The sequence below is a fragment of the Abrus precatorius genome, unplaced genomic scaffold (assembly GCF_003935025.1).
Source record: "Abrus precatorius isolate BTA unplaced genomic scaffold, Abrus_2018 Scaffold2, whole genome shotgun sequence".
NCBI classification, from domain to species: domain Eukaryota; kingdom Viridiplantae; phylum Streptophyta; class Magnoliopsida; order Fabales; family Fabaceae; genus Abrus; species Abrus precatorius.
Window position 1 is genome coordinate 9,902,490 of NW_020874362.1, and position 72,089 is coordinate 9,974,578.

At 29.7% G+C, this 72,089-nt stretch overlaps 5 protein-coding genes and 1 non-coding gene across 10 annotated transcripts; 5 read left to right on the forward strand and 1 right to left on the reverse strand.

Moving 5' to 3' along the window:
- Window positions 1-5,177: 5,177 nt before the first annotated feature.
- On the forward strand, window positions 5,178-7,195 carry LOC113859427 (RING-H2 finger protein ATL64-like). The gene is made up of 2 exons (XM_027492206.1): window positions 5,178-5,676; window positions 7,089-7,195. The coding sequence occupies exons 1-2, from the start codon at window positions 5,178-5,180 to the stop codon at window positions 7,193-7,195; spliced, it is 606 nt and encodes a 201-aa protein (XP_027348007.1).
- A 3,777-nt stretch (window positions 7,196-10,972) lies between these two features.
- LOC113858028 (60S ribosomal protein L13-1-like) lies at window positions 10,973-13,717 on the reverse strand. Of its 3 annotated transcripts, none has more exons than XM_027490433.1 (5): window positions 13,643-13,707; window positions 12,610-12,725; window positions 12,304-12,437; window positions 11,714-11,872; window positions 10,973-11,585 (listed from the first exon to the last, which is right to left on the reverse strand). In XM_027490433.1, the coding sequence occupies exons 2-5, from the start codon at window positions 12,716-12,718 to the stop codon at window positions 11,364-11,366; spliced, it is 624 nt and encodes a 207-aa protein (XP_027346234.1). In that variant the 5' UTR covers window positions 12,719-12,725; window positions 13,643-13,707; the 3' UTR covers window positions 10,973-11,363. The 3 variants fall into 3 exon arrangements, with proteins under 3 accessions (XP_027346234.1, XP_027346233.1, XP_027346232.1); XM_027490432.1 differs by having other exon boundaries at window positions 11,205-11,585; window positions 13,657-13,717; XM_027490431.1 differs by having other exon boundaries at window positions 11,205-11,585; window positions 12,610-12,731; window positions 13,645-13,704.
- Window positions 13,718-19,386: 5,669 nt separating this feature from the next.
- Window positions 19,387-20,808, forward strand: LOC113859429 (probable polyamine transporter At1g31830). The gene has a single exon (XM_027492207.1). It carries the CDS (start codon window positions 19,387-19,389, stop codon window positions 20,806-20,808), a length of 1,422 nt encoding a protein of 473 aa, XP_027348008.1.
- Window positions 20,809-31,665: 10,857 nt separating this feature from the next.
- LOC113859640 (protein NPG1-like) lies at window positions 31,666-37,838 on the forward strand. The gene is made up of 5 exons (XM_027492360.1): window positions 31,666-31,818; window positions 32,701-32,953; window positions 33,106-34,316; window positions 36,824-36,971; window positions 37,519-37,838. The coding sequence occupies exons 1-5, from the start codon at window positions 31,666-31,668 to the stop codon at window positions 37,836-37,838; spliced, it is 2,085 nt and encodes a 694-aa protein (XP_027348161.1).
- A 12,199-nt stretch (window positions 37,839-50,037) lies between these two features.
- Window positions 50,038-60,161, forward strand: LOC113858235 (4'-phosphopantetheinyl transferase-like). Of its 3 annotated transcripts, XM_027490764.1 has the most exons (11): window positions 50,038-50,289; window positions 53,030-53,153; window positions 53,867-53,953; window positions 56,457-56,637; window positions 56,861-57,036; window positions 57,808-57,875; window positions 58,011-58,112; window positions 58,269-58,424; window positions 59,063-59,182; window positions 59,433-59,565; window positions 59,768-60,161. In XM_027490764.1, exons 4-11 carry the CDS (start codon window positions 56,528-56,530, stop codon window positions 59,887-59,889), a joined length of 987 nt encoding a protein of 328 aa, XP_027346565.1. In that variant the 5' UTR covers window positions 50,038-50,289; window positions 53,030-53,153; window positions 53,867-53,953; window positions 56,457-56,527; the 3' UTR covers window positions 59,890-60,161. The 3 variants fall into 3 exon arrangements, with proteins under 3 accessions (XP_027346565.1, XP_027346566.1, XP_027346567.1); XM_027490765.1 differs by lacking the exons at window positions 53,030-53,153; window positions 53,867-53,953 and adding an exon at window positions 51,208-51,263 and having other exon boundaries at window positions 50,047-50,289; window positions 59,439-59,565; window positions 59,768-60,043; XM_027490766.1 differs by lacking the exons at window positions 53,030-53,153; window positions 53,867-53,953; window positions 59,433-59,565; window positions 59,768-60,161 and adding exons at window positions 51,208-51,263; window positions 59,277-59,365 and having other exon boundaries at window positions 50,047-50,289; window positions 59,063-59,202.
- On the forward strand, window positions 53,849-54,015 carry LOC113860467. Its single transcript, XR_003503919.1, has one exon. It is a non-coding gene; the product is annotated as a small nucleolar RNA snoR143 (small nucleolar RNA).
- Window positions 60,162-72,089: the final 11,928 nt, after the last annotated feature.

Sequence of the window (72,089 nt, forward strand, 5' to 3'; positions counted from 1 at the left end):
TCCTAGGGGTTGGCTAATCATTAATGGCTTTAACTTTTTCCTCATCCACATGCACACCTTTAGAATTAACAACAAAGCCAAGAAAAATTACATGATCTTTATAAAATGTGCATTTTTCAATATTTGCATACAATTGTTTTTGCCTTAAGACCTCTAACACACACCTAAAATGCAACATATTTTCATCAAAAGATTTACGGTAAATTAAGATATCATCAAAGTAAAAAACAACAAATTTTCCTAAGAAAGTTATAAGCACACGATTCATTAAGCGCATAAAGGTACTAGGTACATTAGTCAACCCAAATAGCATAACCAACCATTCATACAACCCATATTTAGTCTTAAAAGTTGTTTTCCATTTATCCCCCTCCCTTATTCTTATTTGGTGATATCTACTCTTAAGATCAATCTTAGAAAAATAACAAGAACCAAACAATTCATCAAGTAAATCATCCAAACGAGATATGGGATGTCTATACTTTATAGTGATATTATTGATGGCACAACAATTAGTTTACATCCTCCAGCTTTCATCATTCTTGGGTACTAAGATGACTGGTACAGCACAAGGGCTTAGGATTTCCTTCACCCATCCTTTCTCTAATAATCTTTCTACTTGTTTTTGAATATCTTGAGTTTCTTGAGGATGGCTCCTATATGTAGGCCGATTGGGCAATGTTGCTCCTAAAATCAAGTCAATTTGATGTTCTATCCCTTTAATTGGAGGTTAGCCGTGAGGCACTTTTTTAGGGAAGAAATCTTTAAATTCCTGCAAAAAAGAAGAAACATCACTAGACAAAATATTATTAACAAAAGAATTAATAAAATCATTATGAGGACTTTCTTTATATAAAAGTAGATACATAGGCTGAGAGGCCAACAAAGCTTTTCTCACTTTTTTTCTCTCAAATAAATTTTATCTCCTTTCATATTGATTTTTCTCATCACTTTTCTTTTTACCCTCATATTTTTATTTGGAAGTATCCTCACTTTTTCTCCTTTCTTTTTAAGTTCTCTCTCAAACTCACTCTTTTTCTTTTCATATCTTCTCTCTTACTCTCTTCTCAATCTCATGACTATTTGATCCTCACACACTTGAATAAGAATCATGGGCACTAAAGTGATTGTGCACATTTTATGTACAAATGTGAACTTGTTGGAATGACCATTATGAATAGCTTTCTTGTCAAACTGCCAAAGTCTTCCTAAGAGAATATGATTTGCTTCTATAGGCACTATATCACACAAGACTTCATTTTTATACTTACCAATAGAAAAAGTAATTAAAACTTATCTATTAACAACCAACTCTCCTTCATTACTCAACAATTGTAGCTTATAGGGCTTGGGGTACGAAGGAGTAGTAAGATTCAATTTCTCAACAAGTCTAATATTAGTCATATTGGTACAACTACCACCATCAACAATAAGAGAACAAACATTTCCAAGTATTCTCAAGAGTTCTTAAGGAAGTCAACTTTCAATCCACACAATCAACCAAAACCAAGAAATGATCAATCAAGAAAATTTTAAGACAAAATTAAGGAAGCCAACAAGACAATAGAAAAAAAGACTAAACAAGAAGTCAAGACTTATAAGGAAGCAAGTGTATTCTTATGAGGAGTTGTTTTAATTAACTTAACTCAAACAATGGACATATTATTTGAAAATCTTATGATTTATTTTAATTAACTTAACTATGACAATTGTCTATTAATTAGTATTCATATGGAGTTGTAGTTTATAAACAATTGAAATGTATCCGTGTAATTAGGTATTTATGAGGAGTTGTAAATTTATAAACTTATGAAATGCATATGTATGATAAGGTATTTGTATGATGTTTTTAATTGGGTTGACTAAGAATATATGTTAAAATTTTCAATCAAGGTTCAATATATACTTAAGCAACAAACCATTTTCAATCAAGGACCCACGACATGCAAAATTTTAAGCATTTATTTACAAAATTTGCTTTAAAAAAATGAAAATTGGCTTAAATAATACTTAGATTAAAAAAAGCAAATAGATACAAATAATTGGCCACAAACTGCAATAATTCACCCTACCAAAACACTTTTAAAACTCAAATTAGTTAATATACAGTGTAATTCAATTTAAAAGCAGTCAAAATAAGTCTAAATCTAGAATCTAAGTATTATCGGTAGACATTGAAATAAATAATTACAATTCAAATGTAAAGATAAAGGTTATTATATTAATTTTTATCTTCTATTATATCATTAAATAAATCCTAAATTAATTATAAAAATAAATTTATTTTCATTTATATAAATAATTTTTTATATAACTTTGAAATACTTGTAAAAGCTTATTTTGATTATCTTATTTTATTTTTTATTTCACAATTATATCAATTCTCAAGAGTTATTTAAAGATAAGTATATCTTTTTTAATTAAAAATAAATGTTTTTTATTTTTTATTTTTTTAACTGTGTCAATATAATTATTTATGATTAAATAACTATAAATTATATTAAAATGTTTTTTATTTATTGAGTATGGATAGAATTTTATTTCTTTTAAGTAGTATTATAGATTGAATTTTATTTATATTTGATTAAAATATATTGAAACTGTCATTATTTTAATTAATTAATCCAACCTATAATACCATGAATTTATATTAGATTAGATCAGTTGATATATGATCCTATTTTTAAATTTATAAAAAAAATTATTTATAAAAAGTAAAAATAGTATTATAAAAATAATAAAATTTCATGTTATAAATATATTTATATATTATATAATTTTTGTTAAGATATTTTAAATATATTAATGATAAATAAAATATAAATAATAAAAACTATAATATTATTAAGTTTTGATTGGATTTATTGTGTGTAAAACCTTACAATACGATAATAAGTTCAAAAATAATCATGATTTTTTTTTTTTAGTTTTTGAGTTGATTAATATAATACAACAAAGACAATATTATTACAATATCAAAGTTGTTTCAAAATGGTGGATGTACAATGGCTTTTGTATATAATCCATTAATTAAAGATATATTAATATTTGTTTAATTAATTAAAAAAAATCCATTCGAATAGACCTAACATCAATACATCTCACATTTGATTAAAAAAATATTTTGTTATATTTGTACCGATTAGCATATAAGTTTTTAAGTATTTATATAACAATCATATTTATTATTATTTTTTAAAAATTTTACAACAATAATAAAAAAAATATTAGTGTTACTCATGCTTTATTTTTATTTAAATTAATTATTTTTATTTTTATTACTTCTTTTAGAAAAATATTATTTTATCATTTAATTATATAGTTAAAAAAATCATTATTAATTTTTAGTTAAAATCGTAAATGATTAAGGTAACATATTAAGTTTAGTTAAAAAAAAAGAAACAAATACATAAACTAAATTAACAGCATAATGAATTATTTTGTAATCGTAATTATATTTAATATTTTTTAATATGATAAATTTTTATCATAATTTAATCAATAATAAATTAATAAATTTTATTTAAAACATGTTTTTATATTTAAAATATAATTTCTTCATATTAATATAAATAAAATAATTTAATAAATATTATAAATAAACAAGTGCCAAGCATGATTATAATCACTAGTCTATATGTGAAATTGAATGCAATTTGATATTAAATATTATTTTGAATAAATATAGTATATACGTCAATAATATTACAATTACCATTTATATTTATTAAATATTTAATTTAAGAGGCTCAGGTAATGCGTAAACTATGTAAAAAAATTATAATATATAATAAATATTAAATAATTTATTTTGATATATTTTATCATAATTCTTAAGTATAAGTTTTATCAAAAATATATTTACATTTAAAAAAATCATAGAGTCATACATCTGCCAATTATTGAACCCAAATTTATCATTTTTTATGTTTTATTTTTGTAATATATGATATTTTTATTTAATTTATTTATATATTAAAATTAATTTAAAAATAAAAATAATTTCGTTCAAACGCACTAATAATAACTAGTTATACGTAAGATTTCAACCAAATACAAATTAAAATACTTATAATGAAAGTTACATTTTATGCATTACAACTTGTTGAAACTCGATCAACTCCACATTGACAATAACAGAATCAAACTGCTACTGGTATTGAACTAGTTATAGCTTCAATAATCTCAATTTTTTTTACTAAACATGAATTAGGTGTTATCTTTTTATTTATGATTAATTCAGTAAAGTCTTACCATGATTTTTATGCATGTATTATTTTTATCATATCACTTATCTTTTATCATACTTCTTTCTTTTCTTCCAATTTTTCTTTGAGTAATTTATAATAAGAATAATAATGTTCTTTCATTTTTAACTTGCAACTTCTACTTGTACTCTTTAGTCTTCGTGAGAAACTTAATGGCAATTTCTGTTTGCGCAAGGATGAAAATTATAGATGAAATTTAAGATATTTATTAGAATAATAAAATGGTAAATGTTATTTCTGATACTCTACTTGAAAGAAATAATCATCAATTAACCACGGCAGCTACGTTATCTTTTTCCTTGTAAATTCTAATTATTTACCCTTTTTTAATATATTTTTAAGGCCATACAATTTTAATTATGTATATAGTAATTTTTATTAAAATATTAAAAATTATAAAATTTAACACAACAAAAATATTAAATAGTACAATTTTTAATAAAAAATTATTTATTAATTTCTCATTGTATGTCCTTAAATACATATTAGATAGACTAAATCATTTATATAATGTTTCTCACTGCAGCCATTTTCTAAGAACAATTGTTAAGAAATTAAAAATTATTTTTTTCTACTAAAATTCACCATAAAAATACATTAAAATCATTGTTATTATACATTAATAATATTTTTTATTATATATTTTGCACACTAATTAACGTTTTCTGTATTTATATATTGTTATTATCACAAACAAACTGGAGCAGCATAAATAAATTAAAACGTTTACATCAAAACTAGAAGACAAAGACATAAACTAAGAAGACTCTCGTATTATCCGTTTCCAATATATATATAAACAAAATGCTTGAAAGAGTCAAAAAGGAGCTAAGCCGGCTTAAGCTTTATAGTCTTATTCTGAATTCAAATAATCATTGATGAAATTCTTTGGCACTCTCGTTTTCATCAATGGAGGATAATGATCAGACATTGTTCACTGGCAAAGATGATGCCGTAGTGAATGGCTTGGCTGCACTTAGCTGTGTGGTGGCTATGATCACAATGTACCGTCTCATAAAAATGCTTTGCTGCAGCAAGCATTATAATATCAGAGACTACCAAAACATATTGGCACAGGCACAGGCACAGTCCGCAGCTAGGGCACTTGCACAAGCGGTGAGCATGGAAGAGAGAATTGCGGTGTCGCACCTGATTCCAACCCACAAGTATGAGAAGAAGAAGAACGATGATGATGACGTGGCAGATGGTGATGAAAATGACACGTGTGCTGTGTGTTTAGGAGACTTCGAAGAGGGTGAAGAGTTGAGGACGCTGCCGGAGTGCCTGCACTCTTTCCACGTGCAATGCATAGATAAGTGGCTCCATCACCATTCCAATTGCCCTATTTGTCGTGCTCCTGTAACACCTTCATCGGCGATGCTCCACCGTTCGCCGGAGTTTGGCTCCGGTGAGTCGAATGCATATCATAGCATAAACATGGAAATGGTGCAATGAACTCTCGTGGTGCCACCGTCACTTTGTTTTTTGAGTTTTGCATTATCTGTAACTGCCTAATACCACTACCTTTTTTCCATCTTATTTTTCATTTTATCTCATTATTTTTATTGTATCACATTAATTATCACATCTTTCAAAAGAATTTATTTTTTTTTATCTTTTACCAGGCAAGGTCTTCTAGGTGCTTTGTATAAAATAAAATAAAAAACTAAATTAAGATTTATTAATTAATTTTTTATATCATATTTTTATTGTTAAATATATGTTTACAAGATAATGACTATATTATTTAATATTATAAGTATTTTTAAAATAAAATTATATTTATAAAAAATATAACCGATTTAATTTTATTTTTTTAAAATATCAACATTTATTAAGAACAAATTTAGAGTACAAAGAAGTACTCTAACTCATTACAACTCTAAAGGAAATTAATAATGCATGACAAAAGATCATTAATTCAATTCTCAGTTGATCTTCCCAAATGTCATACTGCAAGCAACTTCCAAGATACATATTCCAAGTATTTGGCCTGAGCTTTGATCCCTTCTTCCTCGTTACTTTGTGAAGTGCACTCCTAACATTAATTCTTTCCTACACTACTGCCTCAACAACAACACTGGATTGAGAAAAAATTAGTCATTAACTCAATACGTGATTAGCCTTGTTTGACCCATGAAAATGCCCAATAATAAGGCCATCAGATTCGCCAATAAATTCTTTTTGTGCCACATCCTTTCCTTTAGTTGCTCCTTTATCAATAACACTCAGTTGTTATAATCCTCCATTAATTCTTATGTCTCACCAATTTTCTTCTTTATAAGTTTCGACAACAAAGGTCTACCTCGATTAGCCTCTTTTTCAAACGCATCCTCATGCATTCATACAAACATCATAATTGAAAATCAAGTTATTATTGATATTCATTTTATAATTTGAATTCTTTCTTATTTACGCATCTACTACATTCTCCATGAAATTTGATTTAGTACTTTTAAACTCCTCTTAATGTTGTGTAATGTCTGACACGAAATCACGTAAATTTTATTCTCGATAATTCACCCCCTATTCCCCTTCTTCCATGCTCTCCACACCATCTTTAGTCACTTTTTTTTTTTTTTGCGCTTCCTACCGTTAGATCACAACTCTTCTCACCATCATTTGAACTTTCATCCTCTAAAGCGTTCAAATCCAATAAAGCATCGCCATAACTCTCTGACGATGAAGTATTTAAATCATCATACCACCATCCTCCTTAAAAGAATTATCCCCCATATTCCTCACTTGGATTGAAAGCACAAGATCATTAACATGAATCTTTAAATCTTCATTAATTAACGCATGTATTTGAGTCTGTAGGTAAACTCTTACAAAATCCATCCCCAAGTCCTCCAGAACCTCCAATTCCAACCAAACCATATCATCACCATGGTAATGGCCTTGACATTCAGTATGGATTCCTGTAAAAGGAAGTCAACTACACTATTGAGCTCTTTTGACCAGTGTAACATTCCACCACTACCTTGCAGCACCTTTCAATTGTATCTTGATCAACATGGAACTCAATGTGACATCATTATTTTTCTTAGGTATCCACATTGCATTCTTGTTTAGCCCTCTAACAGCATCTTTCCCTTTCACCGTATCTACATAGCTTTGCCCACCAACACTACATCTTCTTTCTACCTTAGTCTCAATGCCGGTCAATAGTTTCGACACCTACTCATGCACAACATCTTAAGTTTATCTCGTGATTTCCTGTTTATTGTCATCTCTGCTATATCTAGACACGTTCACTGTCAGCTGCATGTTGCCTATTATTATGAAACTCAATCTCTTTTTCATATCGTGGACATCCCTAACCTCCGCAAACCGCACTAACCCAAATATGCGTCCATCCTTGCCCAGTTTCTTCAAAATAAACAAATCTTCAACCTTCCCAAACCTCTAGAATATCTCCCATAGTGCTAACATTCCATGATTCTCCAAAAAATTTGTAAAGAAAAATGTTGATAATATTTGTACATTACCAACGTAACTATTAAATTTTGCTTGACATTTTTTCATTAAGCGTTACAAGTGTAGTGTTTGTGAACCAACCTCCACTCTCCTTTCACACTATCTCACTCTCATTTGGTAGATTCACCCCACTCTAATTCTCCTACACCCAAACATCTCTGAAAAGGTGAAAAAGATCTCCAACCAGTTACCTCTTGATATAACCGATTTAATTACTTATTTAATTTTAGTAAATTACTTATTTAATTTTAGTAATTTAGTTTTTGTTTGTTATAAAAAGGATAAGAGAGAATATATAACAATTTTTTTCACTGACAAAGTGAGCATGACATATTGAAGTAAAATTCATGTCCATGATTTCTTCATTTTTATTTTTTGATTGTATTTTTTTAGGTGTACTAAAAAGAATAAAAAATATTTACATAACGTTACATATAGAACTAAATGTGACAGAATGTTATACTAATTCTATTTACATAATATTTACAACCTGAGCTCTAGACTAAAATAAGTTTGGTAAAATGCTCGCTTCATATTTGGACTATGAATTAGAAGTCTTAACCTAACTTAAATTCACATTTTATGTTTGAATAGATTTGACAAACTTAATCTCGATGAAAGAAAAATTTACACGAAAGGCTTAGCACTATTTTTTTTATTTATATATAATTGATGAAATTAGATTTCTTTTATATAAAATTTACTTTTCTCTCTCACATACATATACAGATATGATAGTAGTTTACTTTAGTTAAGCACAAATTATCGATTAATCAGACAATAATAATAGTCTACTTATGTCAACTTTGCATTATTTAGTATGCTTAGTGCTATGACACTTCCAAAGAGTTAACTCAAGTCATAAATTTCTTGACTTTGCATAACTTCCATTTCTTCATTTCATATTCAATAAAAATAATTTTTTCTAATATTTTATGAATGCATAAAAATAACAAATTAATACATGCATTTTAAATTCTTTTAACAGATATAACCACAACTTAGCACATACATGTTCGGTAATTGTCTTTTATAATAACACATACTTTATGCATAAACATTAATCAACAGACTATTTTTAATCTGTATATTGTAATTATATGTTTAAATCCGAAAGGTTTTTTCTTTGTCATATCATAAATTTTCATAACTGAAATGGACATTTAAAAAGTTAATCATCCCTGTTGTTTTTAATTGCTATTTGACCTCTAATTTTTTAATTAATTTCTAATATTAGTGTTTAATTAATAATTTTTAATTATATTTATTTTGTTGATTCTAATAAATTATTTTTTTACTATTTATTTAATTTAATTAATATAATACTTAATTTTATTATTAAGTCTGTAAAATATTTCTTTCTTCTAAAAGTTTTTCTATAAATTTTTATGATATTTTTAAAATTTATTATAATCATTTTAGAAAATATTTTATTATAATTTATTTAATCATTTTAGAATTATTTTAATATTATAAATTACTTAATTAATGAGTTAATTATATAATTAATCCCTTCCTGTGCCTAGGTCGGCTAAGAGGCCGAGATTTTAAAAATTCAAAAGTCCAAATTCAAAGTTCTGATTACTTCAACAAAATATCTATTATAAGTTCTCATTTGTCCAAACTTAAATCTATTAATTATAATTTACTTTAAATTCCAAAAACAATTATGAAGCTTCATTTTCTTCCTCCCTTGGACATACTTCATAGATAACCTTAGAATCTTTTATTTCTAATTTTTTTATCTTAACAGTTTATCATAAAAAAAAAAAAATTAAAATACTAGATATATTTTTAAGAAATAGCTCGACATTTTAATAATTCTTACTTAAAGTTTGAAAGTGTACAACAAAACCTCCATGGACCACCCTATTTCATGCCCATGTACCATTTATCATAGTGCTTCAAACATATTTTCAACCAATGAAAAGGTTTTATGCACAGAGAAACTCATACATGCACCGGTCAACCATAAACAACAAACAATTCTCAAAATAAGAGCATACACTTTCATAACATAATCCTTTTAGGTTTGAGACTTCTCAAGTTTATTGAATCAATATCATTGTTATAATTAGGATCTAAGAACTTATAGATTGAAGACAAATCTAATTGTAATAAATTTTCACCGAAAGAATCTTCTCCACCTTAGAACTTTTTGTTGATGTTCTTGCTTTGCCTTCCTTCTTTTTTTCTTCACCACTTCTTCTATATTCAATTCTTTCTCTTTGGTTTGATCCTCACAATTGATTTAGTCTAAATTTGAGTTTGGTTGTAAACAAGTATGAGACCGGATGCTAATTGATGGTAGTTTGAGCGATAAGTATCTGTGGAGTTTTTAGATGACCTCTTAGTTTTTCCTCTAATTTTTGTTGTTTTTTAAGCATTTAAAGGTCCTGTGGACGTGGCCTATGCATGTTCTTAAAATAAAATATTTTTACACTCACAATTATAACCAATAAAAATCATGATTAAAGTGTTTGAATTTCCACTAACCAATTGTGTTGGGTCAAATCAATATCTTCTTGGGTTGGTTAAAATTGACTCTCCAATAAAATGTTAGTCTAGGATTCTTATAGTTATCAGCTAATAAAAATTAGTCTAACAATTTTCCTAACCATTTAGATTGAGTTATAAAATCCAATTTGTCAAATTAACCTAAATTTGAGTTGTAATTCTATTTTTAGTTTTCTAACTAATAAAATTTATACAAAACTTCAATAAAAATTTGGAATATTCTTTAAATAAGATTCCAACTCCTCAAATTAGGTGTTTCTTTCCCATAATAGTTAAAAATTCTCCTAATTTAATTCTACAAAAAAATTTAATGGTTTTAGATAAACAAAGTCTACAATTCTTATTCGCACGCTATATTCGTACATAAAAATAATTTACAGAATAATATATTAAAAACCAATCTTACACTAGACCATTTGGTTTAAAACAATTTCGGCAGCCCAGTTCGGGGTTGCGCATTTGCGTAACAAATTCTAACTACAACAGATATTGCATCAAATCAAAACTAGGACAAACTGTATAATTAAAAAATATACTAGCCACTACTGCACATTTACCGCAACAAATTAGGATTGGACTATGCTCTCCGGCATCCCACTAGAATATTTACTATTTCTACAGTTTTTCAAAAAGAAATAGTTTCCATATGAAAAGCGTATATTACAAAAATTGACTAGAATATTGATCAAACTAAGACAGTATAAAGTCAATGGCCAAAACAGCATAACGACACTATAAGATATCCAGGAAAAACAAAATCAAATGCAGCTACAGAAAACGTTATGAAAATCGGAGTGGGCTCAAATCTTTGAAAACTCAGCATCCGCCACACCCTGACTCATGCCGTTAACTAGAGTCTCACAATTTAGTTGGTGATGCAAGTTAACAGCAATATAGATAAAAAATGGCAAGTTGAATGAGGGCGAAATCAAACAATTAATTTAAACAAACCAGAGTACTAATTCGATTAACAGACTTGAGTTCAACAAAAACTTTGTGAGTGAAAGTTTTAAAACTCATGATCTTCATAAAGCTAAAAGGTATCTCGAACAAAATTTGCCGAAACTATATGGATTACAAACTGGCTTCTCAAGGATATCATTTCTTGTCTTCCTTTTCCGCTTCAGCAGCCTTCTTTAGTCTGGCACCATAATGGCGTTGGTTTGTACGTTCAAGACGAAGCTTATAATAAGCTTTAAATGCCTTCATTTCATCTGTAACCTTAACAAGATCAACAGCTGGTTTCTCCCTCACAATGGGCAAGAATGGACCCTGAACTTGGGTGGCATTTACTAGTTCTTCAGGGCTAGAATCACCAGCCTGAAAAAAAATTGAGGCACAAAAATCTCAAACCTGGTATTGTCTCCTCCTTCCAGCAAAATGATGTTCATAAAACATAAAAAGCTGTCATAATCATCAAATTAATAATTGAAGAAATTTAGCATTACCTTGACCTTGTGTGCCCGCCTGGGGAACACAACCAACTTGGCCTTGTATGTTTTCAGCCTCTGCACATTAGCTTGCAGACTCTCCAAAGATCGATTCTTGCGGCGATGATCAACAGCAATGCCAATAGTTGGGGCAAGCTTCTTGGGAATACCAGCAGCCTAGGATGTATAAAAGATATGATCTGTCAGGAATCTTACACAGAATTTTCCGGTAACTACTAGATTTACTTTTCTTCTGGGCAGTTGCCATATGAATCATATAAAATTAAATGAAAACATATGTAAGGAATTCAAAATTTTCCCAGAAACAAAACTATCATGCAAAATAAGCAGAAATTAATGTGTTCAGTGGTGTAGAATTTAGGGCTCTTCCATAGCAAGGAAGTAAAAATTAAAATTGCATGGGACTCCCTCTTTGTTATCTTCAGAATTCATGCAGCAGCCTTGGCATGACAAGGACAACCAGCTATAACTGTCAAACCCATAGGTATTTTGATAACATCAAAACCACCCTACCAATCAAGGATCAATTGTAAATCATAACTCATAACAGGTGTTTTTGAGAGTTCAGGCAGAATAAGTGTTTTTACCTTCAGTTCTTCAAGAGAAAATCCTCTTCCAGCTCTGACTTTCATGTTATATTTCAGAGTTTGACCATGAACAATTGGTCTAAGGGGACCAGCTGTAGGCCTGGGAAAAATCTTAACAGCCTTCTTCTGCCGGGCTGAAAAAAGCGTAACCCGCAAGTCAATATATAAAAATAAACAATGCATCAATCAATTTTAACACTAAGATGATTTATTTTTCCTAGAATAACATGTATTAATTCAAAGTGATTGATTAATCATTGCAACAAAGTTTTAAAAAAAGAGAGCAAGAAATTAGTTTAAAATTACCCAACCGTCTTCTTGTCTTCCGTGCTGGTTGATTGAACCAAGTCTTGACATAGTTTTGCCAATGCTTCCGGAAGTGCCCATTGGGGATCACATTATTATGCTTAACCATGGCTTACCTACAGAAGACAACAACAGCAATAAAAAGACAAGGTAAATAAAATGATCAGCAAAAGACCATATAAACGAGACAATTTACTTACGAATCTCAAATAATGTACAATGCCCCTTTAACTAAATTGATCCACATTTGATATTCAAAAACAAACCATGCTAGAGTGATACCAAAATATAGGATCCATTTGTTTAGTGCTTGTTAAAACCAAAATGAATATATCAACCACAGACCATTATCATGTTTCTCTATAGAATCACAATCATCACTGTATACAATATTTACCAAGGTATAAATTATAAAACGAACAAGTCAGGTAATACATTGGATCAATCGAATACTACAAAGAAGTTTCACATTTCTCATCTTACTAACGAGGGAATAATTCTGCAAAGACATAAATCAATTAGTTTCTTAATTATGTTATGTAGCGCTTCAATTCAAGCGCTTAACCCAAAGAAACAAAGTCTGTATCTTCACGTGGTGTTACTTAAAATATGCTCCATAGCTACAGCACCATTCACTACTCAACTTTGTTAGAATGATTGAATTAATGTAGTTTATACAAATACAACTACATTATAATTGTTTGACACAAAAAACAAATTAAATAAAAAGAAGGAAATGATATTTTAAATTACACATCGTCTTGAAAAGCAAAAGCAGAAAAATTTACAAACAAAGGGCGCAGCTAATAAATTTTTATATGTACACACAATTACGAGCATTTTCCAAAACCAAAACCAAAAGAAACACAATAGTCACAAAACGGTGATTACTGAACCTCAAAATGAAAAGATACTTGTGCAACGAAAAAAAATTGCTACAAATTGAAAGTCCACGAATTGATAAAAAAAAAAAAATGAAACTGAAAGAGGAGAAAGTGATAAAAATTGAGAAAAAAGAGGGTGAGAGAGTTACCGGTCCTTCTTTACTTCGCACGCCGAAGGAGCTTGTAGTTGCAGCCGACGAGAGACGCTGGGCGTAGTGAGGTAGGGTTAATGTTAGGATTTTATAAGAGCTTTTAATATGGGCTTTTCAAATGGGCCAACCCAGCCCGTTTATTGCTTAACAGGCTGGACCAAAGTTCGTGTTTAAAAAGAATTGCGTTGAAAAACAAAAAAAACACAGAATTATAAAGAGGGTAGCGCTACGTGGCTTTTTTAAAATAATGTAAATTTAAAAATAATTTATTTATTATAATACTTTTTTAAAATGGTAAATTTGGCCACGTGTTACATATTTTGTTATGTTAATAGAACTGGCAAAAGTCTTTAATTTTAATTTTTTTAAAATTAAATTTTATCACCAAAAGCACAACATAAGCAAGATGTTGTCAACAATTTTACTACAGGTTTAATAAAATTAAAAAGAAGTTTTATCGTGAACAAAAGAAAATTTTCTAAAGATGACACGTGGCACTTTCTAGTAAGTTTCGTTATGACACAATTTATGGAGTTTATATGTGACACGAGTATAGCATAATATACTAATAATATAACGAAAGTTGTATACCTTATATCATTTTGACATTTTCACGTTGATACATGTTTAGGTCCAAAATATTATGCTCTATAATCATATGGACCTTTCATTTCATTTTATTTGAAGAAGAAAATTTGAGAGGCATATCATATTAGTTTTATTTAATTTGTTTTATGATTTGTTGTTAATTTACTTCAAAAATATAAAATTGGTTATTATTGATTTATTTTGAAATAAATAATATAATTAATTAGTGAATGATCGTTACTTTTTTAGATTTTAATTTTAGAAAAATAAATAAAATATTAATTAATTTTATTTATAAAAATAAAAGATGAATGAAATTATTATTATTATATATTGGAATGGTAGAATTTCTGAAAAAAAATGAATGAGTGAGTTTTGAAAAAAATAAAAAAAATGATTCGGATAAAATAAGGAATAAGTTTGAAGCTTTTTAAAAAAATTATTTGCAACTTAATATTGGTCATAATCAAGTTATTTATAAATTTTTACAATTTTTTTTTATAAAAATATTAGTTGATATACAATTTTGAATATATGTGATAATGAAGATATTGATTACATGATAAGTGGATGTCAACAACAAAATGATAACAATGTTATTGAGTTAAATGTGAATGTCATTGTTGATGGAAGTTATCAGTTCTATAATAATGAATTTAAATTTATCATTTTTACATCAAAATGATTTATCACTTGTAAATTTTATTACTATCAAGTAAAATTGATCTTTAGAAATTATTTTATTAATATATTTATTTATTAAAATTAAAAGTTATGAATTTATTGTAATAAAAAAATTAGTAATGATATTGACGAAAAAATATCAACTTAATTATAATAGTTTATATTTTTACTTACAAAAGATTTTGTTTTCGTTCTCTAACTTCTTTTTTTATTCATTTTAGTCTTCAAAACTTTATTTTTTTTCTCATGTTAGTCTTTTTGGTTAATTCTATTACATAGTCTAATTGAAAAAACATATGTTACGCTGAGGTGAAATCTTAAACTTTACCATCATTAACTAGTCCTGCTTAGATTTTTGAATTGAAAAGTCATTATTACACGTATATAGGTTGTCTCACTCCCACCCTAGCATCACTTTCTCGGTCTTCAATAATAATTCTCGGTTGGATCTTGTGACCTCAATTTGGTTAAATGGCACAACAAAGTGCTTTTTAACGAGAAGATAGTGGAGTAAGCAATAAGTTCACAGTGGTTATACACAACACAAAACTAGTAGAAGAGATCGGAGTAGCTAACAATGATAATGGAAATACTTCACAACACTTTACTATTTGCAATCACATATCCAATAATTAAAGATTTAATACTTAAAAAATTATTTCTTCTAGGGAGTGAAGATGTCCAAAGTCTGGACTTTTGAGATTATATTCTTAAGATTTTTACATATTTATGAAATAATTTTTTTTTAATTTTCAAAAGTCTCATGTTTACTGCTTGACTTTTCTCCAACAATAATTAAAAACAATTGTCCAAACTCTGAACAAGAAATAATAAGGAATAACCTAGGCCTTAAATCTCAATAAATGGATGCTAATTAGCCTTCTAAACTTAAATATAATAAAATAATTTTTTTTTAAAAAATTCTAAGAATCTTGATAGCTTCCTTTTCTTCTGATTTTCTCTTCTTCTATATCTAAGCAGTCAATTTTTTCACTTATCACTCATCATAGCCTCAATTGTGAAAATATTATTTTAATAAGTTCCTTATCTTTTATTTACAAAAGAAAAAGTATTGCAGTTATTTTGAAATCTTTTTACTTTAAATCTCATTACTTGTATATATACTTTTCAAAATTCATTTTGTTAAATACTTCAAACCTGTCTTAAAATGAATTGCATGTACATTTATTTATTTAAATAAATTACACAATTCTTCATAATTTAGAATATTTTAAATATATTTTTATTTTATTCTACTTCTATTTATTAAATTTGAGTAACCATTCTTGAATAAAATTGTTTTTAAGAACCCTTAACATTCTTATTATGTTACGTGGTTTCTTTTAAATGAACATTTAATTTTTTTACTAATTTTAGTTTATTTTATTTTTTTTCTTATTATTTATTTTAAATTTTGATACACTACATCTAAATTAAAGATACAACTTTTTAAGATAAAGTACATTGAAATAGTATTACAGTCTTAATAAATATTAATTTAAATTTATTATTTTTAGTTTGAATTTTGATTGTCATATTAATAAAGATAAAAAATAAATTTAATATCAATTTATATTTAAATTTTAAAAATTATATATTTGATTTGTAAATTTTAGTATAATAAATTTTTATTATTAATAATAAAAATATTTATTATTTTAATTCATGAAAATTATTATATTTAAAACTAATCGTGCAATATACCATTATTTATTTATTTTAAAAATATTTTAATTAAATAATATCACTCCACTGCTCCGTTACCATCGTAATATATTTTAATCATTTTGTTTTTTCACAGTAAATATACATGAAAAGTTGTAAAGTTATCATTTGACTATCATTATTTAATTTTAAAATGTTTAATATTATTTTCCATTTTTCATTTTCAATGTAATGAATTAATTATATATGAAGTTATACATAAGAAATATCTCATACATATATAAACAATATATAACATAAATTTCATATATGCCAAGAGCGCCTATTAAAAAAGTATTATTTACTTTTGCCAACATAAATCGCAGTGTGACATTTAATAACATTGTCTGCTTGGATAAACACATTAATCTTCTAATATTTATAAAACATTTTTGCATTATTAATAGTCATTTATCAAGATTAAAAAATATAATCACATATAATTAATATCTATTTAGTATTATTTGGGAAGTAAAGAATTAATGAAGTTATATTCTTTTATCGTTTGTTATGTATATATTCTAGAATTAAAATTGTGTGACGTGTTATTTATAATATTTTTTATACAATATTTTTATTTTTTGTATATTTTTATTAATTTTGTTCTAAATTTTAGATATTAAAGTTTTTTTTAACTTTTTTTTATTTTATATAAATTTATATATTTTTATGAATATTTATTTTTATATTTGTAAAATTTATCTTAATTTTCTAATTTTAAATTTTAAAATTTAATTTTAATCTTAAAAAAAATATTTTAACACTATACAATAAAAATATTATTTTTAAATAAATTAATTTTATTAAATTTTAATATTTTGATTCATCCTAGTCATAGAGTTAAGTTAAATAATTTTTAAAATAATTTTATTATTATATATAATTATTTATGAAAATATAAATTTTATTTTTTAATTATTAAATTATATATATGCGTGTATATATTACAAAAAGGAAATAATGTCACATATCATAATAAAAATATTACATAAATTTTCATTATAATTCTTGTAATCTTGTTTTTTATTTTAAAAAAAGAAAAATTAAAAAAAAAACACAAAGACTATGAACAAAAAAGTACAGTTGCAGTAAAAAAAAATATATAAAAGAAAAAAAGATAGGAAGGAATGTGAATTTGGTGTATAAATTTTTCACTATATTTCATGGGTATTTTCTTTATAAATTAAACTCTTATTTTAGTATCTGAAATAGTATGTGTAAAACAAATTAGTTTTTAAAATTTTAAAATATTACATTAATCTTTAACTTTCATTTATATTAGATATTTTAGTTTTTAGACTCAAATATCATCAATATATAATGATAAAATATTAACATGTTACGTTAAATAAAAGTGTAAAAGTTAAGTTAGCAACATTAGTTAACGTGGTCAAAAAATTATTATTCATAATTTTTTTCTTTTTCTTTGAGTAAGAAAACCTTAATATGATATAGAGATCATTCATTTGTACGTTTAGGCCATGTATCAATATCATTCTAAGTCATTGTTTTCAATGTTCAACCAAGTGTCCAAGTCTAATGTTCATTAGCTACATCTAGTTGTATGGATTTTATACAAGTTTGTGAAATTCGTAACTATCTAATGACCATAATAATAATGATTTATTTATTGGAATGGAGGTGGTGATAATATTGCAACCACAATAATCATGCTTCTTAAAGATATTTGTATAGAGGGATATAGATTTTGTACTATGAAAACTCTAAAAAAAATTTTTTTGGTAAAGTTAACTTATGTATTGTTGATAGTTCGAGTCAAATAACTATTATGTGGTAAGGAGCATTAAGCTATCCATATATTTTAATCTAACTTAATATTTAAAATTAATGATGTTTAATTCTTTAACACAAAATATGATATTTATATGTTCTTACGAGTATTACTAAATAATTTTTTAATAATTATTTCCTATATTTTAATGATGATGAGTTCGAAGATAAATTCATTAGAAAACTTTTATTACTATTAATAGTCATTTAAAATGCATAATACAACTAAAAATAACACAAATAACATAAAAAGAAAAACTAATTAGAAACATAAATAAAAATGACGGTAAAAAGGAAATAGCATCTACATAGTTAAATACAATTGTATAAATAGTGAAACAATATCATTCTTAATTAATTTAGTTTATACACTTGTCTGTGTGTGTTAGACACGGTATTTAAGTCCAAGAACTAAGATGAACTGTAAAAATAAATATTCATAGAAAAAAGTGATTCTTTTTTATATTTCAAGAAATAAAATAAGCTATAAAAACGAGGTTTTAATTTTTCTGTGTGTGTTACCATTATTTTTCAAATGCAATGCATCCTTTGTTTGTTTCTGTGCCCTGGGCTTCTACGTGCACTTCATAGCTTTACCTCAACGTTGGATTCATTCCACTATCAACACTACGTGCTTCTAATCTATTCCACCGTCTAAGGATATATCCACGTCTTTCCTCTTTTCTTCTTTCACTCTCCTTTCTTGTTCTTATCTCTCTCCGTTTGTTCTCTTTCACAATTCAATTCATATCTCATCTCAGCTATGCGTAGAAATTAGAAAACAACCCATCTCCGTGATTCAACTTTTCCCTTCATTTTCTGATTTTATGAATGAAAAGGGGAGATTTTTATGCTAAATTGGTCAAAGCCAGTATTTTTTCTGAATTGTTATTTGATTACATTCAGAGTTTCTGATACGTTGGCATTGTGTTTAGTTTTTTAATTTGACATTTCTTCTGTTAAGGAACCCTTTAATGGGGTGTTTCAATTTCAGTAGTGTTGAGTATGAACCTGTTGATGATGAGTTATCTTCTCCAAGGGAAAACCACAAAAGGAGAGTTTCAGTTCTTCCCTTGATATTTCTCATCTTTTATGAGGTTTCTGGAGGACCCTTTGGTGTTGAGGACACTGTGCATGCAGCAGGTCCTCTGTTAGCCCTTATTGGGTTCCTAGTTTTCCCATTCATTTGGAGTGTTCCTGAGGCTTTGATCACTGCAGAGATGGGTACCATGTTTCCTGAAAACAGTGGTTATGTGGTTTGGGTTTCTTCTGCTTTGGGTCCCTACTGGGGATTTCAGCAAGGTTGGATGAAATGGCTAAGTGGGGTGATTGATAATGCTTTGTACCCAGTTCTTTTTCTTGATTATATGAAATCAGGAATCCCATCATTAGGTTGTGGAGTTCCCAGGGCTGTTTCAATTTGTGGTTTAACTGTGGTTCTCACTTGTTTGAACTATAGGGGTTTAACCATTGTGGGATTTGTTGCAGTTCTTTTAGGTGTTTTCTCTCTCCTTCCTTTTGTGGTCATGGGACTATTGTCAATTCCAAACTTGAAACCTTCCAGATGGTGTGTGACAAATGTAGATGATGTTGATTGGAATCTGTATTTGAACACTCTATTTTGGAACCTTAATTATTGGGACTCTATTAGTACTCTTGCTGGAGAAGTTGAAAATCCAAAGAAAACTCTTCCCAAGGCTTTATTTTATGCTTTGATACTTGTAGTTCTAGGCTATTTCCTCCCTCTTCTAATTGGCACTGGTGCTGTTCCCCTTAATAGAGAGTTGTGGACTGATGGGTACTTCTCAGATATTGCTGAGATTGTTGGAGGAGTGTGGTTGAGATGGTGGCTTCAGGTTGCTGCTGCAATGTCAAACATGGGAATGTTTGTTGCTGAAATGAGTAGTGACTCATTCCAGCTTCTAGGGATGGCTGAGAGAGGAATGCTACCTGAGTTTTTTGGCAAGAGATCTCGTTATGGTACCCCTCTTATAGGAATACTCTTTTCAGCCTCTGGTGTAGTCTTACTTTCATGGCTGAGCTTTCAGGAAATTGTGGCTGCAGAAAATTTCTTGTACTGTTTTGGAATGATTTTGGAGTTTGTTGCATTTATATTGTTGAGGATCAAACTCCCCAATGCTTCAAGGCCTTATAAGATACCAGGGGGAATAGCTGGTGCAATTGCTATTTGCATTCCTCCCGCACTTTTGATTTGTGTGGTGCTGGCATTCTCTTCCTTGAAAGTCATGGTGATAGGCCTTGTTGCTGTGGTGATTGGCCTTGTAATGCAACCTTGTCTTAAATTTTTGGAGGAAAAGAGATTGTTGAAGTTCTCAGTTAGTTCTGAGCTTCAAGAAGTTCACAATGAGGAGAGCGTTCACCCTTTGGTGCATTAGACTTGTGCAAAAAAGTTTACAAGTTGTCCTGTTTGAAGAGACTTAAAGAGAAAATTGAACTGTGTAACATAACTTGAAATTGAAATGCATTTTGTCTTGTTACAACTTAAGCTGCATATCAATGTTTGGAATTTGTCGATAGATAGGATAGGTTGGTAACGAGAAACCTAAAGCAGAAGATTAGAATGTTTTAAGAAACGAATTTATTTGGTGTCTTTGTATCTATTTTTCTTTTAAATAATAAAATTTGGAAATTCAAAATCTAGTTATACAGCTGCCCGTGTGAAAATGCCTCAATTACACTGGTCGTGCTAGAAGGAATAATGTTGGGTGTCACAAAATTACCACAAGATGAAAACGGTTAAAATATAATGTTACTGCTAAGTGTCCTAGCATACTAATTAAAATTTTTAAAAAACATTAAATTTATATTGATATATTTAGAAAGTCCTATAGTCGATCTCGACCTCTAAGTAAAAGGAAGGGTAGGGTTGTGTTAAAAATTTGACAATTAACATTAAACTTATTATACATGTGTACATAGATACAATTTACATTAATTATTAATTAATAAAACTCATTTTAGTTATTAATTATTTATTTGACAAAATTATTTTTACATCTATTAATTTTTTAATATCAATTGATCCCGTTATTTTCACTTAATATGCTATTAGCCTTTTATCTTTATAATTTGATCAGTTTCCATTATTAATATAAAAAATAAATAAGTAAATAAAAATCAAAATATAACATGTAAAAGTTTAAAAAATTAATTTTATATTTATTTTTTTATTTTATTAACCTAAATTTTTAAGGTTAAGTACATTTATAAATAGTATGATTTTATTAAAAATATATATAACAACTATTAAATTTTAATATAGTCAAAATAATAAATACTTTTTTAATGAAAATTTATCGCACTTTTTTTTTTTTGCTAATCAAAGGAGCTAAAAGCCCAACAAAAAAGAACTACACAACAAGTTTAATAATACAGTCTTACAAATCTGATCAACTTCAAAGCATCTCTTATTTTACAAATAACATGAAATAAAGGATGTGAGGCAGATTGAAGCTTTAAAACAAGCGAGATGGCTTCCTTTGAATCAGATTCAATCTAAATAAACGGCAAATTCAGTTTATTCACCAATTGAATACCACAGAGTAAACTCTAAAGCTCTGCAGTTACAGGGGAACAGAGCTCGATTTTACTATAAAAACTAATTATGCACTTACCTTGAGCATTCCTAATCAGACCACCACAAGCCGCAGCTCCCGTAGCATTAGAAACAGTTCCATTAACATTTAACTTGAAGTGATCAGCAGGAGGAAGAATCCATCTAACCATTCCATGCAGAGAAGAAGAGATTTTCCTACAAAAAACAAAACAATATTCAGCATCATACATGGCCTTTCCAGTAATACTATTAGGTTTAGCAGACTGATTATTAAAAATAAACTCATTTCTTTCCAACCAGAGAGACCAAGTGACATAGCCAAAAATCAAATTCCAATTCTGAAATCTGTTGAGGCTAAAGGCAGAGAGATTATTAGATAACCAAGTAGACAACCCAACACTGAAAAACTTTATCCAATGGTCAACAAAAATAAAATGACTCCAAACTATTTTAGCAGACAAGTAATCTCTCGACACATGCATTATAGTTTCTTGATCAAAACCACACCTATGACATAAGGGAGAATCAATCATCTTTCTTTTAAATCTTTCCTTATTTGTTAATAGCTTTCCATGAACAATTTTCCAAAGAAAAAAAAGTAATTTTTGGAGGGCCTACCCACTTCCACACTGTCTGAAATAGAGGTTGATTAGAACTGTCATTAAGCTTATCACAACTCAACAATAAATAAGCAGTCTTTATAAAAAAAAGTTTCATTATTAGTTAAGGTCCAATACACAAAATCATGGGTATTAGTTCTGATAGGAGGCCTAAGTTGATCAATAGAATAGCAGATCTAGTTTGGGAGAAAAGAAGATAATTTATTTAAGTCTCACTTACCATTAATAGTAAACAAGGCTACAAGGAGGTCCAACTCAGATACAAGGATTAGAGAATTGGCAAAGCTAGATAAGATTGTTAAAGTGACCATATTATCAGTCCATAATTTTGTTGACATATCATCCCTAATAGTTTAGCCCAATCCTTTGGAAAAATGAGACCAAACAGATATCATACCCTTCCATAGGTGAGAAGCTCTAGAGTTATTCCTAAGATGACACTCACTTCTCAGGTTAAACCTGTATTTTTTTTGTGAGCACTTGGACTCAGAGATCTGAGGGGGGATTAATCAGTCTCCAACACAATTTCATCATAAAATTAAGGGTATTCAGATCCCTAAAACCCAGCCTTCCAACATTCTTAGGGGAGCAAATTTTATCCCAGCTTAAAAGGTGACATTTTATACCATTTAAAGAGCCTTAAATAAACTTCTTACATATATTATTAATTTCATTACAAACAGACTTAGGGATGCTAAGGGACTGCATAACATAGGAATGAATGCTTAATAAACAAGATTGAGCAAGAGTCACTCGCCCAGTGAAAGATAAAAAAAAATTATTTTTCATAAAGATATTTTTTTCTTAACCTTATCAATCAGAAAGGAGAAGTGGTTCCTAGTGTGTTTCTTAGATACAATAGGTATTTCAAGGTATTTTCCTATTTAGGTACTGGGATTAAAGCCTAAGCAGTCAAATATGAAATTTCTTATGGAAGGATCAATATTATTAGAGAAGAAGATAAAAGATTTATTATTGTTAACCCTCAGACCAGAGGCATCCTCAAAAGTAGATAAAACTTCCTTAATGAGGACAGCTTGATTTAAATCAGCTTTGGAGACCAGAATAATGTCATCTGCAAAGAAAATGTGAGAAATTCTAGGACCTTGATTATTAAATGAAAATGGGAGCCATTTTTTTATCCAAGACCTTATCATTAATAAGTGGAGCAAGTTTTTCCATACAAAGAACAAAAAGATAAGGGGAAAGGGGGTCTCCTTGGCAGATTCCCTTGACAGGAGAAAAATCTTCAGTCAAATTATTATTCCAATTAATAGCAATTCTAGGAGAAGAGATGCAGTATTGAATTAGATTGATTAGATCAATGGGCAAGTCAATTTCTTGTAAAACTTGGGTAATAAAGCTCCAATGAAGTTTATTATAAGCTTTCTCAATATCCAATTTAATAATCATGTAATTGTTCCTATGTTTAAGGGTAAAGAATGAATGAATTACTTCCTATAAGATGAGGGTATTGTCAATGGCCTGCCTACGTGGAATAAAACTAGTTTGATTTGCATAAACAATATGAGGAAGAACAGTTCTTAACCTATTAGCAACAAGTTTGATTATAATTTTATAACTAACATTGCATAAAGAGATGAGCCTAAAGTTATTGATGTATTCAAGGTTATCCAACGTAAGAATAAGGGTAATAGTGATTTCATTAATTTTAGCAATTTTGGAATAATTCTGAAAAATGACTAGCACAAGTTTAAAAATAAAAGGAGCAAGAAACTCCCATTGATTTTTATAGAAAAGAGCATGAAACCCATCAGGCACAGGGGATTTAAAAGTACCTATAGAGAAAAGAGACATCTTAACTTCATTCAAAGAGATGGAGGAAGACAAGTTATTTCTGTCACACTCCCTTAAAGGAGGAAAAGAACTAATAGTGTGGAAAGGGAACAATAAAGAGGAGAAAGATCAAAGTGAATATCTTTAAAATAATTAAGCACTATGGATTTCAGTTTTAAGGGATCATGCTCCCAGTTACTAAAATCATCTCTTAATGATTCAATAATATTTTTATTCCTTTTGAAAATAACTGCTTTATGAAAAAAATTTGTATTTCTATCACCTAAATTAATCTAAGTAGACCTATAATGATGAAATCGACAAGTTTCTTCAAGATCAAGAATATGTTGATATTCAACCCAGAGGGATTTCATAAGTTCACATAAAAAGGGGTTATTCTTAGATCCTAGTTTACAAAAAATTTCATTTATTCTACTCAGAAGACGATTTTTTCTGTGAAAAATATTACCACAAGTGTGATTATTCCAATAAAAAATATTGATCCTGAACCTTTGTATATTTTCTATCTAGGGACTGCAAGGGACCTAGGAATTTTTAACCTGATTGGTAAAATCTAGATAGAATAACCAGGGAGCAAGAAACTTAAAGGTCTTCTTAGAATTAGCTGGTTTATAATTAGATCTTACTTTGAGACAGAGCCCAATATGATTCGATTTAGGAATAGGGATATGGATAAATAAACTATTAAAAAAATAAAGTCTCCAATCATCATTAGTCATAACTCTATCTAGCCTCTCTTTTATATTACCTTTATACCAAGTGAAGGGGTTACCTTTGTACCCCAAGTCATGAAGATCACAATTATTTAGGCAGTCAGCAAAACTATTCTTCTGCTGGAGATTAACAAAGCTATCACCACATTTTTTTCACTCATAAAGGACTGATTTAAAGTCCCCAGTTAGACACCAAGGGCTTTGGACAAATTTACTAAAGTCTATTAGCTCTTTCTAATAATCATATCTGGCTTTAGGATAGAAGCTAGCATATATAAAAGATAAAATCTAGTCAGGCTAATCACTGCTACTAATTTTAAGATTCACTACAAATTTAGTTTTAGAAATCACAAAGGTTGTAATCATTTTGGTATTCTAGCAACACCAAATACATCTAGAAAAATCTATTGCATCAACTTTAACTAAACCACTCCGGTTAATTTTTTTAATAATCTTGTCAACTCGATCTAAACTAACTCTAGGTTCAAATAAAGCAATAAAATCAAGATTATAAATTTTAATTAGGTCATTAATAAAATAGCAAAAGATTTATTACTAGCACCTCCATAATTCCAGGAAAAACAATTCATAAGAATAGAAAAGGCAGATTAAATTGCATCTCTAAGATGCTAGTCCTTTAGAGAAATGTAATCCAAAGGCAAGGGGCTAATATGATTATTCTGAATCCTACTATCAAATCTAGTTTTTAGGCTAACATTCATATCAGAAGAATCATCAGGGGGTTCTCCAAGTTGGGGAACCCAATCCTTACTGATGTACACTCCCACTAAATTCTGTATAGACCTACATCCAGAGGCACTATTTTCCAACGCTTTTTGCATGATCCTCATTAACTGTAAGTTGTTTTCTTGATTATCTTTATGAAGATTATTAGATGAGGGATTAGATAATTCTTAATTCCCATTTTTATAGTCAGCAATAAAATCACCCTCACCATTCTCTATTTTGCTTTTCACTTTTGTCTTGGGTGGCTTTTTGTAATTAGGCTGTGGGTTATGACTTGAAGGACTTTTGCTATACTGCTTAGGTTTAATAGAAAAACCCTCACTCTTCTTCTTAACACTTAGACCAACATTAGAGAATTTCAAATTCTGACTATGAACACATGGTTCCTTGTCCCTATCCTCATAGGAGTTACCTAAGATGTTAAACCTAGAGCCTTTGAGAGACTTCTTACCTTTACCAAAACTAGCTGGATTGCTATTATTCTTAGACTGTCCAACTTTTCTCTGAATAGGTTTTTTCACCAACATCTACAGTCCAAATCTATTATTATCATCTTTAGCAATATCCTGATAACTATCTTGAGAATTATCTCTAAATTGGGTTTCTGGATTACTAGGACCATTGCCCCTCTTTAAGCTCGAGCTAGTAGGTAAAGAATCTTGCGCTGTATTCTCTTGATTAAGATTAACCTTTTCTTGACAGGAGTCTACCCTATGTCCATATTTTCCACATTGAAAATAAATCAAGTGCAAACCCTCATACTCCACCTTAAACTCTTAACCCAAAACCATAATGGAGGGAATTAACTTCCTACCGAGGTCAAGCTCAATACAGAGTCTAGAAAATTTTCTCCTAGGTACTATTTTTTACTTAGTCCTTGAGCAAATACCAACCTACCAGAGAAATTTTTTATTATATAATTCTAAAGGCAGATCAGGAACATGCACCCACACAGCAATTTTCCTAAGGCAGTAATCTTGTGGCTTGAATAAGGGCCTCCACCTCTAAACCATGAGGTAATGATCTAACATTAATCAGGAATCCTCAAAGAGAGCATATTTATAATCTTCAATATTTTTAAATTTTACTAAAAAGAATTCATTATTAAGTTCTAAAATTTTAAGAGTACCAAATAAAAAATAATTATATGTACAAATTAAATTAAAACATTTCATAAGAATAAAAAGAAATATTATTTATAAAGTACAAAAAGATATTTTTAACCTATCAACGAAGGCAACACAGAAAAATACAATAATATGATACTTTTTATATATGTACCAATTTTATTTAATTAATTATTTTAAAAATAACTTTAAAATATGTATATTATTTAAATTTATATATTTTATTTTATTTTTTTCTCCACATGCCTTGGATTGCATATAATTAAACATGTAAGTGATATAAGGAAAGAAATAAGAAAGAGAGTGTATAATAAAAAAAAATAGAGAAGAGAGAAAAAAAAAGTTATACTTTTTTTCTGGTGAATAATAATAATAATAATAATAATAATAATAATAAATTATATTACTGACCACGTGAAAAAGCCTGAATTACACTGGTCGTGTAAGGATTTATGTTGCGTGTTACAACATGAAAATGGTTAAAATATAATGTTATCACAAAAGAAAATGACACTTTTTTTTAAATGTATCAAATTTAATTTAACTAATTATTTTAAAAAAATTAACTATGTATACTATTTATATATATTAATTTGAATAATATCAATCTAATTTTAATTTAATTATATATAAATTTGAATATGAAGTTTTAAATTAATAAAAAAATCTAAAATAAATACATTAAAATTATTTTTTTGTAAAAAATTGTTTACAAATTAATTAATACAAACCAAAAAATCATTTCAACAAATATCATTTACTTAAAATTTAAAATATTATAACAAGAATATCATCTTTCGTGTTTCTTTTGAAAATTCCCAGTTTATGAAAAATTAAAAAAATCTTTTTTTGAGAAAAAAGAATATCAATCAAACATTCCTTTCAAAAATTAAATATATTTTTTTAAATTGATATGTTGACACTTTTTATTTTTATTTTTATTTTTATTTTAATACTTTATATTTAAATATTAAAGTTAATTATTGTGTAACATACAGAAAAATGGCCAATCAATAAAAACATAACAAGAAGAAAATAGTGATGATCAAACAAGAAGGTTGACATATGTAAATAGAAGTGCAACAATAATACGTCTAATTGAAATATAATTTATGAGTACATAATATTGAAAATATCACAAAGATAAAAAAAAAATTATAAAAATTCATTTTTAATTTCATTTCATTCCTTCTAAACTGGAGGGAAGAAAAATAAACGCAAATAATGGATAAGAATGAAAAAAATTCTATTATATATCATCCTCGTTTCACTACCCCAAGTAATGAATTTAGATATCATGTTTGAACCAAGACAATTAATCCTTCAGAGAACATTCTTATAGAATTATGATATACAAAAATCATTAAATCTTAAATGAATTATATATTATTATTTTATTAGTTTATTAAATATTTTAGACTAAATAAATAAAACATTTTTTTTATAAATAAAATATATATTATTAGAGAGAGTTCAAGAAAAACTCAAAATTTAAATATATAAAAAAAATAAATATTTACACAAAAACATGAAAAAAAAAATATAATCATATTAAATTAAAGCAGATATAATTTCGTGAATAATAAAGAGTAGTAACCAATAACATCGTAGCAAATTAAATGTGGTTGTTGACCAAAGAAACAAAATTATATGTTAAAGATTACAAAATACTTCTTTAATAAAGATAAAAGCAGACTTGTTTAGAAAATACTTTTGTCAAAGAAAAATGTTGAGTAAATTAGAAGACTTAAAAAAAAGAGAGTATAGTTTGTGTCCAATAGACCCATGAATGTCTTAAATATATACAACTATATTAGAGCTTATATAAAGAGAACTATCTGTGCTGAAGACAACAACGAGATGGTAATGAATGTTCTATTTTTTTTTGCTTTCATGTAAATATTAAGAATTAAAATTCTCTTTCTAAATTCATTTTGTGTTAATCATGTTGAAGTTGTAGCAAAAGTACTTAAGTATGTGAAAAGCCTGGAGAGGTAACAAATAGAATACTTGAGCTATTAGGTATGGAAAGACGTGTGCAAAAATATTTGGAGAGTGAAATACTTTGTAAAGCTTATCTCATAGTAAAAATCTTAAAGATGAGTCAAAGACTGAATGTATCTCTACTGCTTTGTAGCGAACCAATATATATCTTGATTCATTTTTTTCTTTTATTTTTTTTACTTTAATTATAATTTAAAGGAGTATTAGAATTGAAGTTTTTCTTTTATTTGAACCATTTGATGGCAAAACGACAATTTATATTTACTTATTAAAATAATATTTTTAAAAATATTTAATTTTAAAATGGTAAAAACTCAATTCAACTCTTTTTTTAAATATATTTATTTCACATTTCATGTTATTTTTCTCCATTCCATTACCTTCCACCAATCTAAGGACTTAGAATAAACATTTTCCTTAATAAGAGAATTAATATTCTCTTTTTAGTTTAGTTGCTATAGTTTTAAGTTACTACACTTGTCTTTTATTTGTTTTTAATTAGTTTTTCTCTGTCTATTTTGGTCTTTTTCTGTTAAACTTAGACTATATATAGTTACATGTTTCTATTCTTTTGCAAAAACATACAAGTCATATTAAATCAAATTAATATACACATGTTTTTTATTTTTACAATATAGTTTATCATTTGAAATTTAATATAATGATTATATGCGTAATAGAAACCCTTCAAAAGCTCAAAAACCTTACTTCATGTTTAATTGAGAATACGTGCATGTAATGCATAATTCCTTTTCTTGTATATTTTAGTTTGATTTGTTATAGATTTGAAAAATTCATCTTAGGTGCTGAAGAATATGATGCAAAATGGCTTCAGCTTGTGAATGTCCTACATATTTTGAATAAGGGAGTAATTTTTCATACGTACAGAATAATTTTGCTGTGCCCATTCATCTATATTTGATACACAAAAGATATATTGTAATAATAATAATAACAATAATACAAGGAAAATTTAATTTATTCTGATAAAAATTAAACGTAATATTTCTATATTATTCCATAACTTTATTAAATTATGACTATTTATTTTATTAACAATTTGTGTCAAGTTTTGTAAATTTTAAATAGAAAAAATAATTAAATATTTAAATATATTTTAATTATAAACATATATCTCATATTAAATCCATTTTCTTCAAATTAAATGTTAAAACAACTGAAAATGAATGAGCATAAATAATAAAGAAAAAAATTTATTTTGTTCGTAGGAAATGAGATTATTACTTTGTAAATATAGATATGATTAAGTTTTATTACTATGTCTCAAGAATATGTTTCAGTTTTTAAGAATTTCAGTAATATAAAATGAGTTAACAAAAGTGAAAATGAAAAAGAAGAATAGTTAATTTGTGAATGAACTGATTGGAAATAAGATTTGATTAAAGAAGAATTTGATATATTTATTTTTTAATAGACTATGTTTATAGATTTATCGGTTTGGAGATGACTATTTGGAATTGAATTTAAGGGATTGATTTTTTTTTCTTGAATATATTGTAATGTTTTAATAATATTTTTCAAGTATCGTTTTTTATTTAAATATTTTGCTAAGATAAAATGTGTGGTTATTTTTCTCAAAATCTTATCCAAAAAAACATAAATTATAGATGAAATAAAGACTGGAGACAAATAAGAGCATTCTTTATTTTAATCGATTTAAAATTATTAAATATAATTAAAATGTATATTAAAATTAATTTTATATTTAAACTTGTGTACAGTATGAGAAATTAACTCTTTTCATATAAAATATTAGAAAAAAATAGGGTTAAAATAAAACATTGACTGGAATTTAGATATATTTTTAATATTTTAAAATGTGATATTTCTTTAGTTTTTTAATTTTATTTTTTACAGATCTTAAAATCATAAAATTTATATTCTTTTAGTTTTTAGCGAAAAACTAAAAACACACAATTTCTATTAATTATATAAAGACAGAAATAAATAAAATTAAAATAGAGTTATATTTGTAAGAACTAAAATTATATTCAGTTTTGTTCAGTTCAGGTTTAAAAAATAGTTTTAAGCATTAAAAAAAATTTATTATTATATATTAAAAAAAAGTATAATAAATGCTTCATTTTGGGATAAAACTTTATTATTTTCCAATTATATGTAAGCATTTTAAGTTCTGAACTCACGACTCTCTTTTGGTCAATTCACGAATCTAAATCAGATTTTGTAGGGTAGCGGTTTGGTCGCCCCCACCCATCCCTCCTCCTCACTATTTTGTTTTTGTGTCTATTTAAAAGAAAAAACAAAGAAAGACAAAACAAACTGCATTGAGACATTTCTTGCAACAAAAAACCAAATCGAAGACCAAACAAACAGACCCCAGAGATCGCTGTTCCAAAGCCACATTGTTTTGACAAGGCCTAAGGTCCTGTTTCTGACCCTTCTCCATCCACTGTTGTTTTGTTTCTCGTTAATCTCTGTTCACAACGACGGCTTTTCTTTTTCTTTTTCTTTCCGGTGTTGTCTCGCCACTGATATGAAACACATCAATCTCGAACGACATTGTTTGGATCCGTTTCGATCAACGTCGAGAATGAAATTAATAAAATGAAGCTTACGAGGAAAGGTTAACGTGTGCGCGTGTGTGCAGGTGGCGAGGAAATGATTGATGGAGTCCGGGGAGAACGAGCGCGTGACGGTTCGTGAGTTCTGCGCGAATGGGAGTTGCGTAAAAGCAACAGAAGTTGAGGCCAAGCTCGATGAAGGAAACATTCAAGAAGCTGAAGCAGCGTTACGTGAAGGGTTGTCAATCAATTCTGAGGTTCGTTTTTGTTTGTTAATTTTATATTTAATCTTTGTAACAACAGCAAAACCAATATCCCTCTGAATTGCATTGGGGTGATTACCATTTTGAATTGGTAGAGCATTGAAGGAAATAAGTGTTAGAGTGGTTTTATTGAATTGAATATGATTGGATATGCAATTGGTTTTTTCGTTTATTTTCAGTTTCTTATTAACTTTTGTCTGAGGCGTAAAAACTGTGGTTCCAATTCCCAACCTTCTGTTGCAATATGTTGGAACTTGTTAATCGTCAAAATTGTTGGCAATTTCTCCCTTGGGGGGCAGGTGGATTCTCAGATCTTTGATTACGTTTGTGACAAGAAGGAAATTGTTGGGTGATTCTAGGATTCAGTTGTTTGATGTTTCAAGGTTTATGGACTAAGGATAAGCTATCAGCAAAATAGTGACAAATTTTTTACGAAGAAAAATTTGCAATGCCTTATCTTGTTAACTGTAACTTTTTCCTTTTTCATTTTAATAAACGTTAAGCTACTAGTGAGTTCATTTTAAAATGATTCAAACCTTATAATACCTTCTCACAAAATAAAATTTCTTATTGTGAGGCAGCATAGTTTTTTGTTTTTCTATATATTGAGATTATCACATACAATATATTACAATTTATATACATGTACTGCAGTACTCATAATTAGATTTGAAACCATATAAAAATGCCAAAACAAAAATAATGGGCAAATTTGATGCAATATGTAAATTTGAAATGAAAAACCCATTGAATGTCCTGTAAATATGAATATCTGGTATACCTCGTTTCTTCTTGGGATTGAATGGCAGAACCATTTTATGTGATAAATCAATAATATGTTTGAGATCTGCTCCTTGGTCACTTTAACTTTAAAAGGAAGCAAGGGCTCTTCTTGGAAAGTTAGAGTATCAGAGAGGCAATGTCGAAGGCGCTCTTCGTGTTTTTGATGGAATTGATCTTCAAGCAGCCATACAGCGACTGCAATCTTCCCTTTCTGAAAAGCCACCTGTTAAGAAAGGTCCAACTCGCTCTGAATCACCTTCCTCAGTCTCGCAGCATGCTGCTAGTTTGGTGCTTGAAGCCATCTACTTAAAAGCCAAGTCTCTCCAAAAACTCAGAAAATTTACGGGTATTGAATGTTGCTACGACTATCCTGCTGTTTACTTTTTCTTTCTTCTCTTTCTGAATGGGAATGAATCCTCTGTTCCTCCTACATCTTTAATATTCTATTTCCAAACAAATTAATACACATTGAAATGATTTTTTCATGGAGTCATGCAGAAGCTGCTACTGAATGCAAGCGTGTTCTTGATGCTGTTGAGAAGATATTTTGTGAGGGTATACCTGATACACAAGTAGACAATAAATTGCAGGAGATAGTCAGCCATGCAGTAGAGCTCCTTCCAGAACTTTGGAAACAGGCTGGTTGCTATAATGAGGCGCTGTCTGCCTATAGGAATGCCCTCCTTAGTCAATGGAACCTTGATAATGAATGTTGTGCGAGAATTCAAAAGGCATTTGCTGTGTTTTTGCTGTACAGTGGGGTGGAGGCAAGTCCCCCCACTTTAGCTGTTCAGATTGAAGGGTCTTATGTACCCAAAAATAATCTGGAAGAGGCAATTCTTCTTCTAATGATTGTTTTGAGAAAGTTTAGCCTTGGTAAGACTAAGTGGGATCCTTCAATTATGGAACACCTGACATTTGCACTTTCAGCATGTGGTCAGACTTCTATTTTAGGAAAGCAATTTGAAGAGTTGATGCCTGGGGTATATCACCGTATTGACCGTTGGAATTCTTTAGCTCTATGTCATAGTGGAGCTGGAGAAAATAAAACTGCTTTGAATCTACTAAGGATGGCTTTGCATAAACATGAACGACCAAATGACCTTGTATCATTGTTATTTGCTGCCAGGATTTGCAGTGAGGATCCTCATCTTGCTGCTGAGGGAGCAGGCTATGCACAGAGGGCAATTGATAATGCTCTGGGCATAGATGATCATTTGAAAGGCGTGGGTCTTCGCATGCTGGGACTTTGCCTAGGAAAGCAAGCTAATGTTGCTTCCTCCGACTTTGAGAGATCAATGCTTCAATCCAAAGCCCTGCAATCATTGGACGAGGCAGTTAGACTGGAGCAGAACAATTCTGATCTTATTTTTGAATTGGCTATTCAATATGCTAAGCACCGAAATTTGACTACTGCTTTACGGTATGCCAAACAGTTTTTTGACAGAACTGGTGGCTCTAAAGTGAAAGGTTGGAGATTGCTTGCTCTAGTTTTGTCTGCACAGAAAAGGTATTCGGAAGCTGAAGTGGTGACTGATGCTGCTTTGGATGAGACTGCAAAATGGGAGCAGGGGATATTGTTGAAGCTGAAAGCCCAGCTAAAGTTCATCCAATTACGACCCATGGATGCTATTGAAATTTATCGGTACCTTCTTGCATTGGTTCAAGCTGAGAAGAAATCATTTGGGTCTCTCAAACATAGTTCACAGGTATGATTCTGGCATTCTGCATTCTTCTCTTCTAGTAAATTTTATGCTTAAATTTAATGAGATGTATTATCAAACAATGATGATGATGATGATGATGATGATGATGATGTAATTTTGATGTGAGTGGTTAATTATGATAGCAATTTGATTAAATCATTTCAATCACATCCTATAATGGTGATGAGTTTGGCTTCACATTATGCTAGTAGTTAAATTTATGTAATGACGGAAGTGGGTTTCCTATAATATTGGTGTCAATCCAATGCCCTTGTTGGAATAACCTGCAGTTCATGCATCACATGTTAAATGCATTTAGTTTTCATGGGTATTAGTATTTAGGAAGTAACCCATTTACTGGTTGCCTGGGAAATAGACCCCAATTAGTCTATAAATAGTCTGTATATAAAAATGTTTTACATAATGATAGCAAACCATTAATAAAGCAAGTGTATGTTAAAAGGATTAAGAGAGGGGTAAGGGGTCAGAACCCAAATTACTGAATTAGTTAGAGGTGGTTAGTAAGAAATTGTATATAAAAAGGGAATATGATAGGAAAGAAGATAAGAAGGAACAGCATCATTGTAAGGTTGGAGAGAGTCTAGGATCTCTCAAATACCTTGTGAACTATGTAACATTTTTCTTTTGTCTCTTGATCGCCTTGATCAGGGGGACATTGTGAATAATACGATCAGATTGTTTTGTTTTCCATCTATATCGAACCAATTCTATCAACTAGTAGCACAGCCAGCCCATGTGAGCACCGATCAGATTGTTTTGTTTTCCATCTATATCGAACCAATTCTGTCAACTAGTAGCACAGCCAGCCAATGTGAGCACCACAGCTGTAGAGCGTGGTGGGATGTTAGAATCCAATTGCAAGATATGGGACTTGAGTCCCATTTTGGAAGTATGGGATTCTAATATGGGGTTTATAAGGCCTTGGGCTCTTCTACTATAATAGCTAGTTTTTTTAGTGTGGTTCTCCCAAAGTTCTTTTCAATTGGTAGTAAAGTCTTCTACCATGTCTCCCAGCTGCAAATGAGCGGGCACAGGTGGTGATGCCGGCATTGCAGTGTTTTCTTGGGAATAGTCAAATAGCGTGAACAGCCAACCCACGTGAGTGCCAGGACTGTGGAGCGTGGTGGGATGTTAGGATCCAATTGCAAGGTATGAGACTTGAGTCCCACATTGGAAGTGTGAGATTCTAATGTGGGCTTTATAAGGCCTTGGGTTCTCCCACTGCAATAGCTAGCTTTTGTGGTGTGGTTTTCTCAAGGTTCTTATCACATAACTTATGTAAGATACTATCAATTTCACTTGAACAATTCCAGACTATCTCGCTCTCTTTATGTTTTTTTAATGTCTCCATTTATGCTTTTGTTTCTTCTGATGGCTGCTTTTATTGCCATTACTTACATTAATTTAAGAATGCTTGCTTCATCTTTCTTTTGGTTTTACAATGTTGAACTTGAAATTATAGGGTTTAGGTATAAATGTAGAATGAAAGAATAGATATTAAATAATTTGAAATTGATATTAACTTAATATTTATTACTTGATGTATTGCAGTTAGGGGTGTAAATGAGTGAAGTCAACCTGAATATTTAAATCAAGCTTGGCTCATTTGTTTAAATGAGCTAGATTTAAAGCTTGAGTTTGACTTAATTAAAAGTTTTGTAGATTGAGCTTTACTCATTGACTTGCTCATATTTTGGTTTTTTTTTACTAGTTTTGAATAATTCTGTATTAATCTAATATTTAATGAATATTTATATGCTAAAAGTAAAAAGTAAAGTAACATAGCAATAAAATATAATTTTATCTACATGAAGATGAATTAAGGTTAAAAATTAAAAAAATATTTTGAAAATGGTATTTTTTTTTTAAAATTATGATTATTTGTTTAAAATATGACTATTGAAAATTTACTTGGTAATAATAATAAAAATATAAATTTTAAGTAAATATAATAAATAAAGTTATAATTATTTAAGTATGCATATTTATAATATATGCGAGTTATTTATGAGCTATCAATCTTACAAAGCTTGGGTTTAATCAATTTAAATAATTGAGTCTAACTTTAAGCTTGAGCTTGTTTGATAAACTAAATAAATAAGCTTAGCCAAACATTTAAAGAGTCAAGCACGAATATTTCACAAATAACTCAGCTCATTTATATCCCTATTCCCTAATTGCAATGTAATGATAAACCATAAAGTATCCATTATTTACACTAATAATCTTAACTAAACAAGGAAAAAAATCATCAGGTAATAAGAAAATATGAAAACCAGGGAAATAAGGAAAATAATCTAAGATACTCTACAATATTCTGAGAATATTTTTAATACACTACTGTACAGAAAGGAAGATTTTGTCCAATGGGGATGAAGGAAAAACAAGTATGAGTTTCCCCAGAGACGTTCATTGCCTTGTGGGACTCTTCATTTATAAATTGCCGATTCCAAAACTAATCTTACTTTTATTTTATTAACTCTTTGTAGGTTGATGATGATAAAATAAATGAATATGATGTTTGGCATGGTCTGGCAAATTTATATGTCAGCCTTTCTCATTGGAAGGATGCCGAAATCTGTTTACAGAAGGCCACAGAGTTGCAGGAATACTCAGCACCAACAATACACACAGAAGGCAAGAACCTAACTTTTATGCTGTAAAATTTTTCTGCTTTTGTGTGTACGACTTATGTTTTCCCTCCTGTTTTAATCAAATTGAGATATCATGGGGGTAAGCAGGACCTGTTATTCAATCATATTGGGAGAGTACTTATGGATGTGATCATCAGTGATGGACACACATTTAGCAATGTGAGGGAAAATGGCTCCACTCAACGATTAAAGTTGTTAGTACTATAGTTGTAATTTGTTATTTAAGCCTCCATTGTCTTTGAAATGTTTTCTCCGTTACACGAATGAAAGAGTAAATTTCACCACACTATTAATTCTCATGTGATAATGTCCTTTCACTTATTCCCTCTACCCAGGATTTTTGGATCTGTCACCGGTGGTCATTGGCCTAAGGCAGAATCTCCACATATTAACTTATATATTGTAAAGCATCAGCTCATCATAAGCTAGAATGAAGCAAAAACTAAGAATTATCTGCTTTCATGGTGTTAATATTTGAGGGGATTTACCTCATCGTAGACATTTTATATTTTCCAAAATGATTGTAACAGCTGTCATACTGGAAGGTCGGGGACAAAATCAAGAAGCGCTTGCTGCTACTGCCAATGCTGTTCTATTTGGACCAAACTATGTGCAAAGCAAGAACTTGATGGCTAATTTGATGCTGAAAATGAGTTCTAAAGCTTTGCCTGTTGCTAGAAGCTTACTTTCAGATGCACTTAGAATCGAACCCACTAACCACCTGTCTTGGTTTTACCTGGGATTAACTCACAAGGATGACGGCCGAGTAGGTGATGCTGCTGATTGCTTCCAGGCAGCCTTCATGCTTCAAGAATCCGATCCCATTGAAAATTTCAGCAGTTTGCTTTGATTGGATTCCATTCTCAAACAGTTAACTCTGCAATCAGGTTCATATCATTCCATTGTCTGTTTTGAACATGTATCCCAGTTTTTTTTTTTTTTTTCATTTTAAATTCTTATCATAAGAAAATAGGCTCAAAGAAAAATTGGGTTAAATCATAAAGTAGGAAATAAGATAACAAAGGGATTGATGTTAATCCTGTGGTAGGATGTGTTCAACACGGATTAGTTCCTCCATTGTCTTGTAAATGTGTTCTGCTTACTCAGGAAGTATCATTCAAAGAAAGTAGACTGTAAAGTTTCAGTCTTTAATTTTATTTGCCTCTGTTTACAAGGCTCTATCCATAAAGGATAAATGGATATTCACTTATATGCTACTATTACCAACATCTTACACCTCAGAGACAGGCACAGGTTCAAGCTTTATGAACTTGTGGATTAGATATTACTTTCATGACCCGTTCTCTTATGTAAAGTACTGATAATTTTTTAATATTTTATTATGAAAAAATGATCTGTATTATACATTATTTTGGTTTCACCCACAAAGTGTGATATTTTGAATCGAGGGTCTACTTGTGTGAGCTTGAAGACTGAGGTTATGAAAGCTGTCTCTTCAACTCCATTTGGTTCAAATTTTTTGGTTTGGAGCAGAGGAAAAAACATAGAGAAGAAATCAAGAAAGAAAATATTGATAAGGATGTAATTTTTTTTGTTTGATTTATTTTCACCATCAATAGAAGTGAGTTTGAGGTAGAAATAATTATTTTGAAAGAGTAAAAGCTTTTAACTTTTTCACTATGTAAAATTAATTTTAATTGCAAAATTCAGAAATTTTTTCAAAACCATAATTGTGTTTATCATTCTAAAGTGATTTTATTTTACCTTCTAAACAATTTTTTTTTTTGTAAATTTACTTTTAAAATATTATTCTTAAACAATCATCTACCAACTATCTATATATTGTACGTTTTAAATGATAGTGTTTTTAGGAGCTATTTTAAGGGTGTATTTGGCAAAATGACCATATTAGCTTAAGCATAAAAGCTAACTAATTGAACTAAAAGTGTTTTACAATTAGGTTGACTAGTAAATGTAAAATGATAAATAAGGGCATTATAACTAATTAGACCAAAATTTAAAAATTAAAGATTATACATTTTCAAAATTTATAATTTTTATATTTTAATTTACTTAAAATTTTTATCATCAAATTAGAACCATAAATTTCTAATCCTACTCTTATTTATAAAAAAATTATTATGAAAAAATAGGATTTAGTGACTTGTTAAATCTATTTCAATATATAAAAAATTTATTAGTTTCTAAAATATAAATATTTATTTATTTACTTGTTATTATTAGTGACATATTTTCTTTCTTTTACCGTAACAAAAGTAAAGAAAGTAGGGTTTAAGAAACTCATTGAGTAAAAAAGGAATTACTTAAAAATAATAGGGACAAAAATGATAAAATCATTTTCAGTTAGTAGTTGAAACTAAAAAATATTTATTTTATTGAATTTGTAAAATTTATTAATTTAAAAATAGACTAAGAATATACCTTTAGTTTTATACTCAAAAAGATTATTTTAAATTAATAATACAACTGTAATATACAAACAACTCACTAGTTTCTTAAAAAGCTTAATTTTATTTTCCTTTTTCGTACTTAAATTTATGTGAGATTTTAAACATCTAGATCTCATAAGTTTTAATTGTTTAAATTATTTCGTTTAAATTATTAAGTCTTCCACTCAAAAACTTTATCTAAAACTAATTAAAATATCACATTTGTGTGATCTATTAAATAAAATAAAATAAAAAATAATTTTATTATGTAATATATATTTTCTATATATTTTCTTTTTTTAAAAAATATTTTATACATTTTTCTCAAAAAAATTTATACTAATCAGTAATATGTCACATTTTTTGTTATAATTTTTTTATGATTATTGAATAAAGATGGAAATAGGCCAAGTCGTATGATGAAAACCTACGACCTAACCTTTTTAAAGTTTAGTCCGACCTAACCTATTTAATTAATAAGCTTAATTTAAATCTTCTAAAAAACTTAATTAATTAAATAGGCTAGACTTGAGCTTAAGAAAAAGTTTATTAGGCCTATTAGAATAACATATTTAAAATTTGTAATAATATGTTAAATAGTTTTATACAAAAACTATAATATAATAATATATTAAATCATTTAAATTTTAAAATGATAAAATCTTAAATTAAAAATTTTAATCCCTTTCATTAGAGATGAAGAGATCTCTACTATATACTCTCTAATAATTTATTTAGATATAAGTCTTATGAATTTAAAAAAGGCATACATATTTTTGGTTTGATAACCAAAATAGCTTAATTAATGACCTATTGAATGTCTCAAAATACACTATTAAAAGGCTAATAAGCCAAATCAAACTTTTAAAAATATCAAGTTAGAGTTAATAAAAAATCTATGACAGATAAAAGACTAGACTTAGGTTTCAAAATTATTAAATAAGCCAAGTCTATCTATGCAAAGCCTAGCCTAACTTAACCTGTTTCCTTCTTTGTTATTGAATTAACTTTTAAAGTGGTACTTAATTTAAATATTTATAAAAGTAAAATGATTAAATTCGATCAGTTAAAACTGAAGAAATCAAAATCACACAAATCATAAACTATAGGGAATATACATCAAATCAAGCCTTCTTAAAATACTTTTTATTAAAATTTAAAATGTTAAGATTAAAAATTTATTTTTTCCACTTATTTTATATATATATATATATATATATATATATATATATATATCCTAATCCTAATCATTACCACGTTGTTGGATTTAATTTCTATACTTATAATATTTTTCATTTTACTCATATGAAATAAATTTAGACTTTAATTTACTCTTTACATAAAAAAATATCTACATCTTAATCCTTACATTTAATAACTTTTTATTTAGTTCCCATAGAAAAAAATATTCCCACACCCTTATAGTTTCAACAATTGAAAGAAGCTAATTTATAATTTTGTTTATATAAAAACCAAATTATAGAATTTTTTTTGTAAGGACTAAACCAAAAAATTATTAAATGTAAGAACTCAATTTTTAATTTAACCAATTTAAAACAATATAATAAAAGGTAAAAGACCAAAAAGGCACAAATGATGGAGAAGACTCATGTTTTGCTTCAAATACATGGACTAGGATCCTCTCATGTGTAAATTTCACTAAGAGGTGTACACTATTCAATCTGACCATTCAAATTTATTAAAATATATTATTTAATAAAATGTTATAACAATATATATCTAATAGTTGAGATTGAATATTGTGATAAAGTGATCGCAAAGGATATTTTTTCGCATATAGCGATTTGATTTTTTTTTTAAATAAAATTTCACGTCGAAGGTTTGTAAATAAAATAAGAATTTAATTTAAATACATAAACACTATAAACAAATATAATCATGAAAAAATTTAATTTATTGATAATGTAAATATTTTTTTTTTTACTGAATATGCACTCAAATTTTAATTTAATTTCTTAATATTTGATTTTGTTTTATTTTATTTTTTTCATTTTGATCCCTTATCTTATAAAGTGTTTCAAATAAATGTTTTTTTTTGTCAAAAACATTAACTACACTATTTTTTTTTTCACTTTACAAATTCTGATAAAAACACATTATATTATATCAAACTTTTCAAGTAATTTAATTTTTTTTTTCATTTTTTTTCTCTTACCTTTCATTCACATCTCCATAACTTATTTTCCTTAAACAAGAACTCTCCTTATCGTACGAGTCCATGAATGATAATTTTCACTGGAAAGGACTGCTGAAACAATGATTGTGGTCGGACTTTTATTTGGATGGATATAGAAAGGACTTCCTTGATCTTGATTGCTATCTTCATTGTTTATTTGTGCTTGTTGATCTCTGCCTGAGCCCCACTTGAATTTCTTGCCATAGAAAGCTAAGAATAGAACTGATACGTAGGTGAAGTATAAGATCGAGAGTAAACACATATATTCCTTTGTATAAACACATAGCATGTGATGTTTGTCATTACTCTAGACAGAAACGTTTACCATACGCTATCAGTAAAAGTAATGTAGAAAGGATTTTTGATCTTGTGCATTTTGATATATAGGGCCCCCATATTTTGTTATTTCAATACAAGGTTTTCACTATTTTTTAATTATACTTGATGACTATTCATGATATATATGGATTGTTAACGCTAAAAACTAAAAGAGAAGTACAAACCCATATTCAAAATTTTGTCAAAATGGCAGAAGTTCAGTTCGCGTTGACAAAGGTTGAGAGTTCAATATGTCAGAGTTCTATACTTCTAATGGAATTATCCATCAACGGAGTTGCGTTGAAACACCTCAACAGAATGGTTGTGTGGAGAGAAGGCATCAACAAATTCTTAATGCAAGCAGAGCACTTATGTTTCAATCAAAGTTACCCAAAGCCTATTGGTCATATATTGTACTTCATGCTACCTATTTAATTAATCGTGTGCCCAGTTCAGTACTTAAAAATTCTTCTCCCTTTGAACGATTACATGGTCGAATACCTGATCTACATACCTTGCATGCATTTAGCTACCTATGTTACTCAAGCACTTTGGTAGCTAAGAGACATAAATTTGATCCTTGAGTACGCAAATGTGCTTTCCTGGGGTACAAGATGGGTATCAAAGGTTTTGTGGTCTTGGATCTTTCTATAATATTATTATTTCTCATAATGTTATATTCTATGATTCTATTTTTCCTTTTCAGGTGCTCAATAAATCAGTCTCTTCACCATCTCTTCCTACTTAAATTTATTTGAAAGATGATGCTCAACCTTTGTGTTCTAAAAACACAAATGATATTGCTGAACCTGATGATAATGTTCCTAATGATTCTCAAAATGGTGAATCTCAAGGAAATTCTCATATGACCAAGACAGGACCTACCTTAACTTTGCGACAATTAACTAGACATAAACAACCACCAACACGCCTTGATCATTATGTTTGTAGTTCAGTACACACCAAATCTCCGTATACTCTTTCATCCTTCATCTCGTATGATAATCTCTCTTCACCACATCATCGATACGCACTTTCTTTATCAACCATCAAGGAGCCTACTTCATATAACGAAGCTTGTAAGCATTCCTGTTGGAAAGAAGCTATGGCCATTGAACTACAGGCGCTTGAAATCAATAAGACATGGATTCTCGTAGACCTTCCTCCAAATATAGTGCCCATTAGAAACAAATGAGTATATAAAATAAAACAAAAAGTAGATGGAACAATTGAACGATTTAAAGCGCATCTTGTGGCAAAAGGGTACAACTAGATTGAAGGGCTCGATTATTTTGATACTTTCTTACCGGTTGCAAAACTATCCACTGTTAAGACACTCTTGGCATTAGTTGTTGAACGTCATTGGCATTTGCACCAACTTCATATTAACAATGCTTTTCTTCACGGGGATCTACAAGAAGATGTATACATGATGATACCTCAAGGAGTAGTTACCTCTAAGCCCAATCAAGTTTGTAAGCTTCTTAAATCTCTTTACGGTCTCAAACAAGCTGGTCAGAAATGGTTTGAAAAACTAACTAGTGTTTTACTTCATCACGGATACACTCAAGCTCATTCAGATCATTCTCTCTTTATTAAAGTAACTACTTCTTCTTTCATTGCTTTAATCATCTACGTTGATGACATCATACTTGCTGGAGATTTCATTTCAGAATTTTCAACAATCAAGAGTGTTTTACACTATTTTTCAGATCAAAGATCCTTGGTATTTTAAAAAAATTTCTTGGTCTTGAAGTGGCACACTCTTCTTCTCGTATCACTTATTGTCAATGCAAATATTGTCTTGCATTACTTTCAGACATTGGATTCAGTTGTTCCTGCAAAGGGTACACTAGTTCAATATAACTTTTGTCATCGCTGTTGTGACATTCTCGTAAAATATTTTGACACTTCGACAGTCAAGTAAGTATTCAATATAGAGTAATAAATATTATTAAATATTCTCTAGTCTCATTTTACCTGTCCTTCTTACTTTTCTTTTATAGGCATAATATTGGGCTAGTGGGCTTGATGAGTCAGCCCTAAATTACCTTATGATTAGTTAGATAATTAATCCTTCTTTATTTGATTAATTATCGTAATTAGTCTGTTAATCTATTTTGATGTGACCGAAGGAAGTGTGAATACTATTCGGCCCAAGGTGAGGCCGAAAGGGTTAAGTACCTTCCGGTCCAAGACGAGGCCAAAAGGATGTAGGTGTCCTCTGGCCCAAGATAAAGCTGAAAGGGTCTTTGATTTCCTGTTTAAGTGGAAATAACTGAGTCATATCTTATCCAGTACACTAAAAATGTTTCTACAAAGGATATACCAATTCACTGTAACTTCTGTCCTCACGTACTACTGTGACGTTTTCGTAGAATATTCCAGATTCTCCTTGTCCATAAAGGAGAGGGTACCTACAATGGCACTCTGACGGTTAAAGAAGTATTTAATATAAAGCAATAAATACTATTAAATATTATTCAGTCTCCTTTTACATATTCTTCTTACTTTTCTTTTATAGGCATAATATTGAGGTAATGGGCTTAATGAGTCAATCCTAAACTACCTTATGATTAGTTAGATAATTAATTCTTTTTTATTTGATTAATTATTTTAATTAGCTTGTTGATCTATTTTGACGTGACTAAAGGGAGTGTGGGTACTGTTCAGCCCAAGGTGAGGTCAAAAGGGTTAAGTACCTTCTAGCCCAAGACGAGGCCAAAAGAGTGTAGGTGTCTTTTTGCCCAAGATGAGGCCGAAAGGGTATTTAGTTGTCTGTTTAAGTGAAAATGACCGAGTCGTGTCTTATTCAGTACATCAGTCATCATCGTAAGCTTGCTAGTACTCCTTTGGATCCTGCAGTACGTCTTCATCAAGATTCTAGAGCTTTAGTTCAAAATGTACTTGCTTATCGTCGTTTTATTGGACGATTATTGTATTTAACAAATACATGTCCTGATATGTTCTTCACCACTCAACAAGTAAGTCAATTTATGAATAAACCCACAAAAGTTCATCATCATGTAGCCATGAGAGTTCTTCGTTATCTCAAAAACGCTCCAGGGAAAGGTTTATTCTTTCCACATAATACTAATGTCCAACTACAAGGATTCTCATATACTAATTGGGGAGGCTGTGTTGACAATTGATGATCCATCTTTGGCTATTGCCTCTTTTTAGGACCTATCTCTTATTTCTTGGCGTTCAAAAAAGTAGTCCACTGTATCACGATCATTTGCTGAGGCAGAATATTGAGCACTTGCATTTGCTACCATTGAGACGCAATGGTTGACTTATCTTCTCAACAATTCGAAGATCACTCCGGCACGACCTTCAATTCTCTATTGTGACAATCAAAATGCTCTTCATATTGCTGCCAATCTTGTTTTTTATGAACTAACAAAACACTTAGATATTGATTGTCATATTGTCCGGGAAAAGACTCAAGTAGGACTCATGCAACTTCTTCCGATTTCCACCAGTTCAAATCGTTGATATATTTTACTAAAGCTTTAGGACCTCGTCAATTTTATGTACTCCTTTCCAAGCTTGGTATGTTGAATATTTTCCATCCTTAAGCTTGCGAGGGGGTAACAACCATAACAGACAATTAGAATTAGTTTCTTTTTTGTTGTTAGTAACGGAATCAGTTTTAATGTATATTTCTATATTCCTATATAATTCCATTGTACTGCATTGAAAAAAAAGTGAGATAATGTAATATTTTTGACTCTCAATCTTATACTTCACGTACGTATCAATTTTATTTCTCATAATCTTGATACTGAAGTCAAGTTAAAAGTAAATTGTGGAAGATATAACACATCAGTTAGATAAAAATATCGTGAAAAATGTATTGTGCCTGCATACAAAGCTAAGATTTTGCCTCCATTAGGCAGGTTAACATTCAATAGATCAATCTGTCTTATTGTTTCAAAACATTTGAGTGAAGAGCAAATATGATCAGTGGCACTAGTGTCCAATATCCATGTTTTTGCATATATATATATTTAATGAATTAATCAATGGTGAATTACAGTTACTTGTGACCTAGTGACTCCCTTTGGAACAAGAGCTGACTCCTTTTGAAGTCACTTGATTGACATTGTGTATTGTTGATGATTCTGTACCTTGTAACAAATTTAGGAGATGCTGATATTGTTCAAGAGTAATCATAGGTGCCGAATTCAATTTTTGCTCTTTGATAGAAGTTGTATCTTCATTCTTTATGTTGTCGTTTTCCTACCAGATTACTTGCAAAATTATCTTATTTAAAATAGGGTGGATACCCATGTTTCTTGTAACATACCTCAATGGTGTGACTAACTTTACCACAATATACACAAATCTTATTGTTACCCCTACCAAAAGATTTGGAGTGATAACCACGTCCTCGAGTAGAACTAAAACAATGCCCTTCAGCTGCATCAATAACAATCTTTTCATCATTGTCCAAATTTAATAGTGTTCCAAATTGTCTTTCTTGTTGCAACACCATAGAGAAAACACGGTTGAGACTAGGAAGTGAGTTCATAAGCAAGACCTGAGATCGTAGATTTGCATATTGCTCATTTAATCCTGTCAAGAATCACATCACATAATCTTGTTGTCTGAACAATTGAGAATTTTGCATTGATGCACATATACAAGTTACTGCACAAGAGCATTGAGGAAGGGGTCTATAGTGTTCCAATTCCTCCTATAAAACCTTCATTTCTATAAAGAAATCTATAGCTAAAGATGCTCCTTGTCGTAAAACATATACTTCTTGTTGCAATTCAGATACTCGAATCAAATCACCCTGTGAGAACCGCTCTTTTAAATCATTCCAAGCATCTACTGCATTCTCAATATACACAATACTTTGTGCAATTGATGTTGCACTGAATTAATAATCCAAGAAAGTACCAAATTGTTGTAGCGCTTCCATGCTTCCTGTAATAAATCGGTTGATTTTGGAATGTCAATGGTGCTATTGACAAATCTATATTTATTATTTGAAGCAAGAACTCTCCTCATCATACGCCCATGAATGATAATTTTCACCCAAAAGGACTGGTGAAACAATGATTGTGGTAGGACTTTCATTTGGATGGATATAGAAAGGACTTAGCAATAACCAAATGCAGAAAAACTTGTAGGCAATATATCAAACTTCTTTGATGCATCAATCATCATAGAGCAAAAGAGTATACACAAGTAAGACTAATTACTCACAATTTCAAAAATTGCAAGCTAAGAATGATAAATCTTGTTAAAAGAAAATTGATCCATTGAAACATATGGAATCAATTTCATATCATCAGAGAAAAAAAATGATTCAAAACAGAAAGGCTTTAGTAATCCAGAGTGCAAGACAAGGGTCCACATTGAAGTAGCGATTACAGAAACACAGTCGAAGCCAACGTTTCTAATTGGTGACCATGGATCTCTCAAGCAAGTAAAGCAAGAATAGGAAGAAATCCTCCTTCTTGGCTCTGGAAAAAAATAAAAAATAGAGTATACAATCATGGCATATTACAAAAAATAACCTTTCCTCCAAACTGAGTCCCTTGGATCTGGCAGCATAATGGTTACGGCTGGAGTCTTCGTAACCATCGGCTGTGGCGGAAGGAGAGGCGTTGTCGCTCCAAGAGAGAGGAGTGATTGGGCTGCATCTGGTTGAAAAGGCGGTGTCGCAATGAAAGACGACGACAATTAGCCTCGATCTTGAGCGTGGCTGTTTGAGGCCCCAAGAGAAAGGCATAAGTTGAAGTTTAGACGAAACAATGTGCTTGAGAAGCAGTAGAAGGTCGACGACAGTGTTGTCCATCATGACCATCCTCACCCACTCGTAGTTCATTGGTGTGTGCGTATATGAGGGAGAGAGAGAGGGATGGCAAATGTGTTGGAAGAGAAAAAAAAAAGAAGACAATGGGAAGGATCGGTTTATATAATAATAATAAAAGAGAGAGTGAGATTTTCTCTCCGTAGAGTGCCTAATAGAATCAGAAGCTCATGATGGGTACTATGACTCTGATAGAACTAACTAACTACTAACAGTCTTAACTAATTTCTAACACTTTAAACTCTAATAAAAATATTATATTTTTTCTTTCTCTTTCTATCTCTTTTATTCATACCTATTCTCCCTTTGAACTTAAACAAAAATAAAAATTCTTTTTTTAATAAGTTTTTTTGGTTGAGTCTTAAAAGTTCATCAATTATGTCGGTCGATAAAACTATGGAAGAGTTAGAAGATGTCATGGTATATATATATATATATATATTACCCAATTTCATTGAAAAAGTGATAATGATAGACATTTGTGATATGCATCCTTTGTGTTGGCCAAGCTATCTTCTAATAGTAGTTATGTAAGTAAAAACAAATTTCTTTGATAAGTTTTTCTACTCTACTCATTACCACTCTTCTCTTTCACTATTAGAACAAAACAATAAACATAACATACATAACATTTTTTTCTTAGTTTTTTCACGTTTTGATGAGTTGCTTTGCTAGAAAGAAATTTTCATGTTATTGATGGAGATGTGAAGTATTAGAAACTAAAAGACAAAAAGTTTAAAGACAAGGAAGATATTCATGATATTTTTCCTTAGCATGTGTACTATTATACATATTAGCATGTGTAGTATAGAAATATGAAATATAGATACAACTTTTTTATTTGCTATTAATTAGTTAGTTGTTTTAATGTATTATGATGTTTTATTTTGATGTTAAAATATGCAATTTTTTTAGGTTGAGCTTTAGATATGTTTAAGAAAAAACTATAAACTCGTTTTTTAAGAGAAAAGAAAAGATAGGTGATAAAATAAACTACAGTATAATAAATTTAAATTTAATAAGTAATATTGAAAATGTTATTAACCAAACCTGCAATACAAACTACCGATCAACCTATCAAAATTATAAGAATTAAATAATTTTTTTTTGATATTAATACTTTGATATGTAATCTTGAAAAGCATTCACAAATTTGGAGATTAACCTATTAATCACCAAGATGAAATTTACAGGGCATATATAAAGTTTGTAGCATATCAATTTTTTTTATGGATGTGTATCCCCTTTCTAGACAATCATCCTTGATGCTTTTGAATAAATTATAAGAATGAGACAATACTAGAAAGGTTTCACTTCACTGGATTTTGGGACACATCTCATTTTTGTGCTTCATGGCAAAAATTATGCTATTGTTGCATCTCTAACTTTTGTTGTAGTTGGACCATTATAAATTTCACATTAGAATCTCATATTTTCCACGTAATACCCAAATACCATACCTAACAATAAAAATACTTATTAATGAAGGCATTTTTCTCTTCTTTTACTACTTTTAATGAAAACATTTTCCTTTTACTTTACCTTGACAAAATGAGTCATTTTTTTACTCCTTTATGATAATATAAAATATAAATTCTTTATATTATCTAATAAAAAATAAATAAATAAATTGTAAGTAAAGCTAAAACAAAACTATTATGTCTTGTTCTATTCTTTTATTTAAACAAAATTAACACAGAAAATTTTAAATATCATCAAATGATAAAAATATAATATCATATAATGATGAAACACGTTCAAAAATATGATTAAATAAATAGTATGAACAATAATATCATTTCATTGTATAAAATAAATTTAAAATAATATATTATTAATATCAAATAAGCACTTTATGCCAAATAATTTAGTTTAACTTTAAAATCTCATTATTTAAATAATCTTATTCTCTCAAAATTTTTAAAAAAATTTTAGAATCGTGATATTTTTTTTATTTTACCATTATAATATATTAAAGTACATTAAAATATTATAATTTTATTATTTGTAAATTATTCACACAATAAATTAAATAAAAGAATATAAATATTTTAAAGTGATTTAAAAAATAAAAAATTAATTAAGATAAATGATAATCTTTTAAATTAAAAAAATAAAACAAAATTCTTATAAAAAATAAAATAAACTTTCTCTTCTAATATAAAAATAATTTAATAACGATCAATTAAATATTTTTTAATAAAAGTTAATGAAAAATAAATAATAACAGAATTTTATAACAAATTCCTAACGAAGACGGACATATTTTTCCGTTCTCTCCCTCACCCACAACACTCTTTTTCTTCCGTCATCACACATTTTCTAAGACACACTCTCTCCCGTTCTCTCCCTAGCTGCACACACGAAAGGAGGTTTTCTATTTGCCAATTCGGGGCTTGCTTTGATTTTCTTGGCTTGCTTTGTCTTTTGGAGAATTTTGATGATAAACACTCTGGATTCTCCTCTCAGGATCATCCAATTTTTCCGCTTAAGATTCCACGTTGCCAGATTTTGGAAGGGAAAGTTGTATAATCCAATCTGCCAAGTAAAGCACTGGAACCCTTTTAACCCACATTGGTTTTAGCATCTCAATTTTAGTCTTTTGTAGTTTACACTGAATGCCATATTCTTTTTGCTTTACCTCGTTAATTACATAACGATTGATGAATCTTTTGATTCCTTGATCCCTTTTACATATGTGTATTTTGTTGTGTATTTTTGTGGTTTTCATTATGTTTAAGAGCCACATCATCCAAACTCTCTTTCAAACTATAAGGAGTATCACCTTCCTCTATGCTATGCTTATGCACCACACCAAGCTCGTTAGGCTATTGTTACTTGCAGTAAAATGACATTACTTATGTTTGTATCAGCAATAACAACTACAGAATTATCTATTAAGGATTAGCAGAACTACACATTGTAGTGGCTTAGATTCCGAATTCAAAACTGTTCCAAGCTTGAATCAGAGTCATCATTGCATTAGAAACCCTTTCTTTTTCATCTACATTCAGATTCAACGAACAGGGAACACATTTTTGTTCTTCTACTTTATTAATTTTTTGAATGGTTGAGTTCAAATGGGTTAGTATTTGTTTTTTAAATTCATTGTAAAAACCTTGCGTCAAGTTTGCGTGTGGGCTTGATGGAATCTTAATCCATTGGTTTAATAGTCATAAAAATGATGATAAAAGTAGTGCTGTCAAAAAGGGCTTTTAGCCCAAAGCTCAGCTTTGAAATAATCCATCCAGTTCTGACCCTGTTATTATTAAAAGAAATTAGTAAGCCCTAAATTGTTTAACCCAAAATATGTGAGTTAGGGAGGGTAGGGATATTTGTGGGTTAGCCGTGATCCCCAAAAAACACAATTTCTATTTTTTTATGTTGTCTCCTTGCTATTGGAGTAACGCACAATGGGGGAGAAAAAAGAACCCTAATTCCTATCTCTTTGCAATTGCTGCAGCAATTTTGATTTCTGAAAAATTTGTGAGATGTCTCGTTTGCAGCTTCTATTTTTTGGTAAGATTAGTCTTAATCCCAATCCTATTTTCAATTTCCCTAATCTTAATGAATCTCTTTTTTTTTTTTTTCTGTGATTTATAGTTAATTCGTGTCCTGTGAATTTGTTATTGCTAAGTTTCAAATAAGTGTTAGTGTTTGATATCAAGTGAGGCACAGACTACGAATTGGTTTAATGTTGCTTTTCCTTAAGTTGGTTTCTTCAATCCAAAGGAATAGATACCCTTAACTGTTTTTTACTCTGGTTCTTCTCCCCACGTTACTTTAATCATTTTCATTTTCTCTTATATATATTTTTCCATTATTGTTATTATGAGGCGGCCTAAGGGGTTGGTTATCATGAGTGTGGGGATCAGTGTTTCTCTTTAAGCATGTTTCTGTGGATTTGGTTTAGTGTTTTTGCTGTGGATTTAAGAGAGGGAAAAAAGACATGACTGGCAGTAATGAAGTCAACCTAAATGAATCTAAGGTAAAATCCATATGGTGTTTTTTTTGTCTGAAGGTGGCATTATATATATGCTTCTGCGTTTTCCTTCCTTTATTTCTTCTGATTAAGTGTCGTGTGGTTTTGTTGATGATTGGTTATGGGGTTGAAGGGGACAAGTTTTAATCTATAACTTCAATTGCAAGGGCCAAGGACTGCATATTCGTTGGGGAATCTCTGAGTTAGAGGGTTCTCTCTCTTTTTTCTATTACCTACTAATGATGGTACCTAGAGGGTGATGTGGGTTTTGGGGTTTGTTTAGTTTTTCTTGTACTTTCTATTTCTCCCATGTAGGCCTTGGGTTTCTTTTTCTGGTAAATTTTGTGTTTGATTTGAAAATTCCCCTTTTCCTGAAGATTTGTAAGGCTCATTTAGGCACAAACCCCTTTATAATTTTTGTTGCTGTTGTAATTTCTCAACTTTCCATTTTATAACTTTGGCTTTTCTAGGGGAAGGGAGGGTGTCAGCTTAGTGCCTGTGTTATCTGATTAGAGGAATCAATTTGCAGTGTTTTTAAGGCTTATCGCTTGGTTCACATGCATTTGACTTTTTGCTTCATATGCAGGTTGTTGTATATGTTATATAATTAAAATTAAGTGAATTGAAGTATGCTGATTTTGAGTAGTTTTAGTAATCTTTCTTTGGACATGTATTCTTGTAAAATGATTTTGCAAACCAGTGAGCATGTGCAATTGTGCATGCTATCCAGTACGTAGGCTTGAAGATGTTCTACTTGTGTCATACCCTGAGAAATGCCTTTCAGGTGTTTAACTGTCAAATGCCTTTCTTCTATCTGATTTTTATGATTTGTTCTCTCTATTTTTAAAATTACATAAATTATTTGGTATTTTTGTCAAATTTCAGTTTTTTAAAATATTAAAATTTTAACTTTTTCCTCTTCAAGCTGTAATTTCAAATTGCATAAATCCTTCATTTTCTATCAAATAGTTTACTTTTAAACTTTTATGCCTAATTTATTTCTCAAATCTATTATAAACCTCCAAATATTTAGATAAAAATTGGATAACACAAAGTTATTAAGTTCAATAAAATTAATAAAAAAAATTATTCAATTTAAAATTTATACAGATTTAATTAACTTAAAAACATTGAATAATATAATTGCATACAGTCTATATATATATATATATATGATTAGGTGGAGCACACAAAACAACATTGTTTATATAGTGGTGCTTGTTGCCTTCTTTGTTTATTTGAAGTTTTTTATTTTATTTTATTTGCTTGTTAATAAGACAGTAACCTCTCCTCCTTTTCACAGAAGCCATTTGGTTGAGCTTTTGATGCAAACAGCATACGTACAACCTCCAGGCTCCATCAGATCAATTATTGGATGATATCTGACCTGCATTTGTGCATTCATTTAGAACAGTGACAAAAGAGACGTGAGCTTTCCTTCTCTGACTCATAGTTATTTTTAAATTTTCCAGCAGTATTTTACATTGTTGCCCTGGATTTTTTTTTGAATTTAAACATGAAAACATGCAGAAAATATGGTATTATTAAATGTGACCCTCTAATTGAATGTGAATAGTGTGAATCGGAATCCTAAATGGCCGCAAATGTTAGCATCTGCAAGTGATTATTATACAATTCGTATATGGGGACCAAGCTTATAGAAAATAAGATTTTGTACCTTGTAGCATTGTTGATTTGTTTTTGGTTTGGTCTAGTTGCTGATGAATATTATAGGGTACAACTTAATAGAATGTGCCTTTTTTGTATGTCATGTTCAGTTACTCTTTTAAGATCAGTAATTTTTTTTTACCCATAAAGCCCTAGCCCTAACCCTAACCTTGGCCCTTTGAGATTTTTTGCCCATAGGGCTTTTTATTTAGTGGGCTTTTTGGCCCTAACCTACATGGGTTAGGGATAGGACTGGGCCAATCGGGCTTTTTGACAGTTCTATGTTCAACATTCTCACTTTGGGTTGAATTAGGAGTAGATCCTTTCTGGGTTAAGGCGCCTTAGTTGATATTATTATTATTATTTCTTCGTTGAATTCCTTTTCTCCTTATTTTTTAAAGTAATTGCAGTTCCACAAATTTTCAGATGATTGAAATTGATAAATTTTTTTGCCTTGCACTGTGTATCATAGGTCTCTTTGATTATTTAGAGTGGCCTTTGAGCTACGGTGCATAAAATAAGAGCTGATTTGTCAGCAGGCAGCCAGACAACTGCTGAGGTGGATCCACAGATGAACAGCTTGTTTTAATGTTGTTTGTCTACTAATTTCACCTTAAATTTTATTAAAGATTTTGTTTATATTATTTTTAAATTAAGTTTGAGTACAAATATTTATTAAAATCATAGGCTTAGATAGTTCCATGATTATTTTGTTCTTTTTCCTTAGGCTGCATTACCAGTTAGATAAATAAGTTTTGTTTTTGGAAAATCAAGTGGGACCTGGGAAAGTCATTACAAGATATGTAATGAAAGGAAGAAAGTATTAATTGGGCCTCATCTGAAAGGACTCTGCAAACTAACTATTGTCAAAAAATACTTTCTCCCAAGTCCATGCTTAAAAAGTTATATTTATTTAGCATTTGGTCTCTTAGCTGTGATCTAACCTGTATGGTTGCAATTTCAAAGAAAACTCAATCACCCACTTGATAAACCATCACCCACTTGATAAACCATCTCATGTCTGTGTTTATTGGCCTACAACTTATTTTGGTCCTTTGTCTTGCACAAATTGCCTCTTAAATCTTTCAATACTTCATCCGTTGTTGTTGCAATTGATTCATGCTATCCTCTTTAGATTGAATAGTATTGCCCTTCAAAAGCAAAGAAGGAATTATGTCCGCATAACACCTTAAATGGGGTCATCTTCGTAGCAGCACTATAATTCGTGTTGAACCAAAACTCAACTCAACTCAACTCAACCAATCCCCCTAACTCTTGCGCTCCAACCCTATCATGTACATTCACCAATTTGGGGGAGTAAGGTGTACTAATTTTTAGTTTTGTGCCAATGTACTTGAACAATTCTTTCCAAAAGGTACTAAGGAAGACCTAATCCTGATTAGTGACTATAGTTGAGGGGAACCTGTGGAGTTTGACAATTTCTCGCGCAAAAAACCTGAGCCACATCAGCAAAAAAGTAACAGTAAGTGAGGGCTAGAAAGAAGGCATATTTGGTGAGTCTCTCCACCAATACTAAGAGGGTGCCCTTTCCTTTATCCTTGAGTAATCCTCTAATGAAATCCATCAATATATCCGACCAAACCTGTGTAAGAAAGGACAATGGTTGTCACAACCCTGTAGGAGCAAGAGCCTCATTCTAATTTTATTGGCAAATCTCACATTGCATCACAAACTCCTTGATATCTGACCTCATTCCTTTCCAGTATAAAACACCAGTTATCCTCTTAAATGTTCTAAAATATCTAGCATGACCACCAGTATGGGATGCATGTAATTCCCTTATGATTTCTTGGATTTGCGGAAAATGCCTTGGTAATACTAGCTGTCCAAGGTAATATAGTCGTCCCCCTCATAACTCATAGTTTGTACGTGCTCTAGGATCCACCACCAAGTCTTGCATTAATGCATACAATTGAAAATCCTTTTGAATTTCCAGTTCCCAATCCTCCCACTTTTCTATTTGTAAAATTATCATGGCAGTCTTCTGAGAAAGAACATTAGCTGTTTTATTTTCCTTCTCAGGCCTATATTGTATTTCAAAATTGAATATGATGAGCTTGGAAGTCTATTTAAATTGTTCTTAAGTCAACAAATGCCGTTCAGTGAGAAGTTTAAGGCTCTTTTGGTCAGTGATAATAACAAAACACCTGTCCATCAAGTAATGTTTCCACTTCTGTGCCACTTGAACTACTGCCATCAATTCTCTTTAATATACAGATTTGGTTTGTCCTCTTTTTGACAAAGTGTGACTCCAAAATGCTAATGATCTTACTTCCTATAATAATACCGCGACTAGAGCACCTTAAGTACATCTCTCAAGTGCTAGACATGTAACTCCACAGAGGAGCTAAACACAAGAATGTGGTCAAAGAAAACAAATACATATTTTTCTTTAAAAGGGCCTAAGTACCTCATTCAAAAGGGATTGAAATATGGAGGGTGCATTGGTCAATCCAAACAGCATGACCAAGAACTCATAGTGGCCTTCATGTGTTCTAAAAGCAGTTTTCTCTATATCTTCCTCTTTTTGTCATAATTGCCTGTTCCCAAGGCATTTAGCTCCCAGTTCGTTTTCCCTTTTTCTCATTATTATGTTTTCTGGTTTTAGATTTCAAAAGAAAGAAATCTGTGGTTTCTCTTAGCCCAGTATATGAATATGAGAGACAGGAACAAATTGGTTCACTCCTGGAATTTTCTTCTGATGTTAGAAGAGAGTTTCGAGAGGCAGGTAGCACCATTTCTCTTCCCCTAGTTTATTATAAGGCACTACTTATCTTTCACTTTAAGGTTGCTCTGTTTCTTCCTTTTCGCTCAATTCGTAGCCACAAACTTCTGAATTAGTTTTTCCCCTTTTATTTATTCCCGATTTTTTGGTTAAATTCCCTAAATATATATTTACTTTATGAGGAAACCTAAACTTGATGCAATTTGTGAATGAAACATATCTATCTTAGGCTGTTTTTTTTCCTTAATCAAACACTACCATGCTTGAGTTGTACATATACGTTCTGTCATCTCACTAGTATTTCTATGTTTCCCAGGATTTATCTATTTACTGTCATGCATAACTAATTTAGAAGACAGCACCAAGGATGCTTGATACTGTGCGTGAATGACGTTGTTTCAAGACAAAGCACGGTTAATGATGAATATGAATTGCTTTGGAAGGACACTCATCACTGCGTCATCCTCTTTGCCCCTTGTGCAACTCCCAGCACAAAAGTATTTCACTATCTTGACCATCTAACTGCTTGTTTCTATACTGTGCACCATTGACGTGTTTTTTTGTACAATTAGATTTTTGTTTTTAATTTAAAAGAACTTTATGTTAGTATCGTTTGTGGATGTCATTTCTATTTTAAGTAGTCATATGTTGCTTATGTATCGTCCAAAATGTTATTTAATGTATTAGGTGAATAACTATTTTCCTTATGCTGGAATGTAGGGAAGCTCATTTTTGGTATGTTTTACCTGATGAAGTGAAGAGTACAAAACTATTAAACCGGTATTTAGAAATTGTATCACCTTGTGAAAAAGAAAATGTATTTCACATGCGTGGAGAACAGCTGAAGAAGAGAGCACTCCTTGCTCGTGTGTTGGTCCGGACGACATTAGCAAGATGTAAGTGAAGTTTAGTATTTTGGCGCTGAGTTATTGTCTTTATTCTTCCTTGTTCATCATTTGTATAACACTGTTCCTATATGTAACTCATTTATATTTTCAGTTACAATTTAGTATTTAATAGACCCAAACCTTGTGGATGTCACATAGTGGTTAATAGTGATACTACCACAGCAACTAGCAAGATTAGGCTTTTGAGTTGGCTGAATATCTCTTAATCACATACATATTTCTTGCTCTTTATTTTTACTTTTTATGTTTTGGAATCAGTGTTGAAATCTGCCTATGTTGTTGTTGCAAAGTTTTAATGTAGCCAGTCCCAAGCCTGGATAAAAAGGGGGAGGGTCATGTTAGGCAGTTGATAGCCAACATAAAACTTTGTTGAATTTCAATGATATGGATCAGTGCTATGTAGGATTGGCAAATATTTTGCGAAGGCACTGTGTGTACAATTATTTAGCAGTGTCTTGTACCTGACTCATTTTTCTAGTGACAATTTTGTATAGCACTCGTTTTGACATGGCTTCCTGTTTCATCTGGAATCAACCACTTTTTGCAACTTTTTACCTTAATAACAGCTTTAACATGATTTGATTAGTTTTTTACATGGCTGACACATAAGCCTACATGATTCATGGACCATTCTTTGTACAGAACTATCTGTTGTGGTTACTTTGTAATCTGTTTATTCTTCCTGTTCTGCTTCATTTGGTTTGATCTTTCTATATCATGACAGAGATCATATATCTAAACCATATTATTTACTGCTAGATCAGATGAACTGTCAGATTGATCCAAAGTCTTTAAAGTTTAGGACAAACAACTATGGCAAGCCTGAGGTGTGTTTTTAAATTGCTCATGCATTACGTGCAGCGTCTGTATGATCACTTTTTTCTTCCATAATTGCTATGTATTGTTCATGGAGATTGTTTTTTTGGTAAACACTTAACATTTGTAGTGGCATATTGGAATAGGTGGACTGGCTATACACTGATGATTGGAGCTTACCACCACTGCATTTTAATATCTCACATACTTCGTCTTTGATAGCTTGTGGAGTAACTGTGGGTTCACCTGTATGTATTTACTATTCTTACACAGAAGTTATTTATTTATTTAGCCGCAAATGGGTTGTTATTTCTCTTCTAGTTTTATTTTATTTTTCTTATTGTCATTTTTCTTGCTGAAGACCATCTTCTTTGAATTTATTTAACTTGCCTTTCTTGTTATAGATTGGTATTGATGTGGAAGAAAAGCAAAGGACATTAAAGAACAATATTTTAACCTTTGCACGGCGATACCTTTCTCCCCATGAAACAGAAATGCTGACTCGCATTGCAGACCCTGAACTTCAGCGTCAGGAGTTTATAAAATTATGGACTCTGAAGGTTAATTAATATATCTAATGTTCTATTGCTATTGGGTTGCACTTTTATTTCTTAGTTGAGAGTTAGGTGTGAAATATATTATTCTTTGAACTATTATCTTCAGAAAATTTAAGTAATATTTTTTAATTTAGCCTCATAAAAAAATTATTTTCTTAAAGCATTATTTACTTTTTGAAAGTAATGAGGTATTGGAGTACTGAACAAGTTAAAGATTCTACTTTATCTTTGAAGATATTGGTAATACATATCCATATTATTATGGAACTGAAATTACTTGGAAAACATTCTCAATGGGTAAAATGCAAATTTATATAATATTTTTCAAAGGTGTCTAGATGATTCGTTCCTTTTTTGTTAGCTCCAAGAAGAGTAAGGTTTGTAGTTTTCTCTCACAGGAGATGACTAAAATCCCTTTTTAGATTTTGATTTGTTTACAAGTTCCTTAGTTTTTATTCAAAGTATTCAAGTGAGCAATGCAATATGTAGTATGCATAAAGTTCCTTCAAAACTTTCTGTTCTACAACTTTTATAAGGGTAATATAGTTAGTCAGCATAACTTGTCGTTGTTACAAGTTGAAATTCAATCCATGTTTTGCGATTCTGTAGCTTTCACTTACAGAGGCATTTCCCATTTATAGGAGGCATACGTAAAAGCACTAGGGAAGGGCTTCTCAGCTTCACCTTTTAAGACTTTTACTATTCAATTAAGAAACCATATGGAAGGAGGCATTCACACTCCACCTCATATGATTTCTAAGGTATGCCTCACTCTTACAAAGTTTGTTTGAAATATAGAGAGCTTTAAATTAGAAATGTTATTTGATGAGAATGTATTCTTCTTCTGAAGGAAAGTTCTGTCATATGGGCACGTGCTATAAAAATATGTTGGCCAATACTCAAGCCACCATTGCAGTAAACTGCATAAATCCTTCTTCAGTATTAGCATATTAAATTTTACCACGTGATTTATTGGTTTTGTCTGCCTTTAGCATTTTATTTTGTTGACAGATACCTGACATTACTGTTGAACCTTCTGATGATGACCTGAAGAATCTGTCAAGCAATTGGCAGTTTGTGCTTCTGGAGTTGGCTGGTTCTCATTATGCTGCTGTTTGTATAGAACAGGACAGGATGAATACAGGTAGCAAGTCTTATTTTATGTTATAAGGAGTATATTGCATTAATGCTAAATGCACAACATTCCCTTCATAATTGCACATGTGGTTGCTAGCCTGCATGTTGAACTTTTTTTGTCACACTTAGATGTAGCCATTTTTGTAGCTGTGGCCATTTGTGGGCCCAACAATTCCACGAGTCACTTCAGCCTAATGTTTGTGTTGCAGGAAAAGGGGACATTCCAATAAATTTGACCATAAGGAAAACAATTCCATTTATTGAGGATGAGTGTATTTCTGCAACTAACAATGTTGTAGTCATTGGTGGCTTGACTAGGCTGTCAGTGTGATTATTAATTCTATGTCAAATGTAAGTTTTGGCAGTAGTTTTCCATTCTGCCTTTCTTTAGCTTTTCGGAATAAGTGATTCCAATTTATTTTAGAGCTTCCCATGTTCTTGTTGCCTAGCTCTGGATTTTGTAGTATCTTTAGAAAAGTAAGTTAGCTAAATGCATTGTCTTTTTTCATTGTTTGCTTCTTTATCATTGTAATCTGAAGTGATCGTTAAACATGCTGGAAATAACTTTTATGAACTGTCCTTGAAAATAATTATAATGATTTGACAAATTTAGCCATCTTGTTTGAAAAATTACATCAAATGACATTATCTATATATTTATTTATATAAATTTGTATTATTCGAGGTGCTGAATTGCATTTATTACATGCATATTTATATATCTATATTTGTACTTGTTTTCTTTTATTTTTGTAAGGATATATATTGTATGTGTATGCCAACTATTAAGTGTAGTTATGTATTTGATAGAAAGTGATCGTGAGGTTAGAAAGATTTCTAATCAACATTATAAAGAATTATAAAAAATAAGGGAACTTCAAATTAAAATTTTGAATGCTTATCAAAGTGTAATTTAGGAGTTTAAAAATAAATTAAATAAACTAAAACTAACACAACCTTCTTACTTTGATAACTTCGATAACTTTTTGCACAACAAAATTTCTAACATCATCATAGCATCTTAGTCTAGGTTTATTTTTCGTGAACCTACCTACCGATTTCGTTTACATCCTCAAGAAAAAATTATTTTTGCTTTTGTTCAAGTAATTTATATAAATGAAAGGATTAGTATATTTTTTTTAAGCAATAAATATACTATTTCAGACTACCTACCTTTTTCTTTTGCTTTATTGCATGTCAAACTCATGGTTTCACAAAAATGATCTAACTAATGATGATATGCCAAGAAAGAAAGGAAAAAGATGTAGTTAGATGGAACATTGAAAAAAAAAATTTGTGCAAGTGCAATGTTGTGAATAATAGGTCTCTTTAAGCAAGCAAAATTAGTATATATTTTTTAATTATTTTGTTAAAGATTTAAGACATCTTACAAATAGGTGAGAATGTCTACACTAGAGTAAAAAAAAAAAACCAACATTATCAAATAGCACAATAAATAATTGACATGCTATAAGATACCAGAAGGACTAGAATGTTTGTGATAAATTGATGAGGTTTCATGTAATGTTTCTTGTCAGAAAATTTTTAATTCTTAACAATTAGTATGTTTACATGCTGTGTATGTTTGTTGTCATATTTGCATAGTGGTAGAATAGTCTAAACAGACATGATTATACAAAAATAAACCTTTGGATTTTGCAAGCTTTTAAGCAAATTCAGTTCTTTCATGCATTACAAATATAGCTATAATAAGTTGTACATATCACAACAACTTATAATCTCCTCTAATAATGTATCTTTCTCAATCATGTGCAAACACATAAAATGATCACTGAGTAGAAAATTCAAACTTAATTCTATCTAAAGTTCGAGACACAGTTTACTAAGGATAAAATGGATATTCACTTATGATGTTTTAGATTGTGCATTTATATCGAACTTAGGTTAGATATTACTTTTCGCCTATGTGGTAAAATTTTACCATTTTAACATGTGATCCATGCTTTATTACCGTGCATTGTTTACTATTGTTGGAGTCAAAGTGTAAATTAGTGTCATATGAAATGGGATATGGTCAAGTTTGGAATCTATAAGGAGATGAACCTTTGTATCCATTGCCTTAAGGTTTTGAGATTGCATTGTGGTGTCTTACTCATTGTGATACTCCCTATCTAAAAACCCTACTTCCAACAGTGATATCAGAATTGGGTTAATCTAGGTGACCGGCTCAGACAAATAGATGAGTTGCAGCAGAAAGAGTCAATGGTGTGGCAGTCATAGTCAGTATGAGAGTGCATAGTAGAAGAAACGGTGACACTAAATGAGCTCTAGCAGAGAGCTAGTGGCATCCACGTGCAAAAGGTGTGGAGCCCAAAAAGTTTTGTCGAGTGGGCTGTGCACTATGGAGGAAATAATGACACTAGATGAGCCCTAGCAGAGAGCTAGTGGCACCCACATGCAAAGGGTGTAGAGCCTAAAAAGTGTCGTTGAATGGACGACAATCCACATGGAAGAGAGCAAGGTGTGGAGTCCAAAAAGTGTCATTGAGTAGACGACAGTTCACGTGGAAGAGAGCAATGGTTGCTTTGATGTAGACCATGGATACTCGTGATGGAGAAAACTTCTATTGTGGAGGGGGCCGATATGGAATAGATACATTCACACTTGAGGGGGAGTGTTAGAATCAAATGTGAATTAGTCTCACATGAAATGAGCTATGGGCAAGTTAGGAGTTTATAAGGAGATAGATCCATGTACTCATTGCCTTAAGGTTTTAAGGTTGTATTATAGTGTCTTAGTGAGGCTCCCTAGCTAAAACTCCCCTACCTCATTTCATGTGGGATGAATTCACACTTATTCTAACAACTATTAATGATCTGTAGTATACATTATTTTGGTTTTGAATCGGGGGTCTACTTGTGTGGGCTATTTTAGTTTTGAATTGGGGGTCTACTTATGTGGGAAAGCTGTGACTTTAACTCCATTTGGTTCAAATTTTTTTGTTTGGAGTAGAAAAAAAAACATAGAGAAGAAATCAAAAAGAAAATATTGATAAGGATGTAATTTCTTTTGTTCAATTGAAAAAAAATTAACTTTTAGAAGATCAATATTTTCTGTTATTGGCCTAAAACAAATCGACCATTTTTATTCGATAAATATGCTGAGAGATTCACACACGTGTATATTGAAGAAGAGGCTAATAGCTTTTTGGCATTAAAGTTGTGTGAAAAGAATTCATTTTGTTTGTATAATTTTTGTTTGATTTATTTTCACCATCAAGAGAAGTGAGTTTAGGGTAGAAATAATTAATTTAAAAGAGTAAAAGTGATAATTGGTCCTATCAGGTGAGAAGTTAATGTTCTATCTATTTTTACTATCAACACAAGTTAATTTTTTTTTTTTTTATGACTGATATGTTTTTTTTTATAAAAAAAAAATACTTATTTAAAAAGCTTGTTTAAGTTAAAGGACTAAAAAAAAATTAAAGAGAGAAACCGCAATAAAATTAAAAATTAAGAGATCAAATTTATTTAGTCAATTTTTTTATCTTTTTAATTAAGTTGTATCTATCTTGACTTAATTTTATTTATAAAATTATATAAATTATTTTTTGTCAATTCAACTTAATCTAAATTTATAAATTAAAAATGTGAGTCTTAATTTTTAAATAGAGTATTTTTAAATAAAATTACCTATTGGAAGAATTTTTTTTTTTTCATTATATCATATAACTTTTCTTGCATCCAACATTTATTTATTTTTTTAATTCAATTTTTTCATGATTTTTTTGCTAATTTTTAAAAATATTTTTTTATTTTATTTTAGTCTTAATCAATATTATAAAACTAATGAATTTTTTGTACTCTTTTGGTTGTTAAGGACTATTATGAATAACAAAATTCTTCCTTCAAATATTTAATACATTAAGACTTAAACTTAAGATTATAAGTTAAACTAAAATATTCCTTTGCCACTTAATTTATGTGCTTTGTGGCAGTAAATTTTTTGTATTATCTATGTAAATTAAATTAATTTTTGAATAAAAATTTAAAAATGATGACTTCTATTAAAACAAGAATGATACTCATATTTTATATAGAAAGTGATTATTTATTAATAATAAAAAATTTTACTTTTAAAAAATTTAAATTTAATAAAATCATATAACACAAGATTGAATTTTGAGTTTATATATTATATTAGACGTGGAGAGACTTCAAAGAATATTTATGAGTCTAGAAGAAGTACGGAGTCATTCAGTACCAAGTTGTAATGTCTTTAATTTTCTACTTAACATGAATAATAATTTATAATGAATAATAAAAAAAAAATTGAAGTTCTTTATGTTTATGACTTAAAGAATTAAATAAAAGAAAATTTTAAATTTATATCAATCAATTTATGAAAACCTGAAGTGTTCAAAAGTTTCTAAAAGAATAAATTTCAAAATTTTCAATTTATAGTTAGAGTAAAAAAAATCTTCATCTAACAAGTTATTTAGTTCACATTACATATATATAAGTTTAAAACACAATCAACATTGTCTCTCAACAACTTATTGTAAATTTTAATAAAATAACTAACTAACAATATTACATATACATTTCTAAATATTAATTACAATCAATCTTATCTAAGTATTGTACATTTGTAATAAATAATATGAAAGTAATTACATATTCTTGTCAACTTTGAATAAAAACTTGATCGAAATTATGACAATCATCCAATTAATTTAAACACTATCAAAGCAATTTCTCTTTATAGACTTATTGAGAGTATGATTCTAGATCGAATTAACCTTTTTTAACTTCTTCAATTTAGCATTTCCTAGTATTCCCACCTCACTAATTTCTTTATTTATAAATTATTTAAAAATAATAATACAGGAACGTAAATTAGTGCGAAATACATTAAATAGTATTAGTTTCCATATTACATTAACAAAATCATGGTAGCAACAATCATATTATTTATACTTTAAATTACACAATATACACTGAAATAATACCAAATCATACATTATATTAACAAATATTACAATAGATCAACAAATTATCCATCATATCATCATTACTTTCGAACGTACACTAGGTTCATATCACTTCATGCATTTTCACATCGAACAGTGTGTCATAATAAGTGCGTTACAACTATATTAATTATTGCATTACATACATGTATTATAATTACACCCGTTAATGTATTATAATTATACCAATTAATCAGTTATGACTCACCTATTACAATACACATCTCACAAATTCACAGTTATTGTCCCCTGGGATCCCTTGAGATCTTCCATAAGTATAGACAGTCATTGGGTAGCCCGAATAACACGAATACAATGTGTGTTCACTGACCCTTTTTAATAAAGGTGTAGTCATAAATTTAATTAGGAAATGAGTGTGTGGCCTATGATACTTTCATTTTTAGCAAATCATGTGCACTCATTTACTAAAGCATTCACCACTTTTATTTTTCCAAGATTTCCTAAATTGTCTCCAAACTCTATATCCTTAGTGTATCTCTATAACTATCTATACATATTCTCAGCATTTCTCATAACATTCACTTTCTTAGCATTTTAGCATTTCATATGACATGCATTTTATCAGCTTTCTATTTCTATTTTGATAACACAATAACTTTAATTTTTCATGCATACTCATTCACATTGGCCTTTTATTCATTAGTTTTCACTAATAAAATATTTTTATCCTCTAAGAGCAATCGAACACTTTTTCTCAATAACATAAATTCACCAATTTCAATATATATCAACTATCAAACACATCCATAGTCATTGTTATATATCATCCTTATACAGATAATCATCCATCAATTAATTCCACATGATACAAGTCAATAAAATGTGTCAGAGGTCGAATACCTTTGGACTTAAACCAGTAGTAGAGTATAAAATATATTGCTAGAGATTACACTCTCTTGGTCTTGATAAAATCTTTTATCTTAGAGTTTAACATTATCCAATATTCACAGTACACATATGATTCAAAATAATAAATAGCAATCTTAATTGTACATGCATAATATTCAATAATAAAATATTAAGACTTCTAAAAATGGTTTTGTTTAGAGCCTTTACTATTTGTAGTTAGATAGTTCTAAAAACAATTATGGATTTTTCATGTCTAAAATATCTATTCTTACACTTTAGATTTTAAGAAAGCATTTAGATTCTACGGTTTTAATAGAAGAACTTAGTACTTTCAAAAGCAAAATACTTCAGTAGGAGTTAGGCTTTAAGATCAACTCCCCTTACCTGGAAATGAGTATCTAAGATCAAATTCTCCTTGAGATCCAAAAGAGAGGTACAACACTTCTAATGGAAGGTTTTGTCCAAAAGATGAAGATCTCCAAAAGTATTACAAAGTAAACACCTTTTAAGAAAGAGAAATCGAAGAAAATGAATGAAGTTGGAGATCTAAGCTTCGAGAAACTTACTTAGGATCCAAATGAAAAAGACGTTCAAGCTCAGATCTAGAAGATGTTTGGAATTTGGGAGAGTTTTCTCTAGGAAGAAAAGATGAAAGAACAGAGAGAAATGAAAGGTGTAACGGCAACAAAGACCAAGACCCAACAATTCTACTACTTTTTCATAACTTGACGTGTAATGTATACAGATTGCTATTAAGAGTCTTGGACCAAATTGAATTTTTTTTTTTAACATGAGTGCATAGAATTATTCAACCTAATTTATGAATACCACTATCGTTCTTGAGTATTGAAAAACTTGCTTTTGATATATTTTAAAGTGATATGCGGTCACGATATAGATCTTAATTCTTCGTGCATCTGATAGGCAACAATTTATAAAGATTCATGTCACATTCTTATTACTAATAATTACTCATGATATTTTATTTTCTTCATTTACTCATAGTTTAGAAAATCATAATATTAGTAAGTACCACTTGAATAATATAGTCATACCATTTATTGAAATAACTATACAAGTGGACTCTAATATTTTTCACCTGCTTATGAGTCAATTACTAATAATATGAGATACAACATGTGATTTATCACTTTAACTAGAACTCTCTTAGGGGACGAACCCACAGAGTTTACATTCATTACCTGCATGCATTAAAGAATCAATTTCCTACCTATTTAATTCTATCCAAATAAAAATTAGAAGATAACTGATAACATAAACCTGGTCATATAAATAATCTTATAATTATCAAAAGTAACTGCAAATTATCCAAGAATCTTAAACACAATCCACGGCCATCAAAGTATCAAAACAAAGTAATTACACTCAAGCTACTAAAATAAAATATAAAGTATCAAATTCTCCACCATACAACAAGTGGAGTCCTCTAGCAGCGGACAACAAAAGGAATGATTGTTTAACAGTCATGACTCCTTGGAAGGGTCCTTCTTTATCGCCTCGATATCTGAAGGATCCTCCTCAAATTGAGCTCAACATGGAGAATAAGACAGAAAGAGGTCATCCTCAAGATCTGTGAATACTAAAAGAAAATGTCAAGCACCACAACATATTTCAACAAAGAAAAGGAGTGAGATATATTTTCAAGTAAATATCCTTTAGAAAAGAAACAAAACAAAGTACGTACGAGCATACATCACATTAATACCATTGTAACTTTTACAATCTAACAAAATACAATTCTAATTACATGATACATGATTAATGCAAATGATAACTCTTGATTTGACAAAATCTCATTTTTATGCTTATGTGACTCTAGATCCATAACAATCCTAATGTTCAGAAGTTGTTAGGAGTTTCACTAGCCAACCTACATTTTGCATGTATGGTGACGACTCGAACCTCCACCAACCGATCTAGCTCAACCAACAAGATAAGTCTCAGGAGAAGGTCAGGATAAAAGAGCATCGTGTGGAGACTCCCAGCCAGAATTCTGGGGCCTAAGACACTCATAAGGCTATTAGTAAGTCACCAAACTCTATTAAATCCACTAGACGTTGAGGTCTTCCCTATTTTTCACCAACAACAGTTATAAAATAACCCTGTGACTTATATATGTAGAGAATTGGTAAGTACTCATACCTGTGCCTCAATGCACTTTCTCCAAGTGTTCCAAGCTTACTAGCTTCGTCTCTTTCGTTGAGTTCCAACCGTTACCCAACTAGAGTTACATTACTCATTTATTTTTTAAAAAATAAAGAAAATAAAGTTTTCACAAAGGTTTACTTTTAGTCATTAGATTCAATTATTTAACTCAAGGTCGGAGCTGAAACCATGGCCTTAGAGCGCATATACTTATATACCAATTTACTCTCAACATATCATCACGCATGTTCCCACCCTTAAAGGGCTCAAGTTCACAAATGGTGTCCATTCAACCTGCATATGCCTATATGCATATTCTTAGTGCTTTACACAACACATGCACCAAATCATATATTTTCAAAGAGCACAACACAAGACATATTACTCATATTGGACATTTTAATAAAGCATTCCATTTAATTGATCTTTGGTTTTCGACAAGCTTTGAGTAAATAGTTCACTTAAAATAATTCATAATTTTTACAAAATAATATTTACTCAAACATTAATTGTAAAATAATTCTCAACCAAAGATCAAGATTCATCAAAATCAAAATATACTCATAATTATATTTTAAAACATTAAAAGTCTCAAGTAAATATTAAAAAATGTCAACATGTAATTCAAACACCACATATCTCCTAATACATGTGTTCTAGACCTTAGGGTTAAGGGACAACGCTCTTTGATTTAGTTAGTTTCTTACTATTTACTTGATATACTTCCTCCTCCTTACCTTGGTGAGTGAGGCAGTCTGCAGGTTCTTTTTCTTAGACTTACTGGTATTAGAATTTGTAGTTTCTTGATTCGTTACGTTCCTAGTCAAGAGAGGAGTCTATAAGAATCCTTTGAGCCAAAATGGCCAATGGCTAGTATTTTTTCAAAAAATTCAGAAACAGTCATGCACTTATTGCATAAAACAGGAAAACTTCATATTTGCGCAATGTTTGTAAAATTAAGTGTAACAAACTCAAACGAATTCCAAATTACAATCTGCAAATTTTGTTAAAAAGCTAAGATCCAAAGGATCAAAATCATCTTTAAAAATCAAGTTTTAATGCATAGGAAAGTGCAGAAAAATCAAACTTCTGCTGTTCACAGAGGTTTTTCAGCTTTGTACTACTTTTGTAATTCATTTCATAAGGTATTCAAACGAAGTCCAAAATTAACATAAAAATATACATTGGAAAGCTATTTTCATGTTGCGTGTTAGGTTTGGAGACCACAGAAATGAGAAAAATAGTCTCCTTTTCTGCTGAAACACTGAAAATGCAGAAAAAGAAGAGGTTTTACCGTTTTCTTTGTAACTCAATAATCTGACATCCGTTTTGAATGAAACAAGTTGGGTTAGAAAGATTTTTCACTGCACAATCCAAATATGCAGAGTTTAGGCTAAACAAAATATGTTCAGATGGTCAAAATTAATCACACAGTGACCGAATACAGAAAGCTCTAAGTTTTTCCATGGAAAAGGTGCAAGAACATCATATCTTTACTTTGATTTGTGAAAATGCTAAGAAACCAAGATGGAAACCTTGTTCCAATGTTTAAAAATACAATCAACACTCACCTCTTCAACATGCAATGGGAGCAACAATCTTGGTTCAAAGGAGGTTGAGGTTTGAAGTTTTGCAGAAGGAAAAGTGAGAAAACCTTGCTCAAAGCAACTGAGAGTGAGTGAGTGAGAGTACGTAGAAAAAATGTGAAAAACCAAAAACTTAGCTTAGTAGGACTTGAACCTAAGTTCTTTAAGGACAAGAGAAAGAACTAGCCTCTCCACCACTACATCATCTTCATTGATGTCTATTTTATTTGCAAATCACATATAGTTAAGGAAATTTTTAATTAAATCAAACATGTATTTAGAAATGAATTATTTTAACAAAATAAAAATAAACATTTTTATCTCAAAACTTCTTTCACCTAAATCATGAAATTTTTGTAAAATAAATTGAATTACTTTTGAAATAGATAAAATTGTACTAACATATATGAACATGGAGGGAGTAAAAATTAAGATGTTACAAAAGGGAAGGTTGTTTGTTTCTAAATGAAATTTCTCAAGTGTGAAGTTCCTTAAATACCCGTCCAAAGTTGTGTGTTCTTGTTTGAGCGAGCGGATTCTCGCCTGAGCAAGAAAACCAGACAATGATTTTACCTAATTTTTTGAAATTCTCGTATGAGCAAGAGACTTTATCGCTTGAGTAAAAGGCATTCTTGCCTGAACAAGAGACATTCCCGCTTGAGCAAAAATAGTTCCAAAGAGCTCCCTATTTTCCCTGCAATTCCTCGCCTAGGTAAAAGGACAGTTGGGACGACATTATCCTTTCTCGCTTGAGCAAGAGTGCCTTATAATGTTTGGCTCAGAAAACTCTGTCTCGTCTGAGCGAGATATATCTCGCTTAAGCGAGAGGCCCTACACTAACTCTTTCTTTTCTAAAAAGAACAAAGATAATAAATTTGAGGGTGTTACACAAGTTTCCCAACCTTCGATTCCTAAGCGCAAGTTTACATCTCTACTCTTGCACTTCTCAAAATGCTCAAACATAGTATGTTTCTCTTCTTGATTCTTTTATTCATTACATTAATATACTTTTCTATTTTTTTTTAATAATTTAGTGCTCTAATTGATAAAATTTAAAACTCTAATTTGTTATAGGAATTATTTGTATACCTATGAAAGTGATGAGTTTGATGTTAGGAGAGTTTGTGGGAGAATACATTGTGCATGTTGAAGTCATTGGTGTGTGATTAGTTTTTGAGATATTTATTATATTCATGCACTTATCTTTTTTTTCTTTTTCAATAAATTAGTGCTCTAATTGATAAAAATTTGAAACCCTAATTTTGTATAGAAATAGTTGATATACCCATAGAAGTGATGAGTTTGATGGTGGGAGAGTTTCTCAATGAATACACTATGCGTGTTTGGTTTGATTAGTTTTTGAGAGGTAGTAGAAACATAGATGAGAGTTAAAATGAGAAAGAAAAAAAGGAAAAAGAAAGATAATGAAAATGAGGCAATCGAAAAATTTACTGGAATATATTGTGCTTTCATTAGAGTTTATAAAAAAGAAAAAAACAAACAATGATTTTTTTTAACAAAATTAACATTTTATAACAAAAAAGAATTTATTTGAAACACTTTTGTAAGTTAAGAGATTAAAATGAGAAAAAAGAAATTAGAAGCAAAAACTGAAACAAAACAAGAGTTAAAAAATCAATCTACTAATTTAGTCAATTATATTTTATCTCTTTAAATAAGTTTTATGCATCTTGACTTAATTTTATTATATTTTATTTATAAAAAAAGACATAATTTATTTCTGTCAATTCAACTTATTCTATATTTATAATGTTAATATTAATCTTTATTTTTAAATAGAGCATTTTTAAGATGAAATTACCTTTTGGAACATATTTTCTTTCTCATTATGTCATATAACTTTTCTTGGGTTCATCATTTATTTATTTTTAATTGAATCTTATTTTTTTTTATTTTTTGTGATTTATTTATTAATTTAAAAAACATTTTTTTATTTTAATTTAATTTTATCCAATATAATAAAACTAATGAGTTTTATGTACTCTTTTTTTGGGTAGCTAAGAAGGACCATTACAAACATTAAAATCTTTTGGTTGACAAGATAAAATGATAGGATAAAACAAAATTGATGAATTTTATGTAATTTTAACCAATATTTATTGACTAATTGATGACAATCACAATCCATGTTGTCGAATTAAATGATTTTGAATTGAAATTCATACGACAAAAATAAAATTATTAAGGCACAAATAGGAATTGAAATAAGAAAAAAATTAATAAAAGTAAAAATAGAATAGAGATGAAAAATAGCGCTACAATCACAAGATTGATAATTAAAGAAATGATCCTCACAAGAGTCTTGCCTTCTTGATAAGATAAAAAAAAATTGGTTTACTCAATAACCTAGAGTCACACGTTTTCACAAGAATATTCAATATCAAATTGTATTCAAAACTAATTAAAGATGTGTTTACAAGAGTTTATATATATATAATACTCATAAACCAACACAAACACAACATAACGGGTCTCTTGTGACAATAACCCAAACCTGAATAAACTAAATAAAATAATAAGATTTTATCCTAAATAAAAATTTAAAATAAGTAATGACTAATATTAAAATAACTAAAAAGAAAACATGAAAATTAAATCCTAATGAAACTCATTAGACTCCAAGTTTTCTACGCATATGTAATTAACTATATTAGGCTCTTCTAACTCCAAATTAAGCTTTCTTTCAAATAGGACAACAAATATCTTTTTTAAGTCTCCATTTATTCTCTTTATCCTTACCCTTATCATCGGTCCTCAAAGTCCTTCCAATGCCTTCAAGCTTTTGTCTTCAATGGTCTTCTTTAATTCTCATCATTAACAGGGTAAGATGTTTATCTTATTAACTTATTCTATCTTATTATCATAGTTTAAATTATTATCTTGATGGAAAGTGTT

What these genes read in the sequence shown, in the direction of transcription:
- LOC113858028 (XM_027490433.1), bottom strand. Translation starts at nt 12,718, where the DNA reads ATGGTTAAGCATAATAATGTGATCCCCAATGGGCACTTCCGGAAGCAT. An exon ending in GAAGACAAGAAGACGGTTGG is followed by an intron (nt 12,438 to 12,609) that starts GTAATTTTAAAC and finishes CGCTTTTTTCAG; the next exon opens with CCCGGCAGAAGAAGGCTGTT. An exon ending in TTTCTCTTGAAGAACTGAAG is followed by an intron (nt 11,873 to 12,303) that starts GTAAAAACACTT and finishes TATACATCCTAG; the next exon opens with GCTGCTGGTATTCCCAAGAA.
- LOC113859640 (XM_027492360.1), top strand. Translation starts at nt 31,666, where the DNA reads ATGGAGTCCGGGGAGAACGAGCGCGTGACGGTTCGTGAGTTCTGCGCG. An exon ending in AAAACTCAGAAAATTTACGG is followed by an intron (nt 32,954 to 33,105) that starts GTATTGAATGTT and finishes GGAGTCATGCAG; the next exon opens with AAGCTGCTACTGAATGCAAG. An exon ending in CTCTCAAACATAGTTCACAG is followed by an intron (nt 34,317 to 36,823) that starts GTATGATTCTGG and finishes AACTCTTTGTAG; the next exon opens with GTTGATGATGATAAAATAAA.
- LOC113859427 (XM_027492206.1), top strand. Translation starts at nt 5,178, where the DNA reads ATGGAGGATAATGATCAGACATTGTTCACTGGCAAAGATGATGCCGTA. An exon ending in TTCGCCGGAGTTTGGCTCCG is followed by an intron (nt 5,677 to 7,088) that starts GTGAGTCGAATG and finishes TTGAGTCTGTAG; the next exon opens with GTAAACTCTTACAAAATCCA.
- LOC113858235 (XM_027490764.1), top strand. Translation starts at nt 56,528, where the DNA reads ATGACGTTGTTTCAAGACAAAGCACGGTTAATGATGAATATGAATTGC. An exon ending in ACAACTATGGCAAGCCTGAG is followed by an intron (nt 57,876 to 58,010) that starts GTGTGTTTTTAA and finishes ATATTGGAATAG; the next exon opens with GTGGACTGGCTATACACTGA. An exon ending in TAAAATTATGGACTCTGAAG is followed by an intron (nt 58,425 to 59,062) that starts GTTAATTAATAT and finishes TCCCATTTATAG; the next exon opens with GAGGCATACGTAAAAGCACT.
- LOC113859429 (XM_027492207.1), top strand. Translation starts at nt 19,387, where the DNA reads ATGGGGTGTTTCAATTTCAGTAGTGTTGAGTATGAACCTGTTGATGAT.